Genomic DNA, 56,206 nt, shown 5'->3' with positions numbered 1-56,206 from the left:
TTCTAGAACATCAGTGAAGGTTCTAGAATGTCACTCACTAGTCTAAAGAATGGTTCTAGAATGTCAGTTAGTGGTTTTCTAAGGTTAGGATGCGGTTCTAGAATGTCAGTTAGAGGTTGTAGAGTGCCAGTGAGTGGTTCTAGTGGCTAATGTTAGTAAGTGGTTCTAGAATGTCAGTTAGTGGTTTTCTAAGGTTAGGAAGTGGTTCTAGAATGTCAGTTAGAGGTTGTAGAGTGCCAGTGAGTGGTTCTAGTGGCTAATGTTAGTGGTTCTTGAATGTCAGTGAAGGTTCTAGCATGCCTGACATCCAAGGTTAGGACGTGGTTCTAGAATGTCAGTGAGAATATAAATAAATGTTCTGAATAGTCAGTTACCGGTTCTAGAATGTCAGTGAAGGTCCAGAGTGAACTGCGTTAAATCATGTTAGTTACACAGGTCTTGTTCTAGAACATCAGTTACTCGTTCTAGAATGTCAGTTAGTGGTTTTCTAAGGTTAGGAAGCGGTTTTAGAATGTCAGTGAAGGTTCTAGCATGCCTGACACTAGTCCCATTATGTCAGTGAGCATTTTTCCAAGGTTAGGATGTGGTTCTAGAATGTCCGTGATTAATTGTAGGTTTCTGAATAGTCAGTTAGTGTTTTTCTAAGGTTCCCCCTTCAACCTCCTGAGACCCGGGCTTCTGCTTGGTGCGTTTTTAACGTCTCCTGTTTGGGATTAGTTTACTAAAAGTACAAAAACGAAACTTACAAAAAGTCTTTGAGGCTAAAGGGTCAGATTTTAAATGATGAAGTGTGATGGTGAGAGAAGCAGAAATGTAATGTCCCCATAAGAGGACGTAGGAGGTAAATAGCCTTAATTAAAAAAACTAAACAATGAATGAGCAGATGTCCCAATACTTTCGTCCATGTGTTGTACCTACACCGGACCACATCAGTCTAAATAAGCAGTTCTGCACCGTCCAGCAGAACTACTACTTGTTGTAATGGACAGACAGCCGCAGACTGAGTGTCCTGTCTGAAAGCATTCAAGGTGAAAGCTGTTTTAATGTAAAAGAGAAGGAGGAGGGGCTACTTCACACATACACACCCACACACACACCCACCCACACACACCCACACACACATATATATATATACACATACATTATACAGTCCTGTACAGAGGTTTTAGGCCCCTAATCCCATTATTCTAGATCCTGAGTTCTACTGTAGAAGCTCCAGATCTAGTCTGAAGAACAGAGCTCGGTTCCTCCAGGGTTCTCCTGGACGCCCCCCAGTCCAGCCAGCACAGCGTGGAGGATGTGTTCAACTCCATCAGCAGCAGCAGGAGCAGCAGCAGCAGCAGCTCACCTGATTTACCATCATTAAGCCCTGATTTACCACCAAACCAGGTGTTGATCTGAGGAGAACTCTAAATAATACTAGACTCCATGAGAGAGGAGAACTCTGGAGATGTTCTAATGATGAACACAGTGATGGAGAACCTCCACCACTTTCTGTAGGAGTGTTATTATTAGTGTTTATTCTGATATCAGAGTTTTACTGAGCAGATCAGCAGCTCTACTGTACATACAGTGGCCATAACGGCTCGGTGGGAGAGATGTGAGTGGCTGTGATGAAGGATATTAAAGCTGGATCAAAAGAGAGGAGTGAAAGATGAGGATTAAAGAGAGAGAGAGTGAAACAGAGGAGTATGTAAAAGAGAGAGAGAGAGAGAGAGAGAGAGAGAGAGGGGTGGGGTGGGGGGGTCTCTGCCTGTTCCTTTAACTCCCTGTCAATGGCAGGAGTAATCTCATCAGGCTGGCGGAGTGCTGACTCAGCAGGTCCTCTAAAGTGCCTTCAGATGAGTGTCATCTCGGAGGAATTCAGCCTCATGTAATGCAAACCAACCCCCGGCCCGGAGAGCGGCGCTCAGAAAGCCCGCCCCAACCCAAACTGCCCCGCCCCCCTCGCTCTCCCATCCCACCTCCCCGCGGGTGCCTGCAGACATTTACAGCATTACTTATTTACGCTTCGCAATCGGAAGCTTCACAGAGCTCTATCAGACCATTCAAAACAACAGCTCGCACTGGAGGGTTCTCTCTGATTCATGTTCTTTAGCCTGAGTGCAGAACCGCAAAACCGCAGAACCGCCCTGGACTACCTGCTCATTTTTAAACTACCTTCTATGTGTCTTTCAGCAGCATGAAAGGTCAAAGTGATAAATTCTATTAGTACTACTATCTGAAGAGGTTTACCTCACTGCTGTACTTACACTAAAAGGACAAAAGTATTGGGACACCTGCTCATTCATTGTTTCTTCTGAAATCAAGCGTACTACAACTTTTAACCTGCTTTTGTTGGAGTAACTGTCTCTACTGTCCAGGGAAGAAGAATTTCTACTAGATTTGATTGCATTCAGCATTAAGAGCACTGGGTGCTTATCACCCCATGTCATCATCATCCCCCAACTCCCCAACCTACCACCATTATTCCAGAGAACACACTCCAGTTCTACCACTGCTCCACAGCTCAATGCTGCTGGGGGGCTTTATACCCCTCTATAGCCCACGCCTGGCATTAGGCAGCATGGTGCCAATAGGTTCATGTTTACTATCTGCTCCAGAGAGTCCTATTCTATTGGCAGTACTTCTCTACAGGGTGTGCATTTGAACATCTGTGTCAGCAATGGGTCAGCAACTAAGTGCATTCATTAGAAGGGGTGTCCACAAACTTTTGGACATACAGTGTGTTATTTTGGAACTGCTGTGTCAGTAAAATGCTATACCTGCAGTTACATTACCACTGTAAAACAGTTCCACACTGCGGGCTGTGAGTGAAGTCCGTTAACTGAGGCCAGAGGACGTGTGAGGGAGCTCTGCTAGAACACAGCGGTAAAAACAAAGGATCGGAACTGGATCAGGATTAAAACCGTTGATGTCTGATCTGATAAAGAGTAGATCCACCCTCAGTATCAGGGGCGCAACTTTGCATGTTTATAAAATGCACTTAAAGTGGCTGATAACAAGTGTGAGAAGGCGGGGTTTAGTGAGGGGGGGAAGGGTTGAAAGCAGCCAATCAGAGGCATGTCTGCTTCAGATTTTGCCGCAACCATCAGTGGGAGCGTCAACATTTGGAAAGTCGCCGCTCAACCCCATGTAATTCAGGGAAAAATCATAAATTGGGGCGGAGTTATAGACGCCACAAAGCCAAATTTTCAACCACTTGGGGGCGCACCAGCCAAGGCTGGAACAGCAAATATGTAATTTATCAACACTTTTTTGGGGCAAATCACTAGTTTTACCTAAATGTTACAATAATTATGTATAATGTGTAAATGTTTATTTAGATGTAGATAAATTTTTATTAAATTTTATTATATATTATTTTGAGTTTAGTTGCACTTTAAAATATGCCTGGATCATATTTGGACATCCCCATTATTACATACATTTTATACATGTTATATACTTTAATTTATTCATTTATTTCTGATGAGTTTTTTTGCTTTATCATTTTATTTTATTTTTATAGTTTCCTTAAATTTGATTTCTACTTGTAGATTTAATTATTATAATGAATTAAATTTGGTGTTTTTTTAACTATTTATAAATATATAGACTGGAAAATAAAAAAGAAGAATATTACAAATATATAATAATATATTATCACAGATAATTATTTTTTAAATTTTCCAATCTATATTTTATGTATCAGCTCAGCTACATTGTAAATGTGTTTCACCCTCAATGTACTTAGTTACAATGTAAATAAAGGTTGATTGATTGATTGATTTATTATTAATGATGACTTTAGCTTTAACATGGATGACTTTAGTGAAAACTGCAGAAATGAATGAATTAAAATAAGATCAAAGCACTGTTAAGGTTTCATGATTTTTAAATGAAAAATAAAAATAAACAAAAACAATAAATAAATGTAAATTCACACCTAAACTGTAACACATTTCAAATGAATCAGCCCACATTTATGCTAATTCACGTTAATTGCAGGACATTATTTGTCCTTTTACAGTAAATGTACAGTACAGCTCCGACACACTGCTGCTCTACCAATTATTATTATTATTATTAGAGGCTGAAAGAATGATAGACGACTCTCTCTCTATCTCCTTCCCTCTTTATACAGCGATCAAAACTGAGTGTGTTTTTATTACGAGTGTGTGTGTGTGTGATGTGTGAGTGTGTGAGCAGGGCAGAGCTCTCCTCGCAACGCTGAAATGAATCTACTGTAATTAATCTGAATGGCTGGCAGGCAGGTGGATGTGCCCCCCCTTCTGGTAACAGAAGGACCTGCATGTGAACTCTGTGTGTGTGTGTGTGTGTGTGTGTGTGTGTGTGTGTGTGTGTGTGTGTGTGAGAGTGTGAGTGTGCTGAGCCAGCTGAATTCAGCTGAGCTCAGAAACGGCTCTCCAACAGTCTCTCGGCTCAAACGATTCACTTACGGCCCCAGAACGACTCCATCTGAGCAGCACTTGATGCACAAACTCTCCATCGTCCTCCTCCTCTCGAATGAAAATTTATTATGAATTCTAAAACACAGTCGTTAGCGAGCACAGAGCGCCGAGGCACTGCAAACACACTTAACTGCAGCCGGTTGACACAAAGTACAAGAGTCAATTACCAGCGTTATCTCCCCGCCGCGCTTTAACGTTTATAGCAGAGGAATAAAATCCCAGCCTGCAGGAGCTCCTCTCCCAGTCTCCACACCGCCGATTTACTGCTGTTGTGTGTGTGTGTGTGTGTGTGTGAGTGTGTCTGAGTCACGCTGTGGTGCCTATCTCCTCTCTTCATCACACACACTCGATCCCCCCGTGCGCTCTGATTAAAATTGCTGTTTATGAATCAGTGTTTTATCTGCACTGCATCTGCACTGAGGTCAGGCTGCCCCCCGCCTCACACACACACTCTGCAATTAAACCCAGATTACATCTGTGTGTGTGTGTGTGTGTGGGGGGGGGATATAACTGTGTAAACTCAAATCATTTGATTTGACTGCCTCACTGTAAAGGTATGAGGATCAGCTGCTGGTGGGTCCGTCTCTTGCCCATACAAGTGTCTGTTACTATGACACTGTTTAGTGTGTGTGTTTGTGTGTTGAGTGTGTGTGTGTGAGAGTATGAAAGCCTTGTTGGATTCAGAGGGTCTAGGCAGAGCAGAAGATCGGGTGGGTGGGAGGGGGGGGTGTCGTCTGTCTAAACTGAGCTGAGGAATGTTTGACATCATCAGCCATAACATTAAAACCATCCGCCTAATATTGAGCAGCTCTGGAGGCGTCCTGCTCTGGTACCAGGAACACTAGCAGCCGATCCTGTAAGTCCTGTTAGTCTATGAGCATCAGAGAGCCTTGGGCGCCCATGACCACTGCATACCATGAACACCCTACAAGACCTGCCTGATGTTCTGGAGATGTTCTGACTCAGTCATTGTCTAGAACATCACAGTTTGGTTCTTGACTGTTTTAATGTTATGGCTGGTCCGTATATATATATATATATATGGGATTATGAGATGACCTCATGTCCTGACATTGCATAAAAACAAACGTGCATATACATGTGTGTGTGTGTGTGTGTGTAAAGTGTGTGAACTGGCCCTTTGCAGGCTATGCCAGTCACTCCCCCATCGAGGCCCAGTGCCAACAACCACAATTGCAGTTCTGCCACCCTCCTCCCACCACTCTTTCATTCTCTGCCCTCTCTCCATCTCTGTCTCCCCCATCCCCTCCTCCTCCTCGTCTCCCACAGCCCTCCATCATTACCCCCACCCCTGCCTCTGCCTGGTTACCAAGGCCTAGCTATGGGGAATGTTTACTGTTACACTCATCTCCCTCTCGTCTGGCCGTCTGGCTCTTTTCTACATCCACCCCCCCAAACCCCCCGCCCCCCGACTCAGGCCGCCGGGGGTAACTTTTGTCCTCGCTGGCCTGGGGTGCTTTGCTAAGGAATCAAACAGTGTGACCGAACTCCTGCGGAAAGGGTCAAAGGTGCCTCAATCCCTCTCTCTTTCCCCCGCTTCATCTACAGAACACATACAGGGCTTTAATACTCGCAGGTTCAATGCAGGCATCATGTCATCAAACAGAAACACACTGAGATACTTCACTCACTGTGGAGAACTGGACAGATGATGGCTTTCACAGCTGGCTGGAGACCAGCTTTGTGTCTGCTGGTATAATGGGAATAATGGGAAAGTGTGGGAGACGTGCTCAGCAGCAATACGCTGCTTATACAGCTATCTGTTTACAGGCTTTGTGCAATTCAGTGAAAATATCACAGATTGTGAAAGCAACACTGAACTGAACACACTGATTCATCACCACTGATTCATTAACACAGTTATTCAAGTTTTTCGGAGGGAATTCTGGAATTTAGTAAAGACCTAACTAAGGAACCTCTTCAGACAATTTATAAGACATCCATTACTTCTGGCCACTACTTAATCATTAACAACCTGTGAACTTTTTATGTATTTAGAGATACTAATTATAAGAGACATGCAAACTTTTGCTTCTTACTGAAATAATGAGTTTTAATAACCATAAACCATAACCAGGAATTTCAGGAGTATTAGTCTACATATCATCACTGTCACTTAAAAAACATTTCCATTTTTGTCTCTAGTTTTTTTGTCTAGGTTTTTAACTTTGTTAGTAAAAAAGATAATAATTATTTATAATGATTTCTTATATAATATAATATTTATAATAAAAAAGTCAAGCAAACACCAATAAAAATGAAATAAAGTAAGGTGGAAATGCCTCAAAGATATAAGGCGGGACAGCAGTGGCTCCCATCCCTGGTTCTGGAAGACCCCCTGTCCTGCAGTTCAGTCCCAAATGATGTCCTACTAGCCGGGCAGGACAGGGGGTTCTCCAGGACCCCTGCCTAAGGTGGAAATGCCTCAAAGATATAAGGCGGGACAGTAGACAGAAGAAAACTAGAGAGAGATCGCTGAGAGAGATAGGTGTTGTTTGCTAAGGTATAGATGTTGTTGCTAAGGTGTTGCTAGGTTGTTGCAAAGGTGTTGCTATGGTATAGGAGTCAGTTGCTTAGGTGCTGCTAGATGGTTGCTAAGGTATTGCTATGATATAGGTGTCGGTTGCTAGGGCATAGGTGTAGCGGCTTCAAAACAGGTATTGGCAGGAATAATGAGTCGCTTTTAATTTTTTTACTCACTGGGGGTCTCTTATGGTGTGGTTTTCTTATGGTGTTGATTTCTTGAGTTTCCTCAGTGGCTTATCGTCTGTCTAGGAGCTTCTAACCAGTTAGAACCCATCTCTAACCATGCCGATACTGGGAACCGGGTCGGTACTGTATCTCACAGTGAGCACTGAACTGTCCAAGTCAGCGCCCCTCGGAGCAGTGGCTCCCATCCCTGGTTCTGGAAGACCCCCTGTCCTGCAGTCCAGTCCCAAATGATGCCCTAAGCCCTTTGGTCCTCCTCTACGTCCGTGTTTATAGTCTTCAAAGTGGGATGGACAGACTAGCCGGGCAGGACAGGGGGTTCTCCAGGACCCCTGCCTTAGAGAACCAAACCCAAAACCCATAGACAGGGGAGTGGAGAGGGGCCCAACATCCCATTTGTGTGTGTGTGTGTGTGTGTGAGGTTGTAAATGCAATGCTGTTTATAATAAGTGTGTAGCGAACAATGGGCTAGAACAACTAACCACACACACACACACAAACACACACACACACACACACAGGAGGAGAGGCAGAGGTAATGAATAATGCTGGATTAGCTCTGTGAGCTAATAGCACAGAAAGATGCACAGAGTGAAAGAGAGGCTTAGCATCATTGCTGCCACCTGAGAGAGAGAGCGAGCGAGGTAGAGAGACATAGAGAGAGAACGAGAGAGAGAGAAAGAGAGAGAGAGAGATGGTAGGAGGGGAAGTAAATAAATCCAAACAATACATAATAACACCCCCCCCCACACTGGCTGGCCTGACAAACACCTGCCTCCATTCTTCCCAGGCGAGTGTGTCTCGCTCCCTGTGACAGAGTCAATAAATCGACACACACACACACACACACACACACACACAGGCTGCAGTGAGCCTCCGGACACACTGCAGCCACAACACACACATACACCCTACTGTGCTGCTACTATAGACCACTATCAATACACACGCCACCACTGCTGCTGCCACCACAGCAGCCCATTATCAATACACGCATTTATACCCACACACACACACGCACACACACACTGCCACCACATGAACCTACTATCAATACCCACACTCGACCACTGTCACGTAAAAACAGCCTTTGACCAAGAGGATGGTCCTAAATTACCTACGTTTAATCATACGCCGCTATTTAATACTTTTGACCATATTATTATTAACGTCCACTTGTGTCTTTTTATGAACCAAAGCTAATAAAAAAGTAATATAAAATATATAAAAATTCACTTTTTTATACGACCCTTTTCTTTACATTCTTAAACAGGCGGCTGTATCTTTAATTAAATATAAATATGATAAAAAAAACACTGCGTGAAAGAATCATCTAAAAAGCAGGCCAAGCTGAAACCCCTCTTATAACCCCATTGTGAAAGGACGTGCTAAACTAGTGTACGCCGAATATCTGTGGATATACTGTACTGTCTTGTGCAAATGTTTGGGCACCCTTGGTCAAATGACGCATTTTGCTGATGCTTTAAGTGTAAATAAATGAATAAATTCTCTATAAGAACTTCCATTTACATAATTATGACACTATTTCCATTTAAATACCAGATTAAACATATTGAGAGGAATAAAAACATCATATGTACAGTGCCATTACTTTTGTGTGCCATGTTTGTTTATTTATTTATTTATTGCAGTAAATAAGGCCTTTGTGCAGTAGTGTGTCTATGCGACTATGTCTATCAATGTCGATCGACCTCTTTACACGTACATCATTAACTGTACGTGGAATTTGGGGGCAATGGTGCTCAGCGGTTAGAGCTCTGGGCCATTGATGACAGGGTTGTGGGTTCGATACCCGGGCTCAGCAAACTGCCACTGTTGGGCTCTTGAGCAAGGCCCTTCACCCTCTCTGCTCCCTGGGCGCTGGAGTTGGCTACCCACTGTTGTGTGTGTGTGTGCTCACTGCTCCTAGTTCACTAGCGTGTGTGTGTGTGTGTGTGTGTTTACTACCACAGATGGGTCACATTTAGCGGTACATAGTACAGTGACAGATACCTGCACTTTTGCCTTTTAACTAAGACTGTGTGTAAATGCACTGGTTTTTGTGACATCACAAAAAAAAAAATACATATATATATATATATATATATAATACATATAAATACATATATGAAATATATAAGGATGTATGCGTGTTTACTTATCACACTCATTTATTAAAAAACTAAAAGCTAAGGGCTGTTTGTCTGTCTACGGCCCTTTACAGTTACAGCTTTATCAATGAGGCTTTATTAAAGAACCATCATAACTAAAGAGATACGGTATGTGGATCACTGTACAGTCCTATTTGTTATGCTGTATCTGTGTGTGTGTGTGTGTGTGTTCGTACTCACCTGAGGCTGCTGAGGGATATTTACAAAGCTGGGGTCTCTGGGGCCCACGCTGACAAAGCGCTGGGCGGGGGACGTGCTCGGTGTGGAGTAGGCTGTAGGGGAAACACACACACCACACACACACACACACACACACACAGAGCTAACATGAGTACCACAGAAGGAGCAGCACACTGCAGGTTAGAGTGTAAGCTGATGTTGGGTCTATGCTGCTGCAGGGCTGAGCTATACAGACACAAAGCATGTCTGATCTCACATCACTCATCACTCAAATACCATTACACACAGTCTACACTCTGTGGACAAAAGTATTGGGACACCTGCTTATTCGTTGTGGTATTAAAAAAAGAGTTTCTGTCTCTACTGTCCAGGGAAGAACATTGCTGTGTGGATTTGATTGCATTCAGCAACAAAAGTACTGGATGGAGCTCCAGAGAGTCCTATTCTATTGGCAGTACTTCTCTACAGTGGTGTGACGCTTCATGGTCCTAGAGAAACCTGTTTAGCTCCACTGTGTGGCTGAGAGTGCGCAAATGTGCTGGGCTTACTTGGCGAGGTGGGAGAGTTGCCCCCTCCCTCGGCCGAGGTGGAGGGCGGTTTGGAGTCCGGCACGGGCAGTGGCACAGGCCGGGCCATGGGCGGGGGTGGTGGAGGGGGCAACATCGGGGTGGGCAAGAAGGGATTGTGAACCTTCCCCTGGCTGCTCCCATTTGGCTGGAGAGAGAGAGAGAGAGAGAGAAAGAGAGAGAGAGAGTCAGAGAGAGGAAATCAAAAACACTTGACAACCACCTCATATCTCTTACATCCCCCTCGGCCAGCTACACACAACACACAAAACACACACACACACACACATCCCAGGCATATGGGTACAACAACAAACTCCCAATCCCATGCACAAACCACAAATCTAACACACCCCTGTGTGTATGTGTGTGTGTGTGTGTGTGTGTGCATCAGAAGTGTTGGTGAGACAGTGCTCAGCAATTTTCCGCCGCTCCTGGTCATAAAGAATTCTGCTGCTCTGCACTTTGGCGTCCATAATCTATTACCAAAGCAGCGTGCCGCCTTCATCCACAGTCAGGGCCACAGCAGAGCCCACAGCTCACAGCCGCCAGTTCAGACACACACACACACACACACACACACACTGAGAGGGTGTGTTTAACACAGCTCACGTCAAAACGCGTCAGCGTCACGCCTGATACGATGATATTTGGACTTGCACACACATACAATATATGGACAAAAGTATTGGGACACCTGCTCATTCACTGAGTCGATCCTGCTTCTGTTGCTGTAACTGTCTCTACTGTCCAGAGAAGAAGACTTTCTACTAGACTTTGGAGGAGGAGCATTGCTGTGAGGTTTTGATTGCATTCAGCAACAAGAGTGTTAGTGAGGTCAAGATGTTGGTTGGATAGATGATCACCACCCCACCTCATCAGAGTACCCCACTCAGTACTCATTCAGAAGTACTGCATGGAGCTCCACCGCCATCATTCCTGAGAACACAGTTCTTCCACTGCTCCACAGCTCAATGCTGGGGGGCTTCATACCCCTCTACTAGCCCACGCCTGGCAATAGGCAGCATGGAGCCAACTGGGTCATGTTTACTATGTGCTCCAGAGAGTCCTATTCTATTGGCAGTACTTCTTCTCTACAGGGACTAGACAAGCTGTGTGTGTGCATTTGCACATCTGTGTCAGCAATGGATGCAACTTAAAGTAGCTGAATGTAAATAGAAGATAGAAGCTATATATATATATATATATATATAGAGAGAGAGAGAGAAAGAGAGAGAGAGAGAGCGCACAGGTCAATGGACTGGATTTTCAAAATTCATATATTTAATTATGTTATTATATTTGTCACACTTATTTTATTTATTATTTAATTTACTACATTAAAAAATATATTTTCTAATATAAGTTTATGCATCAGCGGATATATCAAATATCAGATATCAGCATCATTCCTAAGGTTCCCATATCAAAGCGTCCTTAATAGATACTGTGTTGTGTCACCCCCAGCTGCAGGTGTCTGGGGGGCGACCGGGAAAATTCAACATAATTGAGACACCCAGAAGATTTAGCCTGACTTGTGATCACTAAGAATAATTGTGTTAATTTAAGAAAGTGCAAATAAGTGTTGGCTGATTAATTCATTCATTAATTATTAATTAAAATGTGTAACAAATGGCTTATACATCGGAAGCTATTACCATTGCTAATTATGCATGACATGTCAATCACTGCGGGCTCTGGCCTCCAGTCATTACTGAAAAGTGGAAAGCCGTTCATACTCTGCATCATCAAACAGCGCTGTGTCAGAACATATGAGCATACAGTGTGCTTACAGACACATACACTACATGGACAAAAGTATTGGGACACCTCTTAATCACTGAATTCCCATTCAGGCACAGGTGTGTAAAATCAGGCCTCTAGTCCTGCAGTCTGCCTTTCTTACACACAAGAATGGGAGTGGGTTCTAAAGAGCTCACTGAACTCCAGCGTGGTTCTGTATGTAATAGGAGTCAGCTGGTGACATTTCCTCCCTCCTAGATCTTCCTCCATCAGCTGTGAGTGGTGTTATTATTGAACAGTGGAAGAGTTTAGGAGGAACAGCTCACAGAGAGGAGCTCAGCCACCGAGTGTCTGTCAGACCACGTAAAGTTACAGAGCGGGGTCAGGGCCGAGTGCTGAGCTCAGAGCAGAGTGCAGAAAAGCCTCCAACTGACTCAGTAACTGCAGCAGAGCTCCAGACCTGCTGCTGCTGGTAGAGCTGCTGTTAAAGGGGGACCAGCTCCAGATTAATACAGCCTATGGGTTTGTGGGTGATGTGTAGGTGTCCCAATAGTTCTGTTAGTGTGCTTGTGCTGGTGTGTGTGTGTGTGTGTGTACCCACTCTTCCACACAAAGACAGGTTTCAGATGAAAAGTGCAAATGAAGAGTGTGGTGCAGGAGAGCGTGCTGTGTATCGATTCAGCGTCTAGACGCAAATATATCAACTATCCATCTGCAGACGCGCAGTCAGGACAGTTTCCAGCAAGCTGGCCTTCACTGCAGAGGATCTCTCCCCCCCTACACACACCACACGAGCACATCCTAACACACACAGTTTTAGCACACACTCATACGAAGCTAATGATCAGCTCTGTAGTAAATAATCTGTTTATAATCATTTAATGAATTTATTAATCAAACTATTCCTCTAGCTTTAGTTCCTTGCTGTTATGTACATACACTATATGTCCAAATGTTTGTGGACACCTCTTTCTAACGAATGCAGTCTGCTCATTTAAGTTGCACCTATTGCTGACACAGCTTGTCTAGTGCTTGTCTAGTAGAGACGTACTGTAGAACAGGACTCATGTACATCATGAAGCTACTGGCTCCATGCTGTCTAATGCCAGGTTTGGGCTAGAGGGGTATAAAGCCCCCCAGCATCGAGAAGCTGTGGAGCAGTGGAAGAGCTGTGTTCTCTGGAATGATGGTGGTGGAGCTCCATTCAGTACTTTTGGATGAGTTGGATGAGATGAACCTGACCTCACTGATCCTCTTGTAGCTGAATGCAATCAAATCCTCACAGCAATGCACAGCAGTTACTCCAACAAAAGCAGGAGCATCTCTTTTTAATACCCTTGATTTCAGAAGAAACTATCAATAAGCAGGTGTCCCAATACTTTTGTCCAGTCCTTTTCCATTGTCTGTTCAAAAATAACACAAAAAACACACACCTACTCACACACAGAACACACAGATGTAAGGGACAGGTGTGCATATGAATGGCCTGCAGGCACACAGGTACAGGTAAGACTTTAGGAGGAGGGGCTTATGTATGTAAAATGCTCCTTACGTTCAGGAAGCCCACCTGTCCAGCTTGCTGACCACTGTCAGGACAGACAAGTTGGACAAACTCCTTGAGCGTCTCCTGCGGGTGGTAGCGGATGGCGGGGTGGGAAAAGTAGGAGCCAGGCTGCTGGATGATTGGCGACGTCGGGAAATGAAGACTTGACGGCGTGGCGTGAGGACTCGCTGGAGAGAGAGAGAGGGAGAGAGAGAGGTTAGAAGAGAGGGAGGGGGAGGAAAGGATAGATCAGGGAGGGGGGGGTAAGGTAAGGTTTTACACTGCAGTGAATTGCCTCAGATGGGTAACTTATTTTCATATAAATAAAATATTTGTTTGGGTTTATGAAGTTTTGCAGAATTGTCTCTTCACCCTCTCCAGTTTCATTATTATTACTATTACTTTTATTTGTTTATTCATTAATTCATTTAATTACATATTCATTATTTTAACTTTATTAGTATTACTTATTATTAACTTATTATTACTATTTTTTTACTATTTGTTTTAGCTTTATTACCTCAGAATTGCACTAAATTTTGCCTAAGAAAGCTACAAAACCGCTCCTCCCTGCTTAATCAGGATTCTATGGATAATATTGAGATGTAAACAATGTAAACAAACCCTACAGTATTATTTTTCTGTCTGATGTGTGAGCCTGAGTTTGGGAGATCTGCTGTGACAAAAAATCTCTGAGCTGTATTTAGAACTAGTTTGGCCGTTATGCTGTTTTTTATGAAATCAAACTTTACAACAGCGTTTTCCAGCCCTTTTGTGTTGTCATGTGGGCAGAGAGCTTTTCAGAAAGGCCTGTTATGTTGTTTTTAATGTTTTTAACCCCTTATGCTCCACTACTTTTAATACACCCTAACGATTACTAATCAGTACATATTTGTTTACAAGTGGGCGGGGCCTTAGATTAGCTACCAAGTTCAGCTATGTTTGCAATTTATTGCAATTTATATCAAGATTCTAAGGATTTTCTTTAGGATTGTCACCAGTGTTGCCTAATAATTGACCAAACTTGCTAAAAACCTTGCAACTAAAAAACTCAAATTGTGGGCGGAGCATATGTAGATTTGTGTTGTTGTAATAAATTTCACTCATATGGAGATGATGTAAACATCTGACTGAAGTAAAATCAATGCAGTGCTGTTTTCAGTCTGAGGTCGGGTTGCAGATTCACACACTGTATGGAAAAATGAGAAGGTCCAGGATACATGCAGATGGACACACACACACACACACACACACACACACACATTGAGGTGAAGCATTTATTGCAGCCTTACTGGCTGTACACACTCTCCCCCCACACACACACGCAGATATGAGGTGACATAGTGAGTAGCCAGTGTCACAGATCAATATTTGCACACCCTGTTGATCCAGTAACACACACACACACACACACTCACACACAAACACACACACACACTCACACACAAACACACACACACTCTTAGGTTTAAACATGCACAGAAGCCCTTCACGCACCTGCTCATAACAATGACAACACACTCCACGCAACTACATCATTTATGTCAACAGCACTCGAAATATCAGCGCTGCTAACTCAACCCAGTGAAGCAAAGGCACACATCAGCAGAGCCCCGGCGACGCTAACCGTGTGTACTGAGCAAATACTCGCACTTCAAACGCAGACACACACACACACACACACACACATACTTCATACATACTTAATAAATCAGCTCCTGTTTTTATGGCCATGTTATTTTAATTATTACTGCCACAACGACTAGAACAAGACTCCAGAACTGTCACCAGCACTAATTTATTCACTTATTAATGAGTGAAATTACACATCATTTTATTAAATAAACAAGAAATGTGTCTAAAAAATAAAGACAGAATTAAATAATAACTTCAAAAGCTTAAAAGCAAAAAGTCTTTCCACCCTGTTCTGATCTCCTCGAACTAAACAGGCTAAAGCTCTTAACACTGTTTGTTAATTAACCAGCGTTTCCCAAACCTTTTTGTAATTAAAGTCCCATGTGAACTCGCTTCCAAATTAATGACTAATTAACGACGTTTATTCATAAAGTACTGCTTGAGGCTGCAGTACTGAGTTTCGACTGCAGTTCACCATCTAAACGCCAGGTGGCGCTAATTCTGGGGGAATGGATCGACATTCATAAAATAAATATTATTTGTATGATCAAAACATAATAAATATGATTCTTTTCTAATCTGTTTGTTTTTGTAATTTTTGGCATGAATATGTTTAGGTGTACTAAGCCTGTCTCTCGTTCTGTTTTCACATGCATTTAAGACTGATTTATGTAAATAATCTGCGTTCTCATTGGCTGCCCTGTTCCACTCCGATACACTGAATAAGCTGCCTGGGCTGACCTTCTACTTCTGCCTTTTTTTTATTAGCTTTTTTGTGACATCATAAAAATGAATGGTTTAAAACAACCTGTATGGTCTGGGCTACTGAATAGAAAATACGTATTTATGTATCTGCCACGGCTACCTGCCTAATGACCATGTTAACCCTAAATGGACTCTTAACTATCTGCCACTATTATTATCACTGCCATGACTATATTAAGTTATTCTACACCATGATTATTATATTATGATTATGATTATGCTGCACACCTGAGCAGTAAAACAGTGGTTTAAGTGGTTTGGTAACTTTCATCAATAATTTATAAATAGTTCTGATCAGAGGAGGATGGGTTGGGTCACTAAAAAAGCTACAAAACTGCTCTTGCCTACTTGATCAGGAATCTATGGATGATATTGAGATGTAAACAATGTAAACAAACCCTACAGTATTGTTTGTCTGATGTGTGAGCATGAGTATGGGAGATCTGCTGTGAGAAAATCTCTGTGCTGTATTTAGGACTAGTTTAGCCGTTATGCTGCTTTTTAGTAAATCCAACTTTACAAGAGTGTTTTCCAGATCAGAGGAGGACGGGTCGGGTCCCCTTTGTGAGTCTTGGTTCCTCCCAAGGTTTCTTCCTCCAGCTCTGAGGGAGGTTTTCCTTGCCACCGTTGTCATTGGCTGCTCACTGGGGGTGTTAGGTTTTTAATGTCTTTTTATGTTATTGATTTTTATGATATCTTTTACTTATTACTGATTGTGTAAAGCTGCTTTGTGACAACAACAGTTATAAAAACAACACAAATAAATTTGATTTGATGTAACTGTAAAAATAAGTGAGGAGAAGTCAAGTTTTCCATGAGAGTGGTTGTTTAAAAATATATGAAATCGTAAAAATGGGTACACTCATAAAATGTAAATTTAAATGGATTATTATGATTGTTATTATTATTATAATTTTTTAATTGGGTTTAATCAAGTAATCAAAAGGGAAACAATCCACAGCAGGACTGGAAGTGTTATAGAAGGATGACACTGATGACCTGGTGAGCTCCCACACCTTTTGGTGAGCTCTGAGGAGACTGACAGGCCTTTATTGGATCAGGGCTTATCAAGTATTTAATTGTAACCGGCACAATCTAATTAGGCGGCTCTTAATAGAGGTAATATTCGCTTATTGGTTATTAGTATAATGCCCGGGACGTGCGCAGTGCTGCCTCTTTAAGCCTGTGATGTATTGCAGCCCGGTTAATAAGAGTCCGCACTCTTTCCCTTCCCCGATCTCTCTCTCTCTCTCTCTCTCTCTCTCTCTCTCTCAGCAGAGATGGTAAGCTGATACTACATAAACATTGTTAAAGCCACAGCTCCCTGCTGCAGTAATTCACTTAGCTTTGGCCTTGATTTATGGTTCTGTCAATAGAGGGTGACTGGAAACTCTGGGAGCTGGGGCTGAGATGTAGCCATTGTATTTACAGTAATAATAGAATGGATTGCCTTTTTCGTGCCCTTCTTCTCGTTGGGTGACGCTGCGATTCGGCCCCTCTTTTTTTTGTTGCTCTCTGACGACGTCCTTTTTGGGCGCAAAGGGAGGAATGTGAAGTTTGGGAGTGAGGAGGAACGGGAGAGACACACACACTTGGCCATCCTTTGCTCTATTGAATTAGTCCTACGTGCTGAGGCAACACTGCAGTGGCTGCTGCTGCTGCTGGAGACACACCGACTGACCCCCAGCGAGACACACCCTTTCCTAGGGCTGAGTCAGTCGTTGCACACACTTCACACACTCAAGCAGTAGGGGTGTAACACCTGCTAAAAGTGAACACCCTTGTAGAAACACCTTCACCTTGAACCTCATCAGCCTTAAACTGGCTGGAACAGGGGGAGAACAGTGGCGTCTCCGTCATTCCCACTCTGGGTCGGAGCGCTGCTGCTGCTACTGCACTATGGAGCTTTGGTGGTGGAGCTGCAGGAGGAGAACCTCTCTCCAGAACTGCTGCTGTGTAACTCTGCAGAACCCATAGAGTCATATTAGTGTAAAATCCTGTAGTGTTACTCTACCGCCTCAGCCCACATGCTGCTCTACCTCCAGATCAAGCTGTCAAGAAATGCATGTGTACAACTGTCCATGAGGGGGCGCTCAAAGCCTGATCTGTATTCACAGCATTGCAGTGGAAGTAGTATTTTATTTATTTATAGTATAGTAATTTAAATGTGTGGTTATGATGGACACCGAAGGGGAGGAGCTTCCCTTCACTTCTGGAACAATTATTCCAAAAAATGGTGGACATAGAAACATTGCTCAACATTGGCATAGAATCATTGCTTCCTGTTAGCAGAAAGCTGGTTAGTAGGCTAATATTTAGGGTACCAAATATGCCAAACCCGAACTATTAAGACTAGTCTATACAGTATTAGTGTGTAGCACAAAATTGGGGGTATAGCTCCCCAACAGCAGGGGGGAGCCCAGGAGCAAAAAAGGCCAATTATCGCATAATGCTGCTTTAATACAGAACATGGTTCAGCCAGTCAGGATGAAAAACCCAGAAGATGGCAAGCGCTGAAACTGCCTGTATATCCGGATACCTTTACTTTCACTTTGACTTTTTCTGTTTCTGAACTTTTTGCTACCTTCGTTCTGACGTCAGTATCGTTTGTTTACTGGATATTATTATTTATGATGATTTTATTTGTTGCTGTATTTTACCAAACATCTCTTCTGCTTCCCTACTTCCTTCCATGGCTCAGATTGTAATACTTCCAGCCCACTGCAACATCCAAACAGGTGCTGAGCGTGGGTAATTAGTATGCATGAGCTCATTATAATGTCAATTTTTATTGGCTGTTACTGAAGTTATGTGTGAAAATACGACAGCAATAAACCAGGAGCAGCAATTTGATAGCCATAACATTACAACCACTGCCAGGTGGAATGCATGAATAACATTGATTGACTGGTTCCAAATGGCACCGGTCAAAGGGCTTTAGTTCTGCAATACTTTGACAAGAACCGAACTTTAATGTTCTAGACAATGACTGGGTCAGAACATCTCCAAAACATCAGGCATCAGGTCTTGTGGGGTGTTCCCAATATGCAGTGGTCAGTACTCTACCAAAAGGAAAGCAAGGACAACCGGTAACCCAGTTTGTGACAGGGTCATGAGCACCCAAGATGCACTGATGCCCATGGAGGTCCTGTCCACCTCACAACTTACAGGACTTAAAGGATCTGCACGACACCTTCAGAGGTGTTGACGGGTAAGAGCTGTTTTGGGAGCTATACAATACAATGTTAGGCAGGTGGTTTTAATGTTATGGCTGAGAGACAAATCGCTAAAGATCAAACCAGGTCAGGACAGGGACGTTAAGTACCCCCCCCCCACTGGATCAATCCATAATCCGTCCGTTCACTTAATGAAACAATGGAGCAGCATATGGTTCCTGCCGCATTATTCTAAGAAGTGGGTCCAATTGGCACCGGTGCGTTTATCTGGAGGCAACATGTCCAGACTGGATCACTTCACAGGCTTTTTCCCGAGCCAAACAAAACGATCTGTCAAAATGCTCACCTTCCCGAGGTTGAACACCTACCTGCTCTGTAATTGAAATCGTTATTGGACAGAGTTCTGCACATTCTCAGGTGCTTTTAAAGCCCTAAACCTGCGTCCGGCTCACCGGCTAATGCCAAGCAAAGTCCGAAACGCTCCAAAAGACCTCCTGTGTCAATTATGCAAATGGCCCGAGTCAATTAGTGCGGCGAAGGAAAAAACACAGACACTTTCCCCACCTCCCGTCGACGGGTTCTAAGTGTTGTGGAATGATTGCCAATTACTCAAATGGCTTGCTCGCATGTCATATCCGTACTCACGTAATGATGGATATATGGGCGGGAAATCAGGGAGTAAACAATGTTTGACCATGTTTTATATCCAAATGAATCCACAGAGACTTTCTAAGCCCGTCTGGGGGCTCTCAGCGAAACGGAGGGGAAATAAAGAGGGGGAGAAAACCACCCCCCCACCCCCCACCCCCTTCGTGCTGCGCACCGAAAAGCCTGTGAAAGCGCAGACATGAGGAAGGCGGGGAGGGATCAGGCTAATACCAGAACACACAGCTACAAGAGGGATAATAAAGCCTGGGAGACAAGCAGTGTGTCTTAACTGCAGACAACAGGAGAGCGGGGGGAGGCCCCGAGAGAGAAAACCCCAGGCTGGAGCTTCACTTCCCTGCCTTTCAGCCTCTACCGACCAGCGGGACGCTCCTCAGGAGCGTGGCGCCACCATGCACGAGAGGCCCTAATGCAGCATCAAACAACAGGCCGACACACAGGGAGAGAGAGAGGGAGAGAGAGAGAGGGAGGGAGGGACAGCTGTGTCTGTAATTCTCTGGGCTGTGTGGAGGTGCAGGGGGCGCCATGGAGGAGTTTAAAAGGTTAACGTCAAAGGGGGTTGTTCAGGACAGCTCCACACTAAGGAGTAAAATAGTAAAAATCACACCATTACCATAGAAATGGTCCAAACTTTCATAACTCTATGGCTTATGAGCAGCAGGATTTCGATTCATTAATTAAGATGAATGGAGTTTTTAATGGTCTGCGCTGTGCTGGTGTGCTGGACTATGTTGGTCACCCCGTTTTGAACCAACCTTCAATTAAAAACGTAAAAAAAAAATCATTCTAAATTATTATAATTCTATATTAATTATAAATAATCATAAATATTTGTGTTTAAAACACCAGCTTTGTAGGTACTCACTGTTCTAAGGAGACAGATTTAAGTTATTTAATTTTTGAAATATTTTCCTTCGTTCTTTGTTTTTATAAGCTTGGAAAGCTAGAAATATTTTAATTATAAAACTAAATATAGAAATAGATCTGTGATTAATCTGTGCAACTGCAGGTAATCTGTTGGACACTTCTTATATAAGCATGGCGCTGCTAGTTGCACTGTGTGAGAAGTATGTATGTATCTTGATTAATTAAATAAATAAATATACTGTGACCCCTCAAAAAAGTAATCATTTAAGCATTATTTAAAAATTACTTTCTAACTTCTATGAAAATAATATTTAAGTTATGAGAATGATGAACAGAAGTGTGGGCACATGTCTCATGAAGTCTATAAGTCTCTGATGTGCGGAGCCAGGAATGAGAGCTGACAGGGTTAAGAGGGAGGTGACGGGGTGGCGGAGGGTTGCGCAGACTTGTCGTAGACATGTGAACAAGGCAGAGATGGAATTTATAGGAGGTTAGATTAGAGAGGAGGGGCTTCAGGCATGTTCCTCCTCCAAAAATGTACTTATTTCATAACTTTAACCGGCCGGATAACGGCTCTAAGGCCCCGTAAATAGATGTATGTTCTCAATGTTCTCACATATTTTTTATTATTAATATTATTTAAAATATATTTTTACCCGTTTTCTCACCAATGTAGATCGCCAATTACCAAACACGCCCCCTCCCACACATGCGCAGCCAGCCACACCTCTTTTTACAACTGCCGCTGATGCAACTTCACCAGGCAACCAACCATCACACCTGGAGGGAAGCGCCGTATACCCGGCTCTGGCGCACCGGCTAGCAGATGCCAGTGACGGCCTGTGTCACTCTAGAGTGATGTGGGGGGTGGAAGCGCAATCTCCCCACCCTGGAGAGAACAAGGCCAATTGCGCTCTTTTGGGGCCGCGGCTACCGATGGCTAGAAGCGTGATTGGGATTCGAACCAACAACCCTCTGATCACATGTTCTCACGTATTTACGGATTCATATTTGTAAGTGTATTTCTAATTATTCTAGATTTTTGTTTGTTGTTTTTTTCTGGAGTGTTCTGACACGGATAGACGGGTTCAAATTGCAGTAAAATAAGCAGAAAGCACCAATAGATTCTGCCAGTCAGTTTTATACTAGTAGATTCTCTGTGTCTCTCTCTCTTTCTCCCTCCCTCTCTCTCTAACTGCTGGGTGGCCCTGTAGTGAGTCTGAGGGGGGTCCTGCTCGACCCATATCTCAGAGGGTAAATATGAGAATGATAATGACGGGCTGAATGAAGGCGGGGCTCCAGCAGCTGTGGCCGCGAGCGGCTTCCTCTGTAGCCATTGTGGCGGCGCCCGCTCTCGGACCACAGAGAAAGAGGCTCCAGATTAGTTCCACTTTACAAATCGCGTTGCTTCACTGATCTTTCGCTTCTCTTTTTTTCAGCCCAGACTTTTCTTTTTTTCTTTCTTCCAGACTTTCCTCCTTTCTTGCTGCCAACTTTTCTGCCTGAAGAAGATATACAATACTGGCGGTGGATTATAGAAATAATAACTGAGGTGATAAAAGAGAAAGAGCCTTTATTTCATGGCAGTGTTAGCAACAGGTCCCTTGCTGGGCGTCCTGAACGGCGGCGAAAGGGAGGGAGAGAGCGGGCGTTACAAAGTCACACAAGGATGACGGAGGGAGAGGACAGATTTAGGCAGTTTAAGAGTGAGGCGCTGAGGGGGCTGTGGGGGGCTGATTTTGGTGCTAAGCTAGGCTATCTCACCATAGAGTCCACCACAGAGTCGGAGGAGGAGGGGGGGGGGGGTTCCGAGCCAACCTGCTTCTTAACTTTAGATTTCATTACTTACACTTTCATGGACTTGACCTGTGAGACTGCTGATAGCTGTGTTAGGAGGTTAACAGACAGTTTCTACACAGATCAAATAAACCCGCGACAAAGCAAGTGTAAAACACACACATGCCTGAAATCTGACAGGAGTGGGCTATCTCTTACTCCGAGTCTAAGCCTCTCACCAGGCTTTCCGGTTTATCGCAGTCCTTTTAGGTCAACATGTCAGTGAATATGAGGTATTTAATCTCTGGACTTAAATCCAGTATTTATTCAGCAGATGGACAGCATTGACGGGAGCCGTTAAGGGTCTCTGAGACTGCGAGGCCTGAGCGCTTGCCAACATCAAGCTAAAGCATCTCGATTTATTTTAGGAAACATCACGCCCAACACGGTCACGGACCGAAAATTCATCTATGCTGGAAGTTCTGAAACTTGCTCAAACCAAAAGTATATATCTGCATATATATATATATATATAGATAGATATAGATATACACACACACACACACACACACTCAGGACTGTGTATAGCATCCAGACACCTGTAGAAATCATAATTATCAGAGTCTAATAACACTCCTACAGAAAGTGGTGGTGGTTCTCCATCACTGTGTTCATCATTAGAACATCTCCAAAGTTCTCCTCTCTCATGGAGTCTAGTGTTATTTAGAGTTCTCCTCAGATCAACACCTGGTTTGGTGGTAAATCAGGGCTTAATGATGGTAAATCAGGTGAGCTGCTGCTGCTGCTGCTGCTGCTGCTGATGGAGTTGAACACATCCTCCACGCTGTGCTGGCTGGACTGGGGGGCGTCCAGGAGAAACCTGGAGGAACCGAGCTCTGTTCTCTGTTCAGACTAGCTCACAAGATCTCTAGATCTGTAGGGTATGTATAGAGCAGGTACAGCTGTATGTGTGTGTGTGTGTGTGTGTTACTAAGTAAGTGGTGTGTAAAAAGCTGCTCTTATCTCCTGACAGGACCATTCACACCCAGTGACAATACAGCCCCGATAACCTGATCCTAGTAACACTCTGATAAAGCGCTGACTTCCTCCAGAGTGAGTGTGAACTCTCAGTCCGAGAGTCTGGAGTCTGAGTTTATATGAAGTACATACAGTACCAGTCAAAAGTTTAAACACGCCTGGTTGAATGTGTGCTGATCATCATCTTGAGAGCGTTAGTGAGGTCAGGATGTTGGATGAAGACCCCCAACCTCCTCAACTCATCCCAACCCAAAAGTACTGGATGGAGCTCCACCACCATCATACCAGACAACACAGCTCTTCCACTGCTCCACAGCTCCTCAATGCTGGGATGCTTTAGCTATACCCCTCTAGTCCACGCCTGGCATTAGGCAGCATGGTGCCAATAGCTTCATGATGTTAATCTGCTCCAGAGAGTCCTATTCTATTGGCAGTACTTCTTCTCTACAGGGACTAGGCAAGCTGTTTGTGTGCATTTGCACATCTGTGTCAGCAATGGGTGCAGCTTAAAGTAGCTGATTGCATTCATTCATTAGAAGGGGTGTCCACAAACATTTGGACAAATGTAATGTACACACACACACACACACACACACAGGGTACATATGGTATTGCATGTCCCTGGAGACTGACAGAGTGTTGGAAAGTCAAGGATTAGGAAAGTGTGCGTCTCCCACTCTCTACCTCTCTCTCCTCCTTTCTCCCCAACCCCACACACACACACACACACACACACACACACACACAGCCTCCAAGCCTGAGCAGACCACTGATTCAGCCTCAGAGGAGAGAGTCCCCCGCATGTTTAATCCGCCCTGACCGGAGGGGGTACACGTTAGGGTGAGGAGGTGTGGGGTGGGTGGGGGTTTCAGAAGGAGGAGGAAAAAGGCGAGCTTTTATTGGCTGGGTTCAGGGGCTCTGGAGAGGGGCTTTAGGGTGGTGCTGGTAGGGTTTGGGAGTGGGGGGGGGGACCTCACCTCTGGGTCCTGTAATGACTGGCCGATGGTGGTGTGTGAATGCCGTTCGGGGGGAGTTGGTCTGCGAAGGCACGGGGCTGCTGAAACCAGACTTCTCTGACTTCTTTAATGTGGTGGGCGACGGCATTCCTGGCAAGAATGATCGATAAGCGCAGTTTTAATAAGGCAAATGGCATGAAGACACAGGCTGGCGCACAGGTGAGAGAGCGGCAGGAGTGCAGGTGTGTGTGTATATGCATGTGTGTGTGTGTATGAGGGGTGTAGAGGGTAAGACAGTGGGAGAGGAGAACGCAGCACCCAACGAGTCGGGGCACAGGATGCATCACACGTGACAGAGCCATTCACTACCTTTAGATCGGCTGGGGCGAGATCTACCTGCTACCCTGATGATAACTTAGGACTGCTGGGGGCTTCTTTACTCATCTCGTGGTTCTGCTTGCTAGGACGTCCTGACCTGGCCATGTTGGTCAGCTGCTCCTAATGTAAGTCCCATTCAGTCACAGCTGTATAAACTCCAGCCTCTAGCCCTGCAGTCTGCCTTTCTTCCACACATCAGTGAAAGAACGGGAGGTTCTGAAGAGCTCACTGAACTCCAGTGTGGTTCTGTATGTAATAGGAGACACCGCTGCACCAACAACAACAAGTCAGCTGGTGAAATTTCCTCCCTCCTAGATCTTCCTCCATCAGCTGTGAGTGGTGTTATTATTGAACAGTGGAAGAGTTTAGGAGGAACAGCTCACAGAGAGCAGCTCAGTGTCCACAGAGTGTCTGTCAGACCACGTAAAGTTACAGAGCGGGGTCAGGGCCGAGTGCTGAGCTCAGAGCAGAGTGCAGAAAAGCCTCCAACTGACTCAGTAACTGCAGCAGAGCTCCAGACCTGCTGCTGCTGCTGGTAGAGCTGCTATTAAAGGGGGACCAGCTCCATATTAATGCTTATGGGTTTAGAATGGCACGTCATATAAAAGCTCCTGTAGGTGGAATGTGGAGGTGTCCCAATACTTTTGTCCATATAATAATAATAATAATACTAATAACAATGTGGACTTCCTCGCTGAATCATGTCACTGTAAGGTCAACTAGTTACCAGTGTGTGTTTATTACCCCCCTCAGTGCTAAGTGTGGATCTCTGGACGATTGGAAACAGGCCTGAACAGAAACCTGCTCTCATTTCTCTCTCGGCTGTCCATCCACAACTCTCCTGGCCTTCAGAACAAGCTCAGACGGACGGACTGGCACAATTCAATCAACTGTGGATAAAGCTCTCGTAATGGTTTTAGCCCCCTGCCCACGCTCGCCCACCTGGCCACACAACCCTTCTCTGAGGAGTACACGCTACAAGCCGCCACAGGGTGGGTTTCCTTTAGTGGAGATCAGTAATAATAATCCAAAGCTTTTCATAAAGAGTGATCTGCTGAAATTTATGCATTTTATTTGGTTTTATTTAAATTTCAGATAGAGAAGGTGATCTTGTGACTTGAACAGGATTAGTTTACGACACTGGATTGAAGTTATACAGTCACTCAGGGATGTGGTGATAGGGTGGGATTTGAACCTGAAACATCTGAATGACATATATATATATATATATATATATATATATGGTGTCACCAGGCCCATGTGTGTGGCTCAATAATACTGGACATTAACGACGGCCTGGTCAATTGAGGAACAACATGGATGAACAACTGAGACTGAGGGTTGTTTAGGGTCAGGAAGAAGCATTACGCATTATTAAGCATTATTATAGAGAGATGAAGGTGATTTGTCTATATTTAATTTTAAGTATTTATAGGTACTGAATATTTATTTATATAATAATATGTTCCACCAATATATAAATAATATATATATATATACATATAAATACTTAAAATTATATATGTGTACATAGTATCTACAGATAATATGTCCTATATACAGTATTATATATATATATATATATATATATATATAGGTAATTATAGGCTGCATTTATAAGAATATAAAGTCGCAGGATCAATTCCACACTGACACACACACACACACTTGTCACACACAGGCCAACAGCACAGCCATATGTGCAGTATCACACTCAACACCACAGGCTCAGCCAAATCAGTGCAGTCAGGGGTGTGTTACAGGTCAGCGAGACAGGTGAGAGAGAGGGAGAGAGAGAGAGAGTAATATTGAATGAGCAAAGAAAACATTTGGATCTAATCACCCCTGCACACTGGGAAGATCTCTCTCTCTCTCTCTCACACACACACACACACACACACACACACACACATAAACGAGTGATCCTGAGATTCCGAGCTGGAGAAGATCAAAGAAGCAGACAGCGATGATCCGAGCTCTGCGGTTCCGAACTCCAAACCACATCATCCACTCATCATTTGCTCACACTGAGAGCGCAATGAGTCACACACACACACACACACACACACACACACACACACACACACTCTGACTCAGTTCTCACACATACAGAGTCCCGCTTACAGTATCAGTGTGTTAAGCTTTTTTTCACAGTATTATATTGGCCACACACACACACACACACACACACCCAGCCACCACAGTCGTCTCCACCGCTGTCATTCTTTCCACTCTGTTCTCTCCAATGTTTTAGAAGCGCTCCTCCGTATTTAGGGGGCAGAACACTGATGTTCTGGGCCTTTTTGGTGTTTTAGGAGATTTGAGAGTGTGGTTCTTTGAGTGAAGCCACTGAAGAACCTCTTTGGGTTCTATGAAGAGTGTGGAACTTTATTGTATTTTTTTTTTTATACAAAAAAATGGTTCTTAATGGATCCAACACGGGTTCTTGAGTGGCATCGCTTAAAGAACCCTTTAAATTACCTATATTCTAAAAACCTATTATTTAATACGTTCCACTATCAGTCTGAATGGGCTGCTCAGGTGTGTATGTGTGTTTAGGAGGAGTCTGAAGGAACCGATCCATTCATGTTTGATGGAGAACCATGAACAATGGGATGTGTTTTGGTCACACTGCTGAGGTTTGAGGTTCTGGTGATGTTGTGGAGAGCCCAACCAAAGTTGTGGGACTGGGGGAAATGTGTGGACAGCAGTGAAGAACCTGTGGGAAGGCTTGAGGAGAACCTTCAACACACTGGTAGACACTCTCAGCTGCATGTGTGTGTGAGCGATCAATCCAGAAGACGCCACAGAGGGAGAACATGGAGCCAGAATTCGTGGAATTAAGCAACTCTGGACGCGTCAACACAGCCTACCGACCTCCACTCAATAAAGCTGATGGAGCGTAGAGTCTGGACTCGGACTCGGACGAGAGTAAATCGAGACAGTTGAGTAAGAGCAACCAGACGAGGAACAGAGAACACACACTGATCTCATGGCCAGATTTGAGCATGTGTGTGTGTGTGTGTGAGTGTGTATGTATGAGAGTGTGTGTGTGTGCTCTGATGGAGGCCTGAAGTCTGCGAGTGAGTAATGAACACTTGAAGAGGTTCTGTCAGTTGGAATCAAAGCTTGGCCTTGCTCAGCACTTTCTCTTCCGAGCCGTTATTACGCACCCGGCACTGGGCCCGGCCTGCTCCCCTCTCTCTCTCTCTCTCTCTCTCGCGCTCGCTCTCTCTCTCTCTCTCGCTCGCTCTTTCTCTCCCAGGCTGACAAATTGACAGCGCCTGTGCGAGTGATTGTGGATTGTGGATCGAGCGTGTCTCTCTCCGCCGCTGTCCAGCGTTACCGTCCTCCAGAACATGAGTCTGTCCAGCGCATCAATCAGCACACCCACACACACACACACACACACATACATACACACACACTCAAGTACGAGCAGACTACTGTATCACAGCCTCCACTGATACTGTAGATTACTCACAATTACAAATGAGTTTGGCCTTTAAAATAATAACATTTATTATTATTACTAATTTTATTATTATTATTATTATTATTATGAAAAACATCTTTTTGCTATTGATGTAATTATTATTATTACCATCAATAATAAGTATAAGTGTTGTCAAGGTGTGCCATTCCTTGCATACATCATAAATCATCTGCATATATCTTAAAGGCACAGTAACTTCAGTAACAGACAGTTTAAAGGGTTAAATCCACTGATTACCTGCCCTTCCATCATAATTTGTAAGGTAATATGAAGATGGTTAATTGTATATATATATATAATTGTATATATACAATTAACAATATATAAATATATATATAATAAACATTATACAAAAAAAACTCGACAATGACTGTGAATAACATTTTCTTTTAAAGTAAAAAAGTTTTCTATGCTTCTCCTGTAAAGTTGACGGTTTGGTGATACAATGTTTTTGCATGACAGTGACGGTACGTAGCTGAACACTGTTAAAGTGAACACTACTTTTACTGTTTATCCTGTAAACACTTTTATTTTAATTTTTATATTTTATTTTCAGACCTGAAATATTCTCAGATCTGCCCTTATTAGAATTGAATCATTACAGACATTTAAAATACATATAATTATTATATATAATACGGGACATTACTTATAGTTAAGCGTTTACTAGTATATCGTTAAAGTCTTTAAATATCGTGCTGTAATATTCATAGCACATTGCCCAGCCCTACGCCTGAGGCACACTGACAGTAACCCTGGCGTTCCTCACTCACAGCGAGGGGTCACTGAGTAACGGGTCACTGAGTAACGGGTCTATCTGTGAGTGCCTTGCTTGCTTGCGCGTGAGAAAGAACAAGAGCGCGAGAGCGTGAGAGTGAGCGAGAGAGTGAGCGAGAGAGTGCGCGAGAGAGTGTGCGAGAGGTGCGATGTGTCCTGTTTGCTGACCCTGAGCTATGTGAGACATAGCCATCGTCGCTACTGGTCAGGACTCTGGTCAGTTCATCACCTGACACCAGCTACTCCAGCTATGACGGGCATGCTGCTGCCGGGATCAGGTTTTTATAAGGCCAGGCTAATTTTAACACACTGCAACCGCCACCAAATACAGACACACACACACACACACACACACAACACACACACACACCTCAAACTAGAAAGACAATGTCCTGACAAAGACCATGTTCTACCAGCTGACAGCCGCCACTGGACAAGATGCTGATCAGATCAGAAAGTATTAAAACCTACTGAATAATTAAACAGGTGTCAGTCCATAGCTCTCACACTGCTCTCACACAGCTCTCACACAGCTCTCACACTGCTCTCACACAGCTCTCACACTGCTCTCACACGGCTCTCACACGGCTCTCACACGGCTCTCACACGGCTCTCACACTGCTCTCACACGACTTTTACACTGCTCTCACACTGCTCTCACACTGCTCTCACACGACTTTTACACTGCTCTCACACTGCTCTCACACGGCTCTCACACGGCTCTCACACTGCTCTCACACGGCTCTCACACAGCTCTCACACGGCTCTCACACTGCTCTCACACGGCTCTCACACAGCTCTCACACAGCTCTCACACGACTTTTACACTGCTCTCACACTGCTCTTACACGGCTCCACATGACTTTTACACTGCTCTCACATGGCTCTGACACTGCTCTCACACTGCTCTCACACAGCTCTCACACTGCTTTCACACGGCTCTCACACTGCTCTCACACTGCTCTCACACAGCTCTCACACTGCTTTCACACGGCTCTCACACGACTTTTACACTGCTCTCACACTGCTCTTACACAGCTCTCACACAGCTCTCACACGACTTTTACACTGCTCTCACACTGCTCTTACACAGCTCTCACACAGCTCTCACACGACTTTTACACTGCTCTCACATGGCTCTCACACTGCTCTCACACTGCTCTCACACAGCTTTCACACGGCTCTCACACTGCTCTCACACTGCTCTCACACAGCTCTCACACTGCTCTCACACAGCTCTCACACTGCTTTCACACGGCTCTCACACGACTTTTACACTGCTCTCACACTGCTCTTACACAGCTCTCACACAGCTCTCACACGACTTTTACACTGCTCTCACACTGCTCTTACACAGCTCTCACACAGCTCTCACACGACTTTTACACTGCTCTCACACTGCTCTTACACGGCTCTCACACGGCTCTCACACAACTTTTACACTACTCTCACACTGCTCTTACACGGCTCCACATGACTTTTACACTGCTCTCACATGGCTCTCACACTGCTCTCACACTGCTCTCACACAGCTCTCACACTGCTTTCACACGGCTCTCGCACTGCTCTCACACTGCTCTCACACAGCTCTCACACTGCTTTCACACGGCTCTCACACGACTTTTACAATGCTCTTACACGGCTCTCACACGGCTCTCACACTGCTCTCACACAGCTCTCACACGACTTTTACACTGCTCTCACACAGCTCTCACACGGCTCTCACACGACTTTTACACTGCTCTCACACGACTTTTACACGGCTCTCACACGACTTTTACAATGCTCTTACACGGCTCTCACACGGCTCTCACACTGCTCTCACACAGCTCTCACACGACTTTTACACTGCTCTCACACTGCTCTTACACAGCTCTCACACTGCTTTCACACGGCTCTCACACAGCTCTCACACTGCTTTCACACTGCTTTCACACAGCTCTCACACTGCTTTCACACGGCTCTCACACTGCTCTCACACTGCTTTCACACTGCTTTCACACTGCTTTCACACAGCTCTCACACAGCTCTCACACTGCTTTCACACGGCTCTCACACTGCTCTCACACTGCTTTCACACTGCTTTCACACTGCTTTCACACAGCTCTCACACAGCTCTCACACTGCTCTCACACTGCTCTTACACGGCTCCACATGACTTTTACACTGCTCTCACACTGCTCTCACACAGCTCTCACACTGCTTTCACACGGCTCTCACACAGCTCTCACACTGCTTTCACACAGCTCTCACACTGCTTTCACACGGCTCTCACACTGCTCTCACACTGCTTTCACACTGCTTTCACACAGCTCTCACACAGCTCTCACACTGCTTTCACACAGCTCTCACACTGCTCTCACACGACTCTCACAATGCTCTCACACGCTTCTCACAATGCTCTCACACGGCTTTCACGCTGCTCTACTTTCACTTCACACCTGTACAGGTCAGGTCACCACCTTCATCTGCTTAATAACACTGACTGACCCGACTCGTTATGCCTTCCCCCGCCTCCCTCCATGCACACGTTAACCCCTAGAAGTCGTAGTTATGCTTTTTTATTGAATATTATTGAACATTACTGTTATTATTACATTATTGTATTATTATTATTATTATTATTATATATTTTAATAATATATTATCTATAAAATCATGTGGGGAAAGGGTGGATACAGAACTTTCAGCACTGGCACATCTGTGATCATATTTATTATAATGCGAGTTTGATGGAAGTGATATTTTGTTGATATTTTAGTTTGGTTAAGCTGGTCATACTGGTCAACCAGCTTGTTCACACTGGTTGACTATTTTGGTTAAGCTGGTCATGCCGGTGGCTAAACATGGTCCTACTTGTGGACCAGCTTGGTCAGGATGGTCATACTGGTCAACCAGCTTGTTCATACTGGCTTGTTCATACTGGCTGACTATTTTGGTTAAGCTGGTCATACTGGTTGCTCAACATGGTCATACTGCTCAACCAGCTTGGTCAGGATGGTCATGCTGGTTGACTAGCTTGGTCAGGTTTGTAACCATCAGCTCTGGCTAAACCATCAACCTGAAACAAAAAACATTGGTCAAGAGCTAAACTGGTCGACCAGCTTAACCAGTGTGACCAGTTTGAGCTGACCAGGCTGTGCTTCCAGCAGTGTTGTAGATCTAAACACATGTACTAACTCTAATAACTTCGAAGGGTTAAACCAGGCGCCGCCAAACTCCACTCCTCCTCCCCACAAGCTGACAAACAGGAAGTCCCCACAACACACATAAACATGTCACCCAGTCGTAAACACACAGGTTCGGATGCGCTCGGCTGGATGAGGATGAAATCATGCACAAACACAGATCGCGAGGGTGGACATCAGGCTGGAGGAATGGACTCTGGGGGAGGAGGAGACAAACTGTGTCCAAAGTCACAGGGAGGGGGGTGCGGAGGACTCGCCTGGACAAAACAAACCAGTAAACAAAACAACTAAACAAACACCAACATCAAACTGGACTCCACAACGAGGCCGCTTCCTCTGGGATGGGCGTGAGGTGGTGGAGGGCGGGGAGGGGGGTGGTGTGGTGGGGTTGAGGGGTGAAAACAGTGACGTGGTATTACCTTGTCTTGAGATGAACGAACTAGCTAGCGAGCCGCGCAGTTTATATCCAGCTTTGAAAGACGAGGGAAGAGAAGAAGAAGAGAACAGAGGCAGGGTGAGTAGAAGAGCAGAGTGAGGGTTAGCTCAGCAGTTCAGCTTCTCATGTCAGATATGATCTCCGAAGCAGACACACACATACACACATATAAAAGTATTGGGACACCTCCACATTCCACCTACAGGAGCTTTTATATGACGTCCCGTTCTAAACCCTAAATCTGGAGCTGGTCCCTCTTTAACAGCAGCTCTACCAGCAGCAGCAGGTCTGGAGCTCTGCTGCAGTTACTGAGTCAGTTGGAGGCTTCTCTGCACTCTGCTCTGAGCTCAGCACTCGGCCCTGACCCCGCTCTGTAACTTTACGTGGTCTGACAGACACTCGGTGGCTGAGCTGCTCTCTGTGAGCTGTTCCTCCTAAACTCTTCCACTGTTCAATAATAACACCACTCACAGCTGATGGAGGAAGATCTAGGAGGGAGGAGATTTCACCAGCTGACTTGTTGTTGTTGGTGCAGCGGTGTCTCCTATTACATACAGAACCACGCTGGAGTTCAGTGAGCTCTTCAGAACCTCCCGTTCTTTCACTGATGTGTGGAAGAAAGGCAGACTGCAGGACTAGAGGCTGGAGTTTATACAGCTGTGGCTGAACAGGACTGAATCACACACCTGAAATCAATAATAAAAAAGAGGTGTCCCAATACTTTTGTCCATATAGTGTATTTACGTGCTCACATTATTTCTACGTGAATAAAAGATTTTTGCTGTCAGGCTAAAACCTTGTATCTCAGGAGGAGGAAAAAAACATCTGAACTTTCAGAACAATGGAAGGCAACGTAAAAGATTTTATTACAGGTCATGTTGGAGCGTTTCTATTGGTCCATGCGAGATGAAATCTGGATACGATGTAAACAATAACTGACAAGATTCACATTGTGTTAAAGAATTAGAAAATATCTTACATTAAGCTCATAAACTCTAACATTTGTGGCTGACCGAAGACGAGAAACTGAAGGAAAATGTATTGACCGTACACTTAAACTGGCTACTTCTTTAATAATGTAGTAATTATTAATAATGATTAAATCATTAATAAATTACAGTTAAAGTATTATTAAAAAGTAATTAATAATAATTCTTGCCTCAAAATAAGCTAAGTTGTCAAATTAAAGTATATATATATCAAAACATTTTGGAAAGAAAAAAGTAAGTCTGTAGCTGCTGTGTGTAGCTATGAATAATAATGTACAGTAAATAAACATTAATAACATGAATAACTAAATAATTGGGATTAATAAGATATGTGGCACATTGTGATTTTGTAAGAGGGATTTTGACCCCATGAAAGTGTATTAACCTGCGCCCCACAACTTAATTAATACATAATTAGGGCCCCTAAGGGTCAGCCACAGGCCCTTAAAATCATCCAGTGCTCCTGGTAACAGATGCTAATAATATACACACTGCAATCCGGCCCAGAGTCGGCGCGTCAGGGTTTTCAATGCAGCCAGGACGATTCCTCTCGGACTCTGTCACTGGCTGTAATGGACACTTCTGCCCTGCTTCTACACCACAGTGGATCTGACCACATCAACACAACGAAAAAATAAATATTTATGAGTCAGACGGGAACTCTGAAACAGGGAACGCTGCGGTTCCCCTTAACTGCCCAAATCATGTACGCAACGTTGTTTATATGAAAGAATGGCAGCGGACGGGCCAGCGGGACGACGCTCCACACGGGTTCCACTTTCAGACCTTTATATTTACTTTCAATGAAAAACAGCAGCACAATCGAATGAACCAGAAAACTAGAAAGAAGGAAAGACAGAAGAATAAATAATAAAAAATAAAGAGAGAGAGAGAGAGAGAGAGAGAGAGAGAGAGAGAGGGAGAGAGGGAGCGAGCAGTGCGGCTCTGGTCAGTGTGCTGCTGCTGTATTTAAGGTCAGTATTGGGGCTTCTGGATGGATTATCAAGCATACATCAGACAAACACTGAAACACTGATCTCTGGTCACGTCTGCACTGAGAAACATGTTGGTGATGAGAGTAAGGATCTTATAGGCATGAGGTTACAGGTAAACAACAGGTGAACAACACTAGACCTTCATTAATGCTGAGGCATCCATATTCCACCCACAATGGCATCTGTATAGACAGGGTTCATACACTTTCCATGACTTCCATGATTTTCAAGTACCAAAAAAACCAAAAATGTCCCTGTTATTTGTTTACGGGAAAGTTTGGTCCATGCTAGCAGCTGAAAGACTGTCCAGGCTAGCTAGTTAACAATGTAATGCACGTTCAGGATACCATGGCCAGGATACTGTGCATGGTCATATGAAATACGGGCAGCGACTGGTCATGTAAAAAAGTGTGCTAAAATAAAAGTTTGTGTTTTATATTATTATTATTTATATATTTTTTTTTATTTTGTATTAATATTTTCCATGACTTTTAAATACATTTTTCATTTTTGTTATTTTTTAAGGACTATTCAGTACTGGATTTCAGCATGATTATTGTTACAGGACCCGTACGAACCCTGATAGAAATGTCCTGGTATAGTCTGTGTATACTGTGTACACTACTGTTCTCTGTATAGTGTGTACTGTCTGTAAATTATACGTAGAGTAGCTGTATATTGTTAATACTAAAGAGTGTGTGTGAACATAGTTGGACAATAAATCCGATTCTGGTTCTGATTTGGATTTATGTTGCGGCTGCTGGAGCTGAATACACGGCAAAGATCAGTTTCCCACGTCAGCTTGAATAAACAGTATGAAATACACCACATCTAACAGTTCTAGCAGTTCTAATGGTTCGAATGGTTCTTATTTTGATAGAAACTGAGGTTTATCCATCTTTCAGTGCAGTGTTTTGAACCTGGCAACTGTTGCTATGAAAGAAAACAATGCATTTGTGGGCGGAGCATGGATAGCTCCACGCTGCTGGACGTTCTCGGACAATGCAGTGGTCTCCTAAACCCAGGCGCTCTGACAGGAACCTCCACTGAGGGAGATAATAAAGACTTAGTGTTTGGAAAGAGACACTTAAAAATTCTACTCATCCTCAAAACGACACGCCACAACACACACACACACACACACACACACAGCATTTATCCATCTGCTCTCACTCCAGCCTGGTTGTGTGTGTGTGTGAATTTGAATATGTGTACACTCTGTACTGTGTGGATGTGGTGTGTGTGTATGTGAGTGAGGACAGGGATGCAGTATTAGGACTTTGGCCAACTCTGTGTGTGTGTGTGTGTGTGTGTGTGTGTGTGTGTGTGAGAGAGAGAGAGAGAGAAGGAAAGAGCAGTATTACGAGCTTGGCTGGCTCTGTGTGATGTGTGTATGTGATTTGTGTGTGTGTGTGTGTGTGTGTGTGTGTGTGTGTGTTTACCTGGCTCAACTTCGTGCCAGCTGCTGGCTTGGCTGCCGCTGCCCGGTGATCGTCCCTGGCTGGGGTAGTAGGACTCCTCCCCTGGACTGTCCACCTCCTCCTCCATACACTTAATACGCTTCGCAGAACTGCAGAGAGAGAAAGAGAGAGAGAGAGAGAGAGAGAGAGAGAATGAAAGAGAGTTAGAAAGATAGCATATACTGTACAGATACATAGTATATATGTACATCTGTATAATATATATATATACACACACACACATTGACAGATATATAAAAAGCTTATATATAGTAAATACTATATATACTATGTGCACCCGGTCCGTATACAGTGCACCTGTATATACACTGACTGTACTGTAAGCAATACATATGGATCTTTCTGTCTCGCTAAATATATAACCACAGTGTGTGTATGTGCGTGTGTACAGCCCAGTGTGTATGTAAAGGCCCAGTGCGTGTAAGGGGTTGGCTAACATCCGCCTCCCACACCACCCCAAGATCCTGGCTCAGCGCTAATCCTCTTTAAGAGCTCTAACCCTGAAGCTAAATCAAGATCAGGGGCCACCCCAGCCTGGAGATGGGGGCCGGCAGGGGGTCAGAGCGGACACTAAAGGGTACATTCAGACATTTAATCACTTACATATAATGTAAAGCATATGATATATAGAGTTTACTGTACCTATAAACCATTAGGTAGGTATATTCCACATATATAGAATCATATCAGAACATTATGACCACCCCTGGTTTGGATTGAACTTGGCCCATTAGTCTATCAGCTCCACTGACCGTACAGGAGCACTGTGTAGGTCTATGGTTCCTGTAGTGCATCTGTTTCTCTGCAGACTCTGTTAGCCCTGGTCTTTAATGCTGTGTCTGATCCACCTGCACCAGCACCACACCACCACCACTGAGAGTGACCCACCACCCAAATACTACAGCCTGCTCTGTGGTGGTCAGTCCTGTGGGGTCCTGAGCACTGAAGAACAGACAGGCTGTCTGAAAGGAGGCTGATAACAGAGTCTGAGAGGCCACAGTCTGGACTGACTGAATGGGCCGAGTTCAATATTAATCAATCAATATCACAATAAATCAAACATATTACCTCGTCTATGATTAATGAACGATTAAATAAGCTGCTTGAGTTGCTCAGTTGGATTGGTGGATGGGGCGGAGTCATGTGACTACACAAGTGGTAGTATGTTTTTAAGGGGGCAGTCTCTCAATTTTGTCTCTCATATGGTTTAGCGGTTAGGATTCCTGGTTTTCACCCAGGTGGCCCGGGTTCGACTCCCAGTATGGGAATGATTTATTAGTGGTGGCTCAGCGATTAGAGCTCTGAGCTGTTGACGACAAGGTTGTGGGTTCAATACCCGGGCTTCGGAAGCTGCCTCTGTTGGGCCCTTGAGCAAGGCCATTCACCCTCACTGCTCCCTGGGCGCTAGAGTTGGCTGCCCACCGCTCTTGGTGTGTGTGTGTGCGTTCACTACCACAGATGGGTCAAATGTGAGGACACATTTCACTGTACAGTAAGATACATGCACCTTATAAACCAAAATATGCTTATAAATGCTAGAAGTATCCTCCTAAAGTGTAAAAAGTAACAGTGTTATTAACGTCCTTTAAACCACGGTTCTCAAACGGGGGCCCGAGGATCCCCTGGGGTCCAAGAAGTATAGCCACTTTATTTTTAATCTGAAATAATATAAACTTTGTCAGGAGCTAAAATAAACAAGTTGTTGTTGGTGCCCTGCAAAACAGTTCCTATACTATTCCAGGCTGTTGCTATGGGGTTGCTGGGGGGGTCGCTGTGGTATCCCTGTTGGTTGCTGGGGTTTTCTATAATGTGCATTTTTCCCCCATAGGAAGACATGATGCTAGACTGTAAGAGTCTAAGAGAGTTGGAGTAACCCCAGCCTTACAATGCAATTACGCAACCTGGACGGGTAGAAGCGCCAGTGCCAAGTCAAAGACCCCCAGTTTCAGCTCGGGGGTCCTCGTACCCTCGCACAGCTTCACTGTTTAACTCATCAGGTGTGCAAGAGTAGCTGCGGCACATAACAGAGCAGTGTATCCCTGGGGCTACGTCTGAAAGTCTCCAGTGCAGGAGAGCAAATGAAAGCCTGTATGAACACACTCACACACACACACACATAAACTACACACCTCTAGCATGTATGTGGGAGGTGAGCGCTCCTCGGAGGCCGGAGATGGTGTGATGTGTTGTAAGTAGTGTGAATGTGTGTGTGAGTGACTTATCTGCTGAAGGCCTGGCTCTGACATTTATTTGTTAATGTAAGGTCTACTGGTGTTTTTCACCCATAATCACTTAATTACTCTCCAGCATGCAGACACACATAGGCTCCTTGTTCCAGATGTTTTCTTTGGCAGGCCTGGCTGAAGAGGCCACTGAAGCATGTGGGTAGAGCTCATGCGCAACCATGCATACACATACACACACACACACCGCACATAAAACACACTTATCCATACAAATTGTAAAAGCAAACATACATACAGTACACACCACCCATCACCACCACCACCATCATCATCAGCAGCAGCAGCAGCAGCGTTAGCAGAACCCATTCACATCTCAAGTGTAAACACTGCACTTAATTATTTAATTACGGTACACATCTCCAAACGCAAGGCGCTAACATCTGTATCCTTACAGGAGGAGCAGACCTCCTCATTTGGTTCGGTACTTTAATGAGAATCATCTGGAAGAGCGTGCATGTGGGTGATTAGCTGAGTACAGTACTCTGCGAGAGTCTTTATTTATTTATTTATTTATTAAAAAACATAAATACAAATAAACAACACACTCTGATTTAATGCCTAACTGAACGTATCTGAGCTGACCGGTGCTCATTTCCTGTGCACTACTAGTTTCTGAATGCAATCAAATCCTCACAGCAATGCTCTTCCTCCAAAATCTAGTAGAAAGTCTTTTTCTCTGGACAGTAGAGACAGTTACTCCAACAAAAGCAGGAGAGACTCTGTTTAATACCCTTGATTTTAGTGTCCCAATACTTTTGTCCATTTAGTGTATGTCTGGAATGATGGTGGTGGTGCTCCATCCAGTACTCCAATCCAATCCAATGAATGAGCAGGTGTCCCATATAGTCCCATTGTCCATATAGTGTATATATAGTGTTTGTACAGTCTAACTGATGAGATGTGATGACTGCACAGGTGTGTATCATCACCGTCAGCCAAAAACCTTGTATATCAGCTTTTGGCAGTTTTCACTTTTATAAAGTTTTTTAACTTATAAAGAATTCAGAATTTCCTGATAAACGGGCCAATAGAAATGCCCCAAAATGACCTGGAATCAAATCTTCAAAAAAAGGTTTTTGAGTGACAGTGATGATATGTGATGATATGTGAGTGCAGTGTATGCCCTGAAAAAGGTGATGCACTGAACTGACTTGACTACAATGAGTACATTATCTACATATATTTATATCTATATACATTTACATATATTATAGTATATTTACATATTCAATATTGAATACAGCAGATTAACATAATCACTGCCCAAAGTAAATAAAGTTGCTGTTGATGTAACGTAACGGATTCATTCGGAAATTATGTGCTTTTCAATCAGGTCAATTCAAAGCATTACTTTTTCCAGTCTACGTGTGTGTGTGTGTGTGTGTGTGTGTGTGTGTTTATGCACATTGGTGTACTGTACAGCTTTCAAGCAGTTAACGTGACGTGGAAGGCTGCTAAATCAGCATACTCAGAGGGGGCTTCAATTCAGTGTGTGCTCCAACACACACACACACACACACACATACACACACACACACACGCACACATATATACACCACCACACACCTGTCTGTGGGCCTGAGTCATGCCAAAGGGAAGAGGGGGGCACTCAGTAGAGCTTTTCACTGGGGACTTTGTTTGTGTGTGTGTGTGTGTGTGCATGAGTGTGTGTGTATAGACGTGTGTATGTGTAGGTGTGTCTGTGTGTAGGTGTGTGGGGATTGGAGGGGGGGGGTGCTGGCCTGTAGGCTGGGCGGACAGTGTTCGAAAGAGGTTCCATGTGGACCCACATATGCTGTCGACTCACGGAGCTCCAGCTCCTCAGCCAACACATCAATCACTGCCTGCACTGATTAATTAACACCCAGAGAGAGAGAGAGAGAGAGGGGGGGGGGGGAGAGAGAGAGAGAGAGAGAGAGAGAGAGAGAGAGGGAGAGGGAGAGAGAGAGAGATACCTGCTTGAAGAGGTGCTGGGTAGGGGCCTCCTCATTGCCCCCGGGCTCATACTGTAGTAAGAAGAGCTGTCCAAGTCCGCCAACGAGAAGTTAGGACCCGTCCCTGCTGCAATGGGGGCTGCAACACACACACACACACACACACACACACAGAAAGGAAGAGGACAAAGGTAAGCACACCAGGGGTATCAGAACTCTTCCAAACCTAACCATGCATCAGATTTCCACTTAGCCCCGCTCGTCTTCATTCATTATCACACCAGAAGTTTCCACTCCATCACTCGCAGGACTTCTCCTTGTTCCTTGTTTGGTCAAATTGCATCAGGTAAAGAGCACCCCCCCACACACACACCTCTATCGAACGCCTTTATCTCCCACTCCATAAAGCTGTGAGAGCACTACTTCTCTTTGCACTGCCATACACACAACACGGACAGAAATATTGGGACACCCCTCTTAACCACTGAATTCAGGTGTCTGATTCAGTCCCGTTCAGCCACAGGTGTGTAAAACCAAGCCCCTAATCCTGCAGTCGGCCTGTCTTCCACACATCAGTGAAAGAACGGGAGGTTCTGAAGAGCTCACTGAACTCCAGCGTGGTTCTGTATGTAATAGGAGACACCGCTGCACCAACAACAACAAGTCAGCTGGTGAAATTTCCTCCCTCCTAGATCTTCCTCCATCAGCTGTGAGTGGTGTTATTATTGAACAGTGGAAGAGTTTAGGAGGAACAGCTCACAGAGAGCAGCTCAGCCACCGAGTGTCTGTCAGACCACGTAAAGGCCATATTAATGCTTATGGGTTTAGAACGGGATGTCATATAAAAGCTCCTGTAGGTGGAATGTGGAGGTGTCCCAATACTTTTGTCCTGATTCTGAACCAATCTAAACTTTAATTAAGTTCCTACACTATCCCAGGCTGTTGTGGGTGGTTGCTGTGGTATCTAATGTGGTGTGAAAACTTTCTTATAATGTTAGAATGGGTGGCTGATGTGGTATCCCAGGTGGTTGCTACAGGGTGGTTTCTTCGGTGGCTCCACTTTACCATACACCTTGTACGCCCCTTGTTTGGCTAAATCGCATCATCAGATACCCCACACACAAATACCCCCCCCCCCCATCCCCCGCCACCCCCAACTCCAGAGGCTAGCCGCAGCGCCCCCATATCTCCTCTGTAGGTCACCGGTGAGCACTCTGCTCTATCGAACGCCTTTGTCATCCACTCCATAAAGCTGTGATGCCTCTTTATATTCATGGTGACTGAGACCACTATTTTTGATGAGGACAGCGCAAACGTGTAAGGCGGTGGGCCTGGCCCTGCATACATAATGCTCTCCAGCCCTGGACCAGAGCAGACGACAGCATGGAAGAGCCTGATAGACACGGTAATGGGCTTGCTAATTAACATTGGAAGAGGACACGGCTACAGGGGCAAGTTGGACCCTGAGAGAGAGAGAGAGAGAGAGAGAGAGAGTGAGGGAAGCTTTGGCTCTCTGGCCAAAACGAAGGGTGCAAAAGTTGGCCATGATGACTGGAGTGAATGGAGGATGGAGGGGAAGGGGGGGTGCAAAAGCGCTATAATTTCTGAGTCATCTCTTTATTTTAATTCCCCCCACCCGCCTTCGGAGGCCGACCCTCCCCTCTAATAGAAGTGGCAGGGCCGGTTATTTACGAGGCGCAGTAAAGCCAACTGCATTTGCATGGCTAATAGTGTGACGTGAAGTAATTTGTGTGAGAGCTAACCTGGGCACCGGGCTGCAGTAACTCAGCCGGCCTTCGCATTTACACACATACACACACACACACACGTGCACGGACGAAGGAGGAGATCGGCCGGTCCGCCGTGCTGCAGTTTGGGGAGAAAAATGAACACACTGCAGTCTGTCTGACTGGAATGGAAATCAATCATAAAGGTAATCCGCAGTCTCTACCTCTTAAGGGCTTTAGCAAGTGCTTTTGCTCAGAGGATTCCAAATGAAGACTGTGGCTATCAGGCCAGCATTGATCTCTCCCTCTCTCTCTCTCTCTCTCTCTCTCTCTCCCTCTCTCCCTCACCCTCTCTCTCTCCACCATCTATGATCTCCACTGCACTACCTTTGGAGTCGCCTGTGCAGAAAGTACATTAGCAGAATGCCTCAATCTATTCTATCTACTTAGAGAAGGGGTTAGTTCAAAGGAATGGAGGCAGGACTGCAGAGATAGAGGAGAAAGGATAAAGAGGAGGAACCAAAGAGGTAGATGCTGAGATATGGAGCGCTTATACTTTATACGCGGTCTGGACAAAAGTATTGGGACACCTGCTCATTCATGATTTCTTTTGAATTTTTTTAAATCGAGGCTATTAAATAGAGCTAGATTCTACTAGATTCTGGAGGAGGAGGATTGCTGTGAGGATTGTTTTGATTGCATTCAGTGATTCCTCAACTCATCCTATTCTTCAAAGGTACTGGATGGAGCTCCACCACCATCATTCCACAGCTCCTCTGTATTGGAGGGCTTTATACCCCTCTATAGCCCACACCTGGCATTAGGCAGCATGGAGACAATAGGTTTGTGTTAATGAGTTGAGGGTTTTCCACTTTCCATTAACTCTCTTAGAACCACAAATTAAAAGGTTCTTCAGGGTCTTGGTTCTCAAAGAGTCCGAAGGGTGCCTGACATTTAGCCAGGGTTCTATATGCACTGGACTGAGTTACGTCATTTGTTCTGGATGAAAGTGCTCCAACACCTCCAACACTGCTTTGGTCTACTTACGTTCTACACCCATCAGCCATAACATTAAAACCACCTGCCTAAAATTGAGCAGGTCCCCCAAAACAGCTCTGAGACGTCGAGGTGTGGACTTGTGGAATTGTGAGGTGGGGCTTCCATGAGCTTCAATGAACCTTGGACACTTTTGGTAGGTTCTGACCACTGCATAACGGGAACACCCCACAAGACCTGCCTGATGGGGTCTAGAACATCACAGTCATCTAGAACATCACAGTTCCTGACTGTTAATTTGCTGCCTAATATGTAGAGTCACCCCTTTCCTGGTGCAAACTGGAGCCAGATCATGTCCCAGTGAATGTTCTTCAGCTCTCCTGTCAGTGGTTTTAATGTTTTGGAAGACTGGTGTGTAAGATAGCACAGGCGTAATTGAAACGGTGACACTGGGTTGATGATTTGATATGTATATACGAGGGTAAACTGACCATGTTGAGCTGGGAGGCAGGAGGAGTGTGATGCATGAACTGATCAATAAATGGGTTATTGATTATAGCTGTTTGTCTGTTTGCTAACTTTAGTGTTCAACAATGCAGCTGCTTTATATCTCAAAATAAACAGGACGGCTGTTGTGCACTGTCCGGGTTCCACACTGTGATGCCTCTAAGTCAAAGTACCACAGTAAGGTTATATTTGCTACACCTGCAAATGTATAACTGCCTCAAACAGCTTAACCACGTTTATAATCAGAGAACTGTCCTGATATCGCAAAGAAAACGGAGCGGAGTGTCGATCCAGTGTGGTCTTCAGTTAAAGAAGTCAGCTACCCCCCACACATACATAAACACACCACCCTCCAGTGCCGGCTACAGACTCCACAAAAGCTGGAGGGCCTTTTCACTGAAGGAAGAACAGGAGGAAGGAGGAGGAGGAGGGAGAGAGGGAGAAAAATGCCTTTTGTTCGGCCGGATTTTCAAATTGAAGCATTTGACAACAGAAGCAGCAATCAACGTCAAGCTCTGGACGTGTGTCCACCCTGAGCCTCTTCACCCTCCTCCTCCTCCTCCTCCTGTTTTCACCGCTTTACTCCTCACGAGCCAGCGGGCCGGGGCATGCCGGAGCTCCTCCCGAGCCGGAGCGAAGGCAGCCGGCTCTGACAGGACTTTGGTGTTTTTCTGCTGGATCAGCCGGGCTGAAGAACCTCGGGGAACCTCGGGGAACCCAGGCCGCCCCGCTCCAGGACGAAAGAAAAGCTCAGCGCCAGCCTTCATCACCCCCACGGCCTCCACTACCGAGCGGGCCGTCAAATCAAAGTGAGAGGTGGTGAGTGAGTCCGCGGGCCGCAGGCCGACACCAGCAGGTCAAGGTGGAGGAGAGAGGAGTCAGTCATGGAGAGCTGCACACTGACCAGCCTCACTAAAACGCTCACAGATCAGCACTCCTGCTCTGAGATGTTTGAGAATACGACTCCAGCAGGGCAGATGGTTTGCTTGCACAGCACTTCCCCAGCTTGTCACTGTCCTATCAGAACCGCACAGGTCCATTTTTTAGGTTTTTGTGCTGATTTTAAAACTGAATGAAGGTTCTGATTCTGAATAGCAGTTTCGTAGACCCTAAAATAGAACCCTGTGGGACTCCAACCACAGTTCCTCCTCCACTGCTCCATAGCTCCTCAATGCTGGGGGGGTTTATGCCTCTCTAGCCCACGCCTGGCATTAGGCAGCAGCATGGTGTCGGTAGGTTCATAGGTGCAGCTTAAAGTAGACAAATGCATTCATATGAAGGGGCGTCCACAAACATTTGGACATATATACAGTATATATAGTGTAGCTCATAAAGCCTCTAGAAGACCACAGCAGGTGGGGATTGAAGAACTGCGCTCAGTTGGTGACCTCTGCTACACTACAGGCCTAACTGTATGTGTGGGTGTGTGTGTCCCGTGTCCATGCAGATGGTACTACCCACTGGCATCCCCGGTGGCAGTACCAGGGCAGGAGGCTGCGGGGTCGAGACTGAAGCGGGACAGGGAGATGATGGCTGCCCACGTCTCCTCCATTATTCATCTCTCCCCCCCGTTCGATCATATGGCTGCGAAAAGCGTGCCAGCGCCCAGCCTGTACCCGGGGATATCCCAGGTGTTCCTGCGCCTGGACGGGGCTGCCCAGCGCCTGCCAACGTTTGAGCAGGGCCCTCACCGGAGGAATAATAACAATAACCTCAGACTAATCCTAAATCCTGCCTCTCTCTGGCTCCAGAAGCTGGGCTCTACAGCTGAGCCACACACACACACACACACACACACACACACACACACACACACACACACTCACATACATCCTGTTGTCTACCTGAGCTTGTCTGCGTGCCAAGTCGTGTCTCTCTGTCGCTTGATATGAAAGCGGAGGGGAAGGTAAATTGGCCAAACCGCACTGTAGGAAATACAGAGCCGTATACGAGAGATGAAGCCGGACTGGAAGAGAGGAGAGGAGGGAACGAGAGGGGAGGAGGTAGCCTACAGAAAGGGCGGGGGCCCAATCTCCCAAATTACCCCGGCCTGGTATTGACCGGCCAATTATGTGGAGTTCCATTTACAAAAACGTAGCTATAACCGCTAACTTTATGGAGACTTTCATTTCTCTCCCGCCCCTCTCGCCCCTCGCCCCCCTACCCCCATCTTCCCACCCCCCCTCCTCCTCCACTCTCTCTCTCTCTCTCCCGCGCTCTCTCCCTCTCTTTTTTTGTGTGGCGCTTTAATAGGATATTGATCGACAGAAGCAGATTCGATTGGGCTGCCACTGAATTGTGTAATGGGTGCACAAAGCCAAGGTCACAGCGTATAGACAGGGAAAAGCTAAGGCAGCCTGTCGTCCATTCAATATCACCACCCTTCATCTTCTGAACGGGCACCATCTCCGTACTCAACCTCGCGCCCATTCACTTAAATAAATCTCACACACACACTCACTCGTACGCACAGGACCCCCGCAGGATCCTTTGGAGCACCCCCAGCACTCCACTGCACTTCTCCTGGACCTGGAGGTCCAGCCTGAACCTCCTACCCCTCGCACTCAGCTTCATCATATCATCGCTCTGCTGCTGCTGCTGCTCCTGCTGATTCCACAGGCACCTTCCAAAGTCATGAGCACGCATACATACTGCACTCTAATCCCCCCTGCTGCTCCACAGGGACCAATCCTGTTAGAGGACTCCTCTGCTGACTGTGGAGCTTTTCTGAAGGTGCGCTAAAGGAGGGTTCGGGAAGATGCGTAAGCGATCCCTGGGCGACGCAAAGGCATAAGTCATGTATATGAGCCTGAAAGGGATGGGGGACTACGGTTACGCTCATGTTACAACAGGACTGGGAGCCGATTCCAAAATACAGAAGAGATCAGATCATCCCCAATTCCAGACGTTTGGAAATGGACGGACGATTCCAAAGCTGTTAGGTTGGCCTCGGGTGCGAGGCATTTCACTTGACAGCCTGCCTGGAAAATGCATCCTTTCACAACATATCCGTCAATAGGTTGGCTGTGCTTTACTTTGGACGAAGCAAAGCCTACAAGGCTTGGAATGTGGCCTACAAGCAAAGCCAGTGCTGGAACTGCTCCCCATCCAAAGGAATTGATGAAGGAGATTCAGGGAGTCATCTAAGGACGTTTTCACCCTTGTCCACCCTTGAATACGAGTCCTGGGCCTCCTGAAATCGGTGGTCTGGGGCTCGTTTTGGGGAGGGTGTGCATTCTCATACAAATTGTCCAGGTACAACTGTGATGTCCAGACGACTGGGTCAGAACATCACCAGATCTTGTGGGCTGGTCCCGGTATACATTGGCTGCAGCTACCAACAATGCTCCATGGAAGGACAACCGGTGACCCAGCATGCAACAGGGTCATGGGTGCTCAAGGTTCATTGATGCTCATGGAGGCCCCGCCCACCTCACAACTTACAGGATCTGCTGCTAACTTTAGTCTTGGTGCCAGATACACTATATGGACAGAGGTATTTGGACACCGGCTTATTTATTGTTTTATTATTGTTCTGAAATAAAGGGTATGAATAGTTTGTACTGCTTTTGGAGTTGGAGTAACTGTCTCTACTGTTCAAGGAAGAAACATTGCTGTGAGGATTTGATTGCATTCAGTGACAAGAGCATTATAGTAAGGTCAGGAAGATCAACACCCCACCTTATCCTCAACTCATCCCAAAAAGATTTCCAGAGAACACAGCTCCTCCACTGCTCCACAGCTCCTCAGTGCTGGGGGGATTTATATCCCTCTATAGCCCATGTCTGGCATTAGGCAGCATGGAGCCAATAGGGTCATGATGTTGATCTGCTCCAGAGAGTCCTATTCTATTGGCAGTACTTCTTCTCTACAGGGACTAGACAAGCTGTGTGTGTGTGTGTGTGTGTGTGTGTGTGTGTGTGTGTGTGTGTATTTGCACATCTGTGTCAGCAATGGGTGCAACCTAAAGTGGCTGGATGAATTCATAACAAGGGGTGTCCACATATATTTGGACATATAGTGTATCACAACACACCTTCTGAGGTCTTGTCTGGATGGGTCAGAGCTGTTTTGATGGTATAAGGAGGTTTTAATGTTATGGCTGGTTGGTGTAAAGCGTAAAGCTCGGGCCATTGTTTGGACGGTCTGGAGTACAAGCCCAAGCACGCTCGTCCTAACTCTGCGCTGCGAGTAGAAACACGTCTATAGGAATCGAGTCGCTGGCCCGTGGAGGAGGAAGAGGAAGAGGAAGGGGGGGGGAGGGTGAAGAGAGGACTAAAAAAATCACTTTTGATTTGAAGTGAACAGCCAGCATATGCCACCCAGCGCTGGTCTTTCTTCCCCGCGTGTCACAGATGTTAGGATAAAAGCCGATGCCTCTGTGGAGCTGGATCAATTATGCATATTCCTTAATCTCGTTACAATCATATGCCAGGACTTCTGATGCAGCGCAGCGCTGGCTGTGCTAATCGGACTAATATCTCTCTCTCTCTCTACCTCTCTCGCTATACCTCTCTCGCTCCACCTCTCCGTACAACCACACACACACACTATCCTAAACAGCAGACTCCCCTGAGCCATCATAAATGCCCCCCCCTACTATCTCTCCACCACACACACACACACTCACACACAGACACACAGCTGAAACCCCTCCTCCGTTCTGTCACCGGGCCAGGCCGCGGTGGCACCCAGACGTTTCCCTCTCTCTCTTCAGAAGCCGTCTTTGTGCTGGCAGGGCATGCGCAGGCTGAGCCTGGGAAGCCCCCCATGCGTGGGCTCCGTGCCCAGGCCCCTGGCGCCCCCCTTCCCCCCAACCCTCCCCCTCTTCCCCACCGCAGGGCCCAGGATTAGGTCACGGAGGAGCGTGATCAATGCACCTTTGATCAGAAGGCTCCTGTGAGTGCTGACAGGCAGTTTGGATCGGCTATTGTTAGCGGCCATCGACAGGCGCGTATGGATCGCGCTGCACTCTGTCACTCTCCACTGTGGACGTCTGCAATTTTTAAAGGTCACGTTTCCGACTCCTCCGACCCCTCGCCTTCCTTCTTTGTTTCCGCTCAGGCTTCTTCTGAGTTCTTCTCGGCTTCTTGGAAAACGCAGAGCTAAAAGTAATCTAAGAAAGTACGCTATACAGTATAGTGCCAATAGAATAGGACTCTCTGGAGCAGATCAACATCATGCAGCTATTGGCTCCATGCTGCCTAATGCCTCTAGGCGTGGGCTAGAGGGGTATAAAGCCCCCCAGCATTGAGGAGCTGTGGAGCAGTGGAAGAACTGTGTTCTCTAGAATGATGGTGGTGGAGCTCCTTCCAATTATTTTGGGATGAGTTTGGGTGGTGATCATTCAAAATCCTGACTTCACTAATGCTTTTGTTGCTGAATGCAATCAAATCCTCACAGCAATGCTCCTCCAAAATCTAGTAGAAAGTCTTCTTCTCTGGACAGTCAACTTTTTTTAACACCCTCGATTTCAGAGGAAGCAATAAATGAGCAGGTGTCCCAGTACTTTTGTCAATATTGTGTACATCCCATGCTGTAGGGTTCTGGAGTTCTGTTGTGGTAAACTGGTCTTTAACTTCCACCAATGCGAGCTTTCAGACAGCAGGGCTTCTCAGGGGCACCTTTAGAAGTTCTTACCATCAAGTTTTAATTATTTCATTCATTAGTTTTTGTCTTTATAAATAATATAAATAAAGCCCAGGTGGTGGGTCTTCTGTGGTGGAACTCCAACTGTTGTGTAAACATTAATATCTATAACTGATACATCTCAATTCTAATTTGTGTAAATACAGTACAGTCATAATACAAGTGAAAGATATTCATTAAATAATGTTAATTAATGTTAATTAATATTCAAATAAAAGCAATATTTCTCTCATTACTTCCTACTCCTCCCATCACTACTACAAATACACATACTACTTAATATTACTACTATTTCTAATATTTATTACTTTATTATGAAAAATTGTCTTTCTACTACTACAACTAATTCACATGTATAACTTCACTGTTATACTACTGCTCTTATCAGGTTCCTACTAACATTTTTTTTACCATTTTGTTTACCATTAAAGTTACTGTTTTATTACTACTGTTGCTTATTATGTTATTACTATTAATATTACTATTGCTACTATTAATATAAATAAATATAATATTATAATATTATTATAATATATATATATATTATAATATAAATAAACATACCTAATTAGTTTTACCACTACTACTACTACTACCCTGGTTGCCTTTTTACCTTTACTAATAGTAATTTTTACCTAATTACTTACACTACTACTCTTTTTACTTTACTGCTGCTACTACTACTATTGCAATTACTGCTACTATTACTACTGCTACTACTGATACTCTTACTATTATTACTACTGCTACTGCTATTACTACTACTACTACTGTTTTTACTTTACTGCTGCTACTACTATTACTATTGCAATTACTGCTACTACTACTATTATTACTGATACTGCTACTACTGATACTCTTACTATTGTTACTGCTGCTACTACTGCTATTACTACTACTACTACTCTTGCTACTACTGCTATTACTACTACTACTATTACTACTACCCTTATTGCATGTTCATAGCCTTTTATTACTAGAACTTTTTACCTAATTACTTACACTACTACTCTTTTTACTTTACTCTTATTAATACTACTCTTATTGCCATACTACTTTTACTACTATTATGGCCTTACAACTCTTACTACTACTCCTACTCTTTTTACTTTACAACTACTACTACTCTTACTGTTACTACTACTATTACCCCATTGCCTTAAGTACTACTAGTACTTTTTACCTAATTACTTACACTACTACTCCCTTCACCTTACTACTACTTACACCTTACTTACTACTACAACTACTCTTAATGCCATGCTACTTTTACTACTACTACGACTTGTATTGCTTTACAACTCCTACTTTTTTTTACTTTACTACTACTTCTACAACAACTACTACTTATTACTTCATTACTATTTTCACTGCTACTATTACGCTTAAGTTATTACTACTACTTCTAGTAGCAAAAATGTGTCTATGTTGAGTTGTATAAACATGCTGCATTATGTACAGTCTTAAAAAAGTGTAAATAAGTGAATAAATCCACCACTTACATAAACTTATATATTGTTAGAATAATTTTTCTGCACAATCTGAAGCACAAAGATTTTGTGCTTTTTGTGCAGAAGCGTGTCTCAGTACAGACTGTGACTCCAACAACACTCTGATTTAGCCAGAGCTTCTCAATTTTTTGCGTAAGACTGTATCCAGTCATAGCACTCCGCCTACCAACCAGTCCCTGAGTAAGCCCAGAGTGCCGAGCGCACAGCTGGCAGAGCCCACAGTGGGGGTCAGGGTCGCGCATATCTTCATATACCCAAGGATAAAGTGCTCACCTATGAACGGGACACCAGCAGCACATGCTCTGTTTCAGTCACAGCACAAAGGAAGTGCCTCTGGACGGGTCGGTATGTCCGAAGGGCTGCAGAGCTGCGGTGTAATCTAGCTCTCTTTAAGCTGACAGTCTGCAGTTTGCCACTGTTTCGAGTTCTAGCGCAGGAACAGTGGATTCCATTGTTCCAGAAGAAAGAGCTGAAAGAAAATGCAGTGGGAACCAGAACGGCATCCCGAGAACACTGCACCGCTCAGATCTCCAAAAACAGCCGTGACTGCTTCTGTAGGACCAGGAGGATTAGGGCACAGGACGAGTGAACCGGAGCAGCTTTTCAGTTCTTACAGAGAATCCGTTTACCTTAAATCTTATATTTAATATCCAATAATAAAGATATTGACACCTGACCGGTGTGGCCTTTACTACAGTGGACCACTACAACAAGCTGGACTGAGCTTACTAGTATCCTAGTGTAGTATTTAGTAAAATTAGTCCAGTAGAATAATACAAGACTGTAAACCAATCAGCCATAACATTAAAACCACCACCAGGTAAAGTGAATAACACTGAAGATCTAGGATCTAGTTCAAGGCAGCAGGTCTTGAAGGTGTGGGAAGCTGAGCGTAAGAATCTGAGACACTTTGAGAAGAACCGAACTGTGATGTTCTAGATAATGACTGGGTCAGAACATCTCCAGAACATCAGCAAGCAGGTCTTGTGGGGTGTTCTGTCCCGGTATGCAGTGGTCAGCACCTACCAAAAGTGATCCAAGGAAGAACAACCCATGCTCATGGAGGTCCCACCTCACAGCTTACAGGACTTAAAGGATCTGCTGCTAACGTTAGCAGGACACCTTCTGAGGTCCTGTGGAGTCCATGCTTCGGCGGGGCAGAGCTGTTTTAGTGGCATGATGGTTTTAATGTTATGGCTGAGTCTACCAGCTTTCTGAAGTGTAGACCAGCAGATGCTAAACAGTGATGTAAAGAGGTTCTTACTCTGTGAGACTCGCACAAGTTCAGAGACGGTGAAGACACCTGATGTGACGAAACTGTCCTGGAAGCCCAGGTGTCCTAAAAAAAGCAAAAACACAAACAGTGACATTAGAGACACTTCATTTAAAGACAGCAAATTGGTCAGATAATTCATATGAATTAACCGCATTATTTAATTCAGTGCAAAGTGCTACTGCACCCCCCCACCTACCAGCAGGGAACCCCCAATTATATCTCCTATTATACACAAAATAAATAAATATATTAGTGCAATAATGGGTTTCAGTGGGTGGTATCCCTGATCTTACACTAACAGCAGATGATGCAGGACTAACACTTTTTTTTTCTCAGACTGTAATAAAAAACGACCACAGCAGAACACACACCTGTTAACCAATAACCACAAGAACTGTGGTATAATTGCAGCACTTCTTGCAAAAATAGCATCATAAAATTTGACAAAAGCAATGCATATCCCTATATTTTATTTTTCTGAGGCCTACTACTACTACTTTTGCATCAGTATCCAGTATCAGTGTATAATGCAGTCTACTGTAATAGGTTTGTATGGTAGGTGTGGGTTACAGCACGCCTCAGGATCCGGTGTGTTCTTGTGTGTTTAAAGCTTAAAAAAATAAAAAAATATAACACTGTAATACTTGCCATGAGCCATGTGCATCACAATATTCAATTTTCTGAGATTTGCATTTGCAAATGTTAAAAAATATAATATAAATTATATATATATAAATATAAAAATATATAATATATTGGTAAGAACATGAAGTAATAAAGTAATGTAATCTTGCGTAAATAATTGGCTCCTTGTCTCTGTGCAGTAGAGCTGGGCAATATGACAATATTTTATTGTATCGTGATAAATTTTGTTATCATGTTACACAATATGCTTCTATCAGTGTATCATGGATATCGTCAGTGCTTAAGGTCTACTGATTATCTGCACGTTTCATTACAGAGAGTGTAATCATCAGTCTTTTTTAATTAAATGAAGTGTAGCATATTTTGAGTAAAAATCACGGTACTCAGTATGAGTATTTGGATTGCATTTTTTTTATTTTGATGTTGATGCCTACATGATAAAAAATATTGCGATAAATATCGTAAAAAATATCTTTAAATATCGTAATTTTTCCATTTCGCCCAGCTCTACTGTGCAGTTTCTACAGTTACTGTACAGTCTACTGCTCATTGTTGTTTACAGGCTCTCTAGTCTTCTGTGTTGATGATGAATGCAGTTAATTAGTGTTGTGTTGATACTCAGTACTCAGTACTTGGTACTCAGAAAAGCGCCCTGTGATGTAACGGATCCCAATGGTGACACCATATCATTGTATCGCCCACCCCTATACTAATCAATATATTCTCTCACTGATGTTGACAAACATGCAGTGTGTACACACACATACACACACACACACACACACACACACACACAGTCAGTCTCTCTCTCTCTCTCGCTTTCTCTCTCTCACACACTCATGCACTCGTGCACACAGAGTGTCCCAGTGGAGTGCAGGGAGTGTTTAGGGTGACATGGAGGGCAAAGCACATCTGGAGTGGATCCCCTGAGTGTGGGACAGTATCTCAATACAAACACTCTCTCTCTCTCTCAGACACACACACACACACACACACACACACACACAAAGAGAACACAGAATGACTCTTTGTAAAGAGGTCTTGAGAAGGAGCAGCTTACGGAGTGTGAGGGCTTGTGCGTAGATGTTGCCCATGTGTTTGTGTGTGTTTGTGTGTGTGTGTGATGAGCAGGTGTGACAGCTAGCCTTGAAATATGTGCACACACACAGAGAAGTGCTGCCAATAGAATAGGACTCTCTGGAGCAGATCAACATCATGACCCTATTGGCAACATGCTGCTGCCTAATGCCAGGCATGGGCTTGAGGGGGTGGGTATAAAGCCCCCAGCATTGAGAAGCTGTGGAGCAGTGGAAGAACTGTGGAATGATGGTGGAGCTCCATTTAATACTTCTAGGTGGGACTTCCCTAGACTTAAATGAGCAAGTGTCCCAATACTTTTGTCCCCTGATGTTACTGTCCAAGCCCAGTGATGGCCCTCAGGAAAGTGTGAGTTTAGTGACCCCAATTACTGTGTATATTGATTAGAGAGCAGCTGACCCAAAGCCCAGCTCAGCTCGTCCACTGCCTCATTACAGCCACTGCCACTGACCACTGAAGCATTCCCCAACACCCCCTAACACACTCCACACACACACACACACACTATTCTTACAGGGCAGCAGAAGAAATAATGCAGGTGAATCTCTAACCACATCTGTCCTTATCTGATTAACTAGACTAGTGGGTTCCTCTAACAGGGGTCCTGGGACCCCTCTGCACAGCACAGGCTGCCCTAACACACCGCATCCCACTAACTAGCTAATTAACCCCGTTAAGGCTGAGAGCTGCTGTGGTGTGGGTGGACTATTTGAATAACCAGATCATTACATATTCAGTTATATGGTCTAATTACACACCCAGCCGACGGGACGCCAAGTCGACCTAGAAAGGTTGGTAAACCTAGAAAGCTCCGGTCAGACGAGGGAATAAATACAAAACGTTCTAGGGGGACTGTTCTCCCCCTGTTCCAGACAGTGGAGGAGCATCAGCATGATCCTGAAGCTGCTGGTTTAGGGTTAAATAGCTGCATAGTTCTGCTTTAAAGTTAACATATGTATGAAATCCACATGTGGAGAAGTTTGTAAGCAGCACCTTGTCCTCTTCAGGGTGACGAGCCGAATCCGGAGCTCGGTGATGTTATTATTAAACGGTTCTCTGTGCCACCGAGCGGCAACTGAGTCATAAAACCCCGGCGATGGGGAAGAGTTTAGGCATGACGGGTTCGATATGGAGACGTAGGGGGGTTATAAATAAAAAAGGAACGGCGGGGGGGATATGTACGGCTCATTGGGAGAGAAAGTGCTGACATTAGCTGGAAGTCTGTGGGCCTGGAGAGCATTCCTGCACTGATGCTCCAGAGATTGGTGGAGTGGGGCGGGAAGAGGGGGTCTAACAGAGTGTGTGTGTGGAGGTGGGGAGGGTGGGGAGGGTGGTTGATGTATGTAATGGGGTAAAGGCAAGAGCAGGACAGATTAGAGGGGGGTGGGAGTCAGAGTTTCCATGCAGCTGTACATACTGTAACAACAATAACACACAGCACAACTGAGGCGCACAATTACTTGGAAAACGGAGAGATGACGCAATGGAGCTGAGAAAACAGGGAGAGAGAGAGAGAGAGTGCGCGAGAGAGAGAGAGTGCGCGAGAGCGAGTGCTTTCGTCACTGGAATTCCTGTATATGGAGCATATGCAGGGTGCAGTTCACTGAGGGCATTTCCATGAGTGGCTCATATAGGAGGGGCCGGCCCTCTATATCTCAACATGGATAATCACTCCCAGCTGTGTCCACTGTAGCACTGCACACACACATACACACATCTCACACACATACACACACACACATACACACACATCCTCACACACATATATAGACTCTCTCACACACATACACTCACACATACAGGGAGGGGCCAGGGGTTGTCTTTCACAGCAGCCCTAAGACCTAAACAACACGGCTCACACAGCAACAGCAGCTCGGCCTGCAGACAGACCCAGCACACACACACACACACATAAAAGTTACACGGGGTAACACACACACACTCAGAGAACAGTTACACCGGGTAATACACACACACACACACACACAGAATAGTAACACTGGGTAACACACACGCACACACACAAATGGAAAACACGTACATTGGATAACACACCTACTGAACACACACACACACACACACAGCTACTTAGCTACAATAGATCACCCACCTCTCTCTCTCCGGAGAGAGAGGGAGAGAGAGAGAGAGAGGGAGAGAGAGAGAGACAGAGAGAGAGAGAAGGAGAGAGAGAGAGAGGGAGAGAGAGAGAGAAGGAGAGAGAGAGAGAAGGAGAGGGAGAGAGAGAGAGGGAGGGAGAGAGAGAGAGAGGGAGAGAGAGAGAGAGAGAGAGAGAGAGAGGGAGAGAGAGAGAGAGAGAGAGAGAGCGAGAGCGAGAGAGAGAGAGAGAGGGAGAGAGAGAGAGAGAGAGAGAGAGAGAGGGAGAGAGAGAGAGAGAAAAGGAGAGGGAGAGACAGAGAGAGAGAGAGAGGGAGGGAGAGAGAGAGAGAGAGGGAGAGAGAGAGAGAGAGAGAGAGGGAGAGAGAGAGAGAGAGAGAGAGAGAGAGAGAGAGAGCGAGAGCGAGAGAGAGAGGATATCCTCTGGCCTTATCTGCTGGTGTGTGAATTGTGCAACAGGCCGCCCCTGACCCAGAAATTCACCCGTCTGCTTTGA

General features: G+C 44.9%; 1 protein-coding gene and 1 non-coding gene across 2 annotated transcripts; one reads left to right on the top strand and one right to left on the bottom strand.

Annotated features, from left to right (window-relative positions):
* Positions 1 to 9,472: 9,472 nt before the first annotated feature.
* Positions 9,473 to 53,591, bottom strand: LOC140548819 (nuclear factor 1 A-type-like). The gene is made up of 9 exons (XM_072671991.1): positions 53,558 to 53,591; positions 51,841 to 51,915; positions 40,208 to 40,325; positions 35,968 to 36,095; positions 32,525 to 32,575; positions 24,288 to 24,416; positions 13,397 to 13,575; positions 10,084 to 10,249; positions 9,473 to 9,627 (listed from the first exon to the last, which is right to left on the bottom strand). The coding sequence occupies exons 1-9, from the start codon at positions 53,589 to 53,591 to the stop codon at positions 9,473 to 9,475; spliced, it is 1,035 nt and encodes a 344-aa protein (XP_072528092.1).
* Positions 37,203 to 37,274, top strand: trnae-uuc (transfer RNA glutamic acid (anticodon UUC)). The gene has a single exon. It is a non-coding gene; the product is annotated as a tRNA-Glu (tRNA).
* Positions 53,592 to 56,206: the final 2,615 nt, after the last annotated feature.

This window comes from Salminus brasiliensis, unplaced genomic scaffold, assembly GCF_030463535.1.
Source record: "Salminus brasiliensis unplaced genomic scaffold, fSalBra1.hap2 scaffold_122, whole genome shotgun sequence".
Taxonomy (NCBI): Eukaryota; Metazoa; Chordata; class Actinopteri; order Characiformes; family Bryconidae; genus Salminus; species Salminus brasiliensis.
Note: the sequence above shows the minus strand (reverse complement) of the source record. Positions and strands in the feature narration are given on the sequence as shown.

Bases quoted from the DNA above. Each gene is read 5' to 3' on its own strand.
- LOC140548819 (XM_072671991.1), bottom strand. From the start codon at position 53,591: ATGGGCAACATCTACGCACAAGCCCTCACACTCC. The intron at 13,576-24,287 runs GTGAGGTCCCCC...CTCTCTCTCCAG, and splicing joins AGTCATTACAGGACCCAGAG to CGAGTCCTCACGCCACGCCG. The intron at 10,250-13,396 runs GTAAGGAGCATT...CTCTCTCTCCAG, and splicing joins GACAGGTGGGCTTCCTGAAC to CCAAATGGGAGCAGCCAGGG.